Source organism: Euprymna scolopes, chromosome 13, assembly GCF_053919585.1.
Source record: "Euprymna scolopes isolate OS-2025 chromosome 13, ASM5391958v1, whole genome shotgun sequence".
Lineage (NCBI taxonomy): Eukaryota > Metazoa > Mollusca > Cephalopoda > Sepiida > Sepiolidae > Euprymna > Euprymna scolopes.
Window position 1 is genome coordinate 67663251 of NC_136494.1, and position 70026 is coordinate 67733276.

Here is a 70026-nt window from a genome sequence, read left to right on the forward strand (position 1 = left end):
GAATATTCATACTATTGGTTGCTCGTTAGAATATTACTAATTATTGGTAAGTCGTTAGATTATTCCTAATATTCGGTGATCGATATAATATTACTTATTATTGCTTGATCGTAAGAATATTCCTATTATTGCTTGATCATTAGAATATTACTTATTATTGGTTGATCGTTAGAATATTACTTATTATTGGTTGATCGTTAGAATATTACTTATAATTTGTTTATCGTTAGAATATTCCTATTATTGGTTGATCGTTAGAATATTACTTATTATTGGTTGATCGTAAGACTATTAATATTATTGGTTGATCGTTAGAATATTACTAATTATTGGATGATCGTTAGAATATTACTTATTATAGGTTGATCGTTAGAATATTAATTATTATTGGTTAATCGTTAAAATATTACTTATTATTGGTTGATCGTTAGAATATTACTAATTATTGGTTGATCGTAAGAATATTCCTATTATTGGTTTATCGTTAGAATATTCCTATTATTAGTTGATCGTTAGAATATTACTTATTATTGGTTGATCGTTAGAATATTCATATTATTGGTTTCTCGTTAAAATAATCCTATTATTTGTTGATCAGTAGAATATTACTTAGTATTGGTGATCGTTAGAATATTCCTATTATTGTTTGATCGTTAGAATATTCATATTATTGGTTGATCGTTAGACTATTATTTATTATTGCTTGATCGTTAAAATATTCCTCGTATTGGTTGATCGTTAGAATATTACTTATTATTGGTTGATCGTTAGAATATTCCTATTATTGGTTGCTCGTTAGAATATTATTAATTATTGGTTGATCGTAAGAATATTCCTATTATTGGGTGATCGTTATAATATTACTTATTATTGGTTGATCGTTAGAATATTACTTAGTATTGGTTGATCGTTAGAATATTACTTATTAATTCTTGATCGTTAGAATATTCCTATCATTGGTTGATCATTAGAATATTACTTATTATTGGTTGATCGTTATAATATTACTTGTTATTTGTTTATCGTTAGAATATTCCTGTTATTGGTTGATCATTAGAATATTACTTATTGTTGGTTGATCATTAGAATATTACTCATTATTGGTTGATCGTTATAATGTTACTTGTTATTTGTTTATCGTTAGAATATTCCTGTTATTGGTTGATCATTAGAATATTACTAATTATTGGTTGATCGTTAGAATATTTCTAGTATTGGTTAATCATTATAATATTACTTATTATTGCTTGATCGTTAGAATATTCCTGTTATTGTTTGCTCGTTAGAATATTACTTATTATTGGTTGATCGTTATAATATTACTAATTATTGGTTGATCGTTATAATATTACTAATTATTGGTTGATCGTTAGAATCTTCTTAGTATTGGTTGATCGTTAGAATATTACTTAGTATTGGTTGATCGTTAGAATATGACTTATTTTTTGTTTATCGTTAGAATATGCCTATTACTTGTTGATCGTTAGAATATTACTTATTATTGGTTGATCGTTAGAATATTACTTATTATTTGTTTATCATTAGAATATTCCTATTATTGTTTGATCATTAGAATATTACTTATTATTGGTTGATCGTAAGAATATTCCAAATATTGGTTGATCGTTAGAATATTACTTATTATCGGTTTATTGTTAGAATATTACTTATTATTGGTTTATCGATAGAATATTCCTAGTATTGATTGATCATTAGAATATTACTTATTATTGGTTGATCGTTAGAATATTACTTACTATTGGTGGCTCGTAAGAATATTCCTATTATTGGTTGATCGTTAGAATATTCCTAATATTGGTAGTCATTAGAATATTACTTATTATCGGTTGATTGATAGAATATTACTTATTATTGGTTGATCGTTAGAATATTCCTATTATTGGTTGATCGTTAGAATATTACTTATTTTTGGTTGATCGATAAAATATTACCTATAATTGGTTGATCATTAGAATATTACTTATTATTGGTTGATCGTTAGAATATTCCTATTATTGGTTTATCCTACAAATATTACTTATTATTGGTTGATCGTTAGAATATCCCTATTATTGGTTGATCGTTAGAATATTTCTATTATTGGTTGATCGTTCGAATATTTCTATTATGGGTTGATCATGAGATTACTTTTATTATTGGTTGATCATGAGAAACGGCGAGTATAAGTTCATTTCTATTATTTGTCTCCTTCGCCTGTGAGAATACAACATATTGATTCTCGAACAACGTGACATATTTACACATAGAAACGTCTTCCTGTTGTGAGAGTTGCTCGCATTGACAGTGTAGCCATCATTCTTACATTCACGTCTGTGAAACTTCAATGTTCACAGTGTGGAATGGTAAACCCATTCAAACAAGACAGGGGAATTTTGTCACAATTTCGTCATTACTTATGACCTAACTTAGATTGTTCACGAACCCACCCATGTGCCCGACACTGACGGTCAGTATGCTAGTCTCCCTAACCTTTTTCTCGCAACTTGCCCTGAGGTATGTTCATCTACATTTTCTCTGGACTAGGATCTTCCGACCACTTGGTCATATTAATTATGATAAAAACCTCTTTATCTTACAGTATATCGATACTTAATGGCTGACTGAGGTTCCATGTTTTAAAAGAATGTGTCTTCTATAGTATCAGACCTGACGGAATAGTTAATTGTAGGTATACACTGCTGCATACTGTTCAAAAATTTAATCAAAAACTTACAGACACACGTTGTTCTCTCCGCTGCTTTCAACGTAATAGATATACTGAGTCTGAAATCGCCTACAGGACTGCCAGCAACCACTGTAAAAGAGTAAAAAAGGACGCAAGAGAGTTGTACGCCCAGTCTGTCAAGTCTAAAGTGGCTGAGCAGCGGCTTGATTCTAACTAGTTTGGGCAAATAACAAACAGGGTCCTTAACAGAAGCGTGTTCTCTATTCAATGGTCCTGTAGTAATCTCGTCGGCATCGGACAAAGCCAAACTCTTTGCCAAGAACTTTGCAGTTAATTAAACCTTATGCGATCAAGGCCGCCAACCTCCGCATTTTCTCCTGTATCTGAAAACATGCTATGCGCCATAGAAATATTTGTGCGTAATGTTGCCAGGCTAATCAAAAACCTTAATTCCAGTAAAGAAAGTGGCCCTGATGGCATTCCAATTACCAATTATAGCGCTGAAAAGCTTCAACCAGAAATAACTCCCATACTTACCGAGATCTCCAGTTATGGTATATCAGAAAAAGTTTTTTCAGGTATTAAATCATTTCTCTCCGATAAGTTCATAAGAGTAGTCGTTGATGGGCTTAAATCAAAAGCTCTTAGTATTAATGCTGGAGTCCCTCAGGGGTCCATCCTGGGCCGAATTCTCGTCCTGATTTACATCAATGATCTTCCAAATAACATTCTTAGATGATTTGTAGATATTTATGCTGACGACACTACAATCTATGGCAACACTTCAAAGGCTGTAAATGACCAAGTTTTCTCTGATTCTCTCTTTTCTCATCTTAAGCACGTGTTACAATGGCGAAAGAGGCCGCTGGTTTATTTTAATGCATCTAAAACCAAGCTTTTCCCTTTATATTATCAACGCTCTGATTCCCATTTGGCATCAATTGAAATGAATAGCTCTCATCTTGGGAAGACTCCATGATTAAACAAGCTTCCAGATCTGACCTTTACTACTGATCTGAAATGGGACACTTATATAAAATCTGTGGCCAATGTTGTTTAAAAAATTGTGAAATCGTTCTACCGCCCGAGTAGATATCTCACTACCTGTATAAGAGCCAAGTACGTCCAAGGATGGAGTACTGTTGTCACATCTGGGCAACAGTTGCTAGAAAGTTCTTATCCAGCCTTGACAGAGTCCAAAATAGACTTCGTAACTTAGTGGAGGATGACATTTTCTCTTCCCTGCAACCTCTTTCCCACAGAAGAGACGTTGCCAGCCTATCTCTGCTCTATCATTATTTCCATGGCAAGTACTAATCTGAGCTCCAATCTATAGTTCCCTATAGTAAACTTTTACGAAAAACACTCATCTAACTAAAACCACTATCAATAATTTCCCCCACTCTTTATGTGTGTTGTAACCTAAACGTAGATTTCATGAACAAAGCGTCTTTCTCAGAAATGCACGTGTGTGAAACTTTCTTCCGTTTCCTTGCTTTCCAGCTGATTACAATATGGTCATCTTCAAGTCCATCGTAAACAAATTCTTGATGAGCCGTCCTCTTCAGTAATCCAATTTACCAAATTTCCACTACTAACTATTTCTACGATATTGTGTCATTGACTACTATACACTTGTTAACCCTTATCCTTGAGTGGCCTCCGGGTCTTGATAAGTAGTGACTCGTTTGTAAGAAAAAATGTACTTACGCTGTGTTCGCTATAAAGTTTAATTTATTACTTTTACTCAAATCCACATTTTCTTTTTCATTTATTTCATTTAATTTATTATATGGGTAACACTATATTTTTGAATAATGTTAATTAAACGTTGTTAGATTGTTCTTTTAATTTATTATATTCATATAAAACGTAAATTATGTTTCAATGAAAATAATCGTTTTTTATATATTCTTATATGATGACCTAAAGTTTCGTCCGGGTCTTTAATAAAGACTACATGATTTAATGCAGATTACTTTTAAAACAGGAACCGTTTGTTTGGGTAAATATGCGCTTATACGAACGTTCCCATGCAAAACGTGATAAATTTCATTCTAAGATCGTAAAATGACTACAATGAAAAGAGTTACATTTCTTATTTCACATCTTCACTCAAAATCATTTTGCTAAACTAATGTGATATTTGCCTTTTAGTTTCCTTTGAGTTAACATTAGAAAAACGTTCGGTTTAGTGAACTCTAGTTTCTTAATTGTATGAATTGAATTTATCACGTTTTGCATTAAAACTTTTCGCATGTTCTTTAAGTCTACATAATATTAATAAACATGAATTAATAACATTAAACTTTATGTTTATTCCTATTTACTTTGAATTTCTTTTAACTTGGTCGAATTGCTCGTCTTTTTGTAGTAGTAATTTACAGGAGGCACCTCGAGAATTTTGTATTTTGTTTATCATTTTTATATTTAACTAGCATTTCAGCCCGGCGTTGCCCGGATTTTTGGATGTGTATGTTGAGCACAAAAAAAAGTGGTAGTAGGAAGGCAGGCTCGAACCCGTACCGCAAAGGAGGAAAAGAACGGAATAAAACATAACGTGTATGCTGTTATGACCACCGCCAAACCGGAAGCGACATTTTTTTAAAAATTAAGGCTAAACAATCTAAAGGAGAGGATAACTTTAAAAAATATCGGCGAAAACAGTGACCCCCCTCTGTAGAAAAGTGCATAGTTGAAAGGGAAGATATTAATGCTTTTAGCCAATTTTTCGATATTTGTCGTATGAAAGATCGAACTTTAAAACGGTACTGATCTTGGTAAAATCCGTCGCCTCTATTGAAAGTTTAAGGCACACATGCAAGCAGACATACATACATACATTTATATATTGATAACTAAAAATTTTCGACCCAAACTGATGAAAAAGCTTGCCCTATCTTTGAATACCCTTTATGTAAAATTTCAAATATTTAGACCAGAAATTGTCTGAGTAATTTGAAAGAGACCGCAGGTAATTTTTTTAAAATTTGACCCCTATTATGACCTCTTAAAATTTATAGTTTTGGGCTCAAATCAAGTTATTAAGTTAGATCCATGTCCAATGGACCTATACCTAAAATTTCAAGTGCGTAGACCCAAAATTGTCAGAGGAGTTTGATAGAGTTCTCAAAGGTCAAATCGTTGAACTTTGACCCCTTAATTGCCAAATTTCTGGCCAAAAATCGATCACGACGATTTTCCCAAATCTCAGTACCCTGTATATCAAATTTCGAGTTTGTAGACTAAAAATTGACAGAGTTATTGCGTAGGGAAATATACACAGACACAAAGATACACAGATACACATACACACAGATACACAGATACGTTCACTTTTATAGATATATAGATTTACAAACGAAAAGTCTATGTAAAAAAGACATTTCACAGAAGCGCACAACACATTGAACTCATAATGATTCTTCAATTTCTTTGAATATTAAACTCGAACTCATTTTATAAATCTGTTGAATATTGAACTCGTACTTATTCTAAATTTTTTTAATATTGAACTCGTAATCATTTTACAAATTTGTTAATATTGAAGTCGTAATTAATCTACAATTTTTTGACTATTGAACTCGTAATCATTTTAAAAATCTGTTGAATATTAAACTTGTAATTATTCTACATTTTTTTTAATATTGAGCGCGTATTCATTTTACAAATCTGTTGAATATTGAGCTTGTAGTCATTTATCAAATCTGTTGAATATTGAACTAGTAATTATTTTACAGTTCTTAATCATTGAGACGAGGAATCATTGTCTGTATTATCTAAACATTTATACACTTGTGCGACGTCCGGTGTATAAAACACATTATCCTCGCAAACATTAATCAATGTGAAACGAACTACCTCCCTTTTTAGTCGTTTTGTTTCAATGAAAATTCATTAAACCATATCCTCCCCCAAAATTTTCTAAACAAAAAAAAAACATGGTTGTCTGTTTACGGTTTTAAATTGACATTTAGTTTTTATAATTTATAAAAGATAATGTTGAGAGGGCACTGTATTTTTTTTATTATAGATTGTTTTTAAAATAAAAAAATGGGCAAGTGAATTGCCATCGGTTTCTTTATAATTGATATTTTTTAAATGAATTCTTTTTAGCTTTTTATATGGTTAAAAGAGAATTCACTAAAAAGTGTTTAAAATTCGCCCTTATTTGTTTTATTTTATTTCTATTCATTTTATTTTAAATGTGTTTTAAAAATTTTATTACTATGAAATTTTCACAGGCTCTGCTCGTTTAGATTAATCGAACTATTGTTTTTATCTTTAGTGTTATTTGCACAATGTTTTGATTAACGTAATATTCGGCCTTATTCAGGCGTATAAATAACCATGTTTGCTTAATATACTACAAACATCTGCTTGAGTCTTGGTTGTTACTTTAGACTAGCTCAAGTCAGAGCTTAGGGACTTAATATACCGTATTGCCACCTGTACGATTAAAAACCGACTATCTAGAAAGAATGGGAAAATGTTCGATGGTAGTGTCTCTCGCATAAAATGACCTTTTAGTAGGTAACTTATCAATCACTTCGTAAATGAGAATTAGTTAGCACAAAAGTAGTAGACTGGAATAATGTGGCTTTTTTTATAAAGAAGTCACCACTTATATCAAAGCACGGAGGCCATTCGAGGATAAGAGTAACTGAGTGTACGGTAGTCTATGGGGATTATATCATCGGAATCGTTAGTAGTGGAAATTTGTTAAATTGGATTACTGAAGGGGACGGCTCATCAAGAACTTGTTCACGTTGGACTTGAAGACGATCATATTGTAGGTTTTAGGTAAAACGAAACCCTCTCTAACTTTTTCCAAACATGGCTACTCATACACTTGAAGAATATCCAGTGACCGACATGTTGTGCAAATAACGCTCAAGATGGGAAAATTAATGTAATTAAAATACAAACAATTATAATTATTTTAAAACATCCTTTCCGATAAGCTTATATGTACCTATCAATATATATATATATTATGCGCCTTAAAGCACGTGTCGACATCTACAGTATGCAGTTTGCCTCTCTCTAATGAATATCTGCCTGTGTGTGGCGAATACTCACAACATTCACGCTGTTTCTCTGTTGATATGTATGGGCATCGCCAGAACCGGGCTGATCTAGAGAAATCTAATATTGATATAAAAAAATACTTTTACAAGTAGTTGTAGTTCCTTTAGTAATCATCGATAAACGAATTTTCGATAAGGAGAGTAGAAATTAGATCTTGGGTTTAATTTCGACAGCCGCGTGATTCTCGCTTCCAATATTTGTTCTTTAGTCCTCACATCCCATGATCAAAAGCCGGCTGTCTAGATAGAATGGGAGTGTGTTCGGCGGTAGTGTCTCTCGCGTAAAATGATCTCTTAGTAGGTAACTTATCAATCACTTCGTAAATGAGAATCAGTCAGGGCAAAAGTAGTAGGTCTGAATCATGTGGCTTTTTTTTCCAAATGAGTCACCACTTATCAAGTCCGGAGATCACTCAAGGATAAGGGTAATGAGTGTACGGTAGTCAATGAGACAATATCGCAGCAATAAAGTTATCAGTGGAAATTTAGTAAATTGGATTACTTAAGAGGACAACTCATCAAGAACTTGTTCATGTTAGACTTGAAGACGATCATATTGTAGTTAGTTGGGAAGCAGTGAAACGGGACAGAGTTCAACTAAGCTAAGAAGTCTATTTTAGACACTTAGAGTAGTATCACACATAGCTGTCTGCTACCAGATTAGGTTTTTTGAGTTACTAGCTTCCTAATGAAAGATGCACTAAACATTGATATTATTATTTTTTCTTTTGCCCTTGCACAAACTAAATCATATTTTGCAAAGTCACAAACAAATACAAGAATGTTCCTCTACAAAACCACAAAACCAAACAAAATAAACATTTGAAAAATAAAAAAATTATATGAAGCATAAAACAATGTTTCTAAAATTACTGAATGTCACATTGAATAACTTAAAAGGGTTGATACGCCGTAAAACCAAACAACGAAAACACTAGACATCAAGATATTCAAATGACAGAACGAAAAAGATTCTCGACCTGAAATGCATAATAATCTAAAACAAATTAAGCTTTAATAAAGTGGGTTTCAAAGAACGCTTCATTAATATTTTCCTTGACATCCACATAGTCTATTGTTTAAATATCTTATTTAGTTATGTTTTATTTAATAAAACGTGAATCTATTTGTGTTTAACTTATTCATTTAATACGACATTTGAAATAAAAAATATATTTAACTCAAACGACTAATAGAATTAGCGAGTTTGCTTCGTTACTTGTAAATTAATTTCTCCGAATGAAAATAGACTGAAAATATCATTTGGTCGATATTTCATTACCAATCTGTAACACGAGCCCACCTGTCAACTTGCAGACTTCGATCAATAATAAATTGCAGCACCACCATATCTTTTCAAATACAAAGTGCCAACATACCTGGCATATCTTAAAATATCGCGGCAGTTCACATCCAATTAGAGAAACTTATCTCTATTATAAGTAAATTAAACGTAGATTTTTGCACAATCAAATATCTAAGATGAATTATAATACGTTGATGTCTCGTCATCGTAAAAAATGTGAGTTCGTTTTCATGCGTGATTGTCGCTCAAAGACACCACACAATCTCATTCAATAAATATGCCCCAATGAGTCTTCAGTGTAAGACACATATTTTCTAATTTGTCATTCGCCGTCTGCATTGCTATATACACATAAGCGTTAAGAATTACAGAATTTTACACACAGCGGACAATAATTTATTTCGCTTGGGACGTTTTTGAAAATAGTAGATTAGAGTTTTTTCATGTTTTTTTTTATTTTTTGAATATTTGCACTTTGCGTTAACGACTGTTATTATATGATGTTGATCTCCTACATCAAGTGTGTAGATGGGCTTATCGTCGAAATTATGAAGAGAGTTACCAGTGAGTGTCGTTGCAAAATTAGAGGCAGTTGTAGCTACAGAATTGGATGCAAGCCTTCTGTAAAATTCTTTGTAATACTCTTTTGTAAATATAGTAGCGCGCTATTTAGTGGTTATCAGGTTAACGATAGGGACACGATAAGAACATGCCCACCTATCAAAATCTATGTCGCGCAAATTTGGTGACAAAGAATTCGAATCATACGAAAATAACTCGGTCGTAAGCTGCAGTAAACACTGACAACATATATATATATATATATATATATATATATATATATATATAAAGCTGAATGTGTGTGTATGTGTCTGGTCACGAATAGTCTCCTATATGGTTGACTATTTTAAAAAGCTGATTACATATAATGATAGAAGATGTATCGAGAAACACGAATGGGTATGCTTGATCTGGCAGAACTGTGGTTCATTAAAATTGTGGGATCTGCGTTCGCGCCTGGTCCACAAAGTATGGAAATAAAAAAAATTAAAAATAAAAAAAAACGTTTACAAGTGTTTTTGATATAGATATACATAAATATACTTTGATAAGTATGTTTTAACTTAAATAGAGATGGTATAATAAAATTGTGAGGTCTGCGTTCGCGCCTGGCCTCTATAGAATGGAAATAGGCACAAACTTTAATAAAGATTTTTCATATCTATCTGCGTAAGTATACTTTGATAATTATGTTTCAGTTTGAAGAAATATGGTATAATAAAATTATGGGGTGTTCGTTCGCGCATGACCTCCATAGAATGGAAATATGTCACAAATTTTAACTAGTTTTTTTTTAATATAGATCCACAGAATATTGTGATAAGTGTTTCAGTGTGAACAGGTATGGTATAATAAATTATGGGGTTTATCTATTTTATTTTTGCTTTCATCATATTTTGCTTTGGTTTTGATACCCCCAAATTAAACTCAAATTTACAACCCTTCCTTTTCATAACCTATAATACTTTCATAAATCAGAGTCATTTTCTGTAGGTAGTTTTTGAACCAAGTAAACCGCCGGCACTTTTGCTAGTATATATATATATATATATATATATATATATATATATATATATATATATATATATATATATAATAGAAAGATATATGCGTGTATGTTAGCTTGTGTGCGTATATTTGGGTGTGTATGTGTGTGTTAAGTTAAAGATAACATTCGACAGAACGTTTAAGCAAAATGTAGTGGAAAACCACAACATATTTTCTTTAAAAATTATATAACCAGGTTTCGGTTTCGTTTCTAGCTGATGCCATCCAATTCATTTTTCAACTGTTGAAATCATTACTATCTATTGAGTACAATAAAATAATTAATAGATGACTGGCTCTATAAAAATACGATATGTGCATGAATTAAAATATTATATTAAAACTTGTTTTACTGTTGGGCTATATTGAGAGGTCATTACTATATATTACGTACATTATTGCAATCAATAGAATATTTGATCCATATCAATAAGTAATCTTCTATATATATATCTATATATATAAAAGCCAAACGTCTGTGTGTATGTATGTATGTTTGTTTGTAACGCTAAAACTTTTGAAAGACGGAACCAAACTTGACAAATTTGGTATCATATCGAAGCCCCATCACCTGGATGACAAATATCGAAATTTCACGTCAAACGGACCACTAGAAGTTGGTCAACTGATCAGTTATCTTCGAGGGGGGCCCCAAAAAAACCTGTCATTATCTATATATATAAAAGACAAATGTTTGTTTGTAACGCTAAAACTTGAGATAAAAGATTCCTCTCCCCTAAGAATAAAACATATGTTCAATATCTGATTTTGTTTTTTCATTGTTTATACGGTCCCGAGCAACGCCGGGTAGCCCTGCTAGTACTTTATATGAATAACCTGGGGCTTAAAAACTTTTTTCTAACAATACTGGAATCGGCATTAAATATCATAAAAAACTAGAACGTAAATGCAAAATCAAAATCTTTGAATAAAATATTTGAACATATAAAAAAATTAGACTACAATCCAAAATTAATGAAAGGGTTTATATGCCATAAAATAAAATAGCCAAACGATCCAATATCAAAATATTCAGATGACAAAACGAAAGGGTCGAGAATTTGAGAAAAATTCTCGACCTGAAATGCATAATAATCTAAACCAAATTAAGCTTAATAGAGTGTGTTTCAAAGAATGCTTCATTAATATTTTCCAGGATATTTACCAAGTAGTCTATCGTTTAAACGTCTTATGTAGTTAAATGTTTCATTTTATAAAATGTGATTCTATTTGTGTTCAATTTATCATCTATTAATAGATTTGAAGTAAAAATATATTTATCTAAAACGAATAATATAGTTCACCAGATTGCTTTGTTACTTGAAAATCCATTTATTCGAATGAAAATAGACTGAAAATACTGTTTGTTTAATATGTCATTACTAGGGCTATTACAAGAGGATGCTTTTCATTTTTTGTACTCTAGATTATATATCAGTTAATATCTTATATATTTTAGATAGAGGGATGTGATTCTCGATTGATTAACTGTGTCGGATATATAATCGAGAGTCAAAACAACGAAAAGAATATTTTCTTTACATAGCTCTAGTCATTACCACTCTGTACGCAAGCTCGTCTATGAACTTGCAGACGTCGATCAAATATACCAGTATTGCACACTAGAATTGTACCAACATCATAGTTTTCAAATTAAAAGTGCCAACATACTTGGCATATCTTAAAATAGCATGGCAGTTCACAGCTAATTAGAATAACTTATTTATAGTACAAAATAATTTAAACGTGGATTTTTGCACGACCAAATATTTAAGATGAACCCTAATGCTTTAGTTTCTCATTATCGTAATATACGTTATCTTGTTTTCGTGCGTGATTGTCGTTAAAAGACGCCACGCAACTCATCCATTCAATATCTTCTTGTTTACCTTCAGTCTACTTTGTTACTCGCGTTCTGCATTGCTATATACGTACAAGCGTCAAAAATTTCACACACCAGACAATAATTTATTTCGCCTATAACGTTTATGAGAATAGTGGACTGAAGTTTTTTCATCTGAGTGTTTTTATCCTAAATGCGACTCCGTTATGCAAAATATAGAGAGTATGCCTAAGTAGAATGCGCGTAATAATTAAAAGAAAAGCAATCAACTAATAAGAAACAATAAAACAATGTTAATTAATGAAAGTTCGCTTTGCAAAGGAAAATAAAAATTAGTTTACATCACTGTAGTCGCTTCCTTACCTATGACTGAGTATATTAAGAAGTTCGTTTTAATAATTTTTTAATAGTAAGAGAAAGCTTTATGCATCAATGTCAGTGTAATAAAACTCAATTTTATATATATGAGTGTGCGTGTGTGCCACAAATCTTTCCTTAAATGCTACAAACTTTTGAGGAATGTAGAAAATATGCATAAATAAAACTGACTCAATGAATGAATGAGTATATTAAGGTGTAAAATGACTGAATATATAAAGGTGTTCAATGATTGAGTATATTAAGGTTCAATGCCCACGTATATTAAGGTGTTCAATAACTGAGTATATTAAGGTGTTCAATAACTGAGTATATTAAGGTGTTCGATGATTGAGTATAATAAGGTGTTCAATGCCTACGTATATTAAGGTGTTCAATGACTGAGTATATAAAGGTGTTCAATGCCTGAGTATATAAAGGTGTTCAATGCCTGAGTATATAAAGATGTTCTATGCCTGAGTATATAAAGGTGTATAATGACTGCGTATATTAGGGTGTTCAATTACTGAGTATATTAAGGTGTTCAATAACTGATTATATTAATGTGTTCAATGCCTGAGCATATTAAGGTGTTCAATAACTGAGTATATTAAGGTGTTCGATGATTGAGTATAATACGGTGTTCGATGATTGAGTATAATAAGGTGTTCAATGCCTACGTATATTAAGGTGTTAAATGACTGAGTATATTAAGGTGGTCAACGCCTGAGTATATTAAGGTGTTCAATAACTGAGTATATTAAGGTGTTTAATGCCTGAGTATATAAAGGTGTTTAATGATTGCGTATATTAAGGTGTTCAATGACTGAGTATATAAAGGTGTTCAAAGATCGAGTATGTTAAGGTGTTCAATGCCTGGGTATATTAAGGTGTTCAATGCCTGAGTATATAAAGGTGTTTAATGACTACTTATATTAAGGTGTTCAATAACTGAACACATTAAGGTGTTCAATGCCTGAGTATATTAAGGTTTTCAATAACTGAGTATATTAATGTGTTCAATGCCTGAGCATATTAAGGTGTTCAATAACTGAGTATATTAATGTGTCCGATGGTTGAGTATAATAAGTGTTCAATGCCTACGTATATTAAGGTGTTCAATGCCTGAGTATATCAGGGTGTTCAATGCCTGAGTATATAAAGGTGTTCTATGCCTGAGTATATACAGGTGTATAATGACTGCGTATATTAAGGTGTTCAATTACTGAGTATATTAAGGTGTTCAATAACTGATTATATTAATGTGTTCAATGCCTGAGCATATTAAGGTGTTCAATAACTGAGTATATTAAGGTGTTCGATGATTGAGTATAATATGGTGTTCGATGATTGAGTATAATAAGGTGTTCAATGCCTACGTATATTAAGGTGTTAAATGAGTGAATATATTAAGGTGTTCAATGCCTGAGTATATAAAGGTGTTTAATAACTGAGTATATTAAGGTGTTCAATGCCTGAGTATATTAAGGTGTTCAAAGATCGAGTATATTAAGGTGTTCAATAACTGAGTATATTAAGGTGTTCAATGCCTGAGTATATAAAGGTGTTTAATGATTGCGTATATTAAGGTGTTCAATGACTGAGTATATTAAGGTGTTCAAAGATCGAGTATATTAAGGTGTTCAATGCCTGGGTATATTAAGGTGTTCAATGCCTGAGTATATAAAGGTGTTTAATGACTACTTATATTTAGGTGTTCAATAACTGAATATATTAAGGTGGTCAATGGCTGAGCATATTAAGGTGTTCAATAACTGATTATATTAAAGTGTTCGATGATTGAGTATAATAAGTGTTCAATGCCTACGTATATAAAGGTGTTCAATGACTGAGTATATTAAGTTGTTCAATGCCTGAGTATATTAAGGTGTTCAATGCCTGAGTATATAAAGGTGTTCAATGCCTGAGTATATAAAGGTGTTTAATGACTGCGTATATTAAGGTGTTCAATTACTGAGTATATTAAAGTGTTCAATAACTGAGTATATTAATGTGTTCAATGCCTGAGCATATTAAGGTGTTCAATAACTGAGTATATTAAGGTGTTCAATGACTGTGTATATTAAGGTGTTCAATGACTGAGTATATCAAGGTGTTCAATGCCTGAGTATATAAATGTGTTTAATGACTGCGTATATTAAGGTGTTCAATTACTGAGTATATTAAGGTGTTCAATAACTGATTATATTAATGTGTTCAATGCCTGAGAATATTAAGGTGTTCAATGACTGAGTATACTAAGGTGTTCGATGATTGAGTATAATAAGGTGTTCGATGATTGAGTATAATGTGTTCAATGCCTACGTATATTAAGGTGTTCAATGCCTGAGTATATAAAGGTGTTCAATGCCTGAGTATATTAAGGTGTTCAAAGATCGAGTATGTTAAGAAATTCAATGCCTGGGTATATTAAAGTGTTCAATGCCTGAGTATATAAAGGTGTTTAATGACTACATATATTAAGGTGTTCAATAACTGAATATATTAAGGTTTTCAATGCCTGAGTATATTAAGGTTTTCAATAACTGAGTATATTAATGTGTTCAATGCCTGAGCATATTAAGGTGTTCAATAACTGAGTATATTAAGGTGTTCGATGATTGAGTATAATAAGGTGTTCAATGCCTACGTATATTAAGGTGTTCAATGACTGAGTATATTAAGGTGTTCAATGCCTGAGTATATTAAGGTGTTCAATGCCTGAGTATATAAAGGTGTTCAATTACTGAGTATATTAAGGTGTTCAATAACTGATTATATTGATGTGTTCAATGCCTGGGCATATTAAGGTGTTCAATAACTGAGTATATTAAGGTGTTCGATGATTGAGTATAATATGGTGTTCGTTGATTGAGTATAATAAGGTGTTCAATGCCTACGTATATTAAGGTGTTCAATGACTGAGTATATTAAGGTTTTCAATGCCTGAGTATATTAAGGTGTTTAATGACTGAGTATATTAAGGTGTTCAATGCCTGAGTATATTAAGGTGTTCAAAGATCGAGTATATTAAGGTGTTCAATAACTGAGTATATTAAGGTGTTCAATGCCTGGGCATATTAAGGTGTTCAATAACTGAGTATATTAAGGTGTTCGATGATTGAGTATAATAAGGTGTTCGATGATTGAGTATAATGTGTTCAATGCCTACGTATATTAAGGTGTTCAATGCCTGAGTATATAAAGGTGTTCAATGCCTGAGTATATTAAGGTGTTCAAAGATCGAGTATGTTAAGGAATTCAATGCCTGGGTATATTAAAGTGTTCAATGCCTGAGTATATAAAGGTGTTTAATGACTACTTATATTAAGGTGTTCAATAACTGAATATATTAAGGTTTTCAATGCCTGAGTATATTAAGGTTTTCAATAACTGAGTATATTAATGTGTTCAATGCCTGAGCATATTAAGGTGTTAAATAACTGAGTATATTAAGGTGTTCGATGATTGAGTATAATAAGGTGTTCAATGCCTACGTATATTAAGGTGTTCAATGACTGAGTATATTAAGGTGTTCAATGCCTGAGTATATTAAGGTGTTCAATGCCTGAGTATATAAAGGTGTTCAATTACTGAGTATATTAAGGTGTTCAATAACTGATTATATTGATGTGTTCAATGCCTGGGCATATTAAGGTGTTCAATAACTGAGTATATTAAGGTATTCGATGATTGAGTATAATATGGTGTTCGTTGATTGAGTATAATAAGGTGTTCAATGCCTACGTAAATTAAGGTGTTCAATGACTGAGTATATTAAGGTGTTCAATTCCTGAGTATATTAAGGTGTTAAATAACTGAGTATATTAAGGTGTTCAATGCCTGAGTATATTAAGGTGTTCAAAGATCGAGTATATTAAGGTGTTCAATAACTGAGTATATTAAGGTGTTCAATGCCTGAGTATATAAAGGTGTTTAATGATTGCGTATATTAAGGTGTTCAATGACTGAGTATATTAAGGTGTTCAAAGATCGAGTATATTAAGGTGTTCAATGCCTGGGTATATTAAGGTGTTCAATGCCTGAGTATATAAAGGTGTTTAATGACTACTTATATTTAGGTGTTCAATAACTGAATATATTAAGGTGGTCAATGGCTGAGCATATTAAGGTGTTCAATAACTGATTATATTAAAGTGTTCGATGATTGAGTATAATAAGTGTTCAATGCCTACGTATATTAAGGTGTTCAATGACTGAGTATATTAAGGTGTTCAATGCCTGAGTATATAAAGGTGTTCAATGCCTGAGTATATAAAGGTGTTCAATGCCTGAGTATATAAAGGTGTTTAATGACTGCGTATATTAAGGTGTTCAATTACTGAGTATATTAAAGTGTTCAATAACTGAGTATATTAATGTGTTCAATGCCTGAGCATATTAAGGTGTTCAATAACTGAGTATATTAAGGTGTTCAATGACTGTGTATATTAAGGTGTTCAATGACTGAGTATATCAAGGTGTTCAATGCCTGAGTATATAAATGTGTTTAATGACTGCGTATATTAAGGTGTTCAATTACTGAGTATATTAAGGTGTTCAATAACTGATTATATTAATGTGTTCAATGCCTGAGCATATTAAGGTGTTCAATAACTGAGTATACTAAGGTGTTCGATGATTGAGTATAATAAGGTGTTCGATGATTGAGTATAATGTGTTCAATGCCTACGTATATTAAGGTGTTCAATGCCTGAGTATATAAAGGTGTTCAATGCCCGAGTATATTAAGGTGTTCAAAGATCGAGTATGTTAAGGAATTCAATGCCTGGGTATATTAAGGTGTTCAATGCCTGAGTATATAAAGGTGTTTAATGACTACTTATATTAAGGTGTTCAATAACTGAATATATTAAGGTTTTCAATGCCTGAGTATATTAAGGTTTTCAATAACTGAGTATATTAATGTGTTCAATGCCTGAGCATATTAAGGTGTTCAATAACTGAGTATATTAAGGTGTTCGATGATTGAGTATAATAAGGTGTTCAATGCCTACGTATATTAAGGTGTTCAATGACTGAGTATATTAAGGTGTTCAATGCCTGAGTATATTAAGGTGTTCAATGCCTGAGTATATAAAGGTGTTCAATTACTGAGTATATTAAGGTGTTCAATAACTGATTATATTGATGTGTTCAATGCCTGGGCATATTAAGGTGTTCAATAACTGAGTATATTAAGGTGTTCGATGATTGAGTATAATATGGTGTTCGTTGATTGAGTATAATAAGGTGTTCAATGCCTACGTATATTAAGGTGTTCAATGACTGAGTATATTAAGGTGTTCGATGCCTGAGTATATTAAGGTGTTCAATGCCTGAGTATATTAAGGTGTTCAAAGATCGAGTATATTAAGGTGTTCAATAACTGAGTATATTAAGGTGTTCAATGCCTGAGTATATAAAGGTGTTTAATGATTGCGTATATTAAGGTGTTCAATGACTGAGTATATTAAGGTGTTCAAAGATCGAGTATAATAAGGTGTTCAATGCCTGGGTATATTATGGTGTTCAATGCCTGAGTATATAAATGTGTTTAATGATTGCATATATTAAGGTGTTCAATGACTGAGTATATTAAGGTGTTCCTTTTAATAATTTGCGATAGAAGCATTGTCTTTTTATGTCAATGTCAGTGTAGAAAAGATATCAAGTTTATAAGTGTATATTAGTTTCCTTGCAATGCCACAGGAGAGACAGTCAAGCAAAACAACCCGAAGCAAACTTCATCCCAAAGCATCAAAACTAATTTCACAATGTTTTCGACTAGTCTATATGTACCTATCAATATATAATGCGCCTTAAAGCACGTTTCGAAATTAGAGTATGTTGTTTGCCTCTGCCTAATGACCATTTGCCCGTTCGTAGCGAATAGTCACAACATACACTCTGTATGCAAGAATATCGCCTGAACCGGGCTGATCTAGAGAAATCTAATATCTATTTAAAAAAAAAATACTTTTACAAGTAGTTGTAGTTCCTGTAGTAATCCTCGATAGACGAATGTTTCGATAAGAAGAGTAGAAATTAGATCTTGGGTTTAATTTCGACAGCCGCGTGATTCTCGCTTCCAGTATTTGTCCTTTAGTCCTCACATCCCATCGAATTGCACTTAAATTGTAACCATAAAATAGTAGCATACTCTACTAAAAGCCTTCAAATTTTCATGTAGTTTCAGCTCATAAGATCAAAGATATGCACATTTCAACATCCATTTGGCTACAAGTATAGATATATCCATATATAAATATACCAGTTTTGGGGGCAATTTTACGAGTTCGAAATTTTGGAAATTACTGATCTAAATTTAATAAATAAAGGCTCGTTGGGAAGCTAATGACCTGAATTGTATTAGGGATTATGTAACATTCACCCTTAATGTTGCAGATTACTGTTTTAAGATGTAGGGGATCACTTTTCTATATTAATTTAACGTAAGATGGGCACCCACTTTATGGCCACCTTGGCCATAAAGTGGATGTTCATTTTATATTAAATTAATATAGAAAAGTGATCCCCCACATTATAATTTCTTCATATCTAGGAAACTACTGGTTTCCTGGAGTTTTTGCTGTTATTTTCGTTTTCAGCACACTCGAAAACCTTTAATAGTGATAATTTTAATGACTTTTCGTGGGTGGAAAGATACTACACCTTTACCAATACTTTACAAAATATCCGATATTTCCCCCTTTATGGAGGGGAGATAAAAACTTGCTGCTATAGTTTCAATTGATCTGAAATAACAGCAAGGGGGAATTTGATTCCAAATATTTCTCATATGTTATATCTCCCCTCTTTGGTTTTCATACATTAAGTAAATTTCACAGTGAATAAAGATCATTTGATACTAGAGATATTCATAGAAATATAACATATTAGAAATATATGGAATCAATCCCGCTTTCGTTCTTAAACTACGCAATAATGTACAAAATAATAAAATATGCCTGAATAGAAGTGAACGTAGTATTTAAAAGAAACTAATAATCTAATAAGAAACAATCAAAATGAATAATTAATTAATGCTTGTTTTAAAAAAGAATATGCAAATTAATTCAGATTTATGAAGACGCTCTTATTTCTACAACGAATTTAAAATTTCGTATAAATAATTTTTAAATTGAAAGACTGTAATGTTGTTCAAATTAACTGCCCTAATGTTGCCCCAATCTAAATCAGTAATGCTGTCCTCTATTTCTCTAATTAAAGAATATGTAGTGTGTAGGCAAGGTCGCATAGAGAAATGATAACTTCGACACAAATTTTCCTTATGAAGGAAAAAGGTATTTATTTTTTCATTTCACGAAATCCAAACAGGTGCTCGCTTTCAGTACAGGGTATTAGAAAACACATCTCTTAATCCACATTCGCACGACTACCAGTTTTACAAAGTACGATTTTCGGAAGGGTGCTAAGAGAGAAAGGTAGTCCTCGCATTCACCGAACATAACGGACCAAGTGCTCTTTTTCTGCTCTTCCTTATAATCTTTGCTTTTTGTTCTTACCTCCACCTTTCTTTCTTTTCCAGTTTTAATCCACGTAAGCATTTGAATCAATGATGTAATGCTGACGCTAAACCTTCGAATACAAACGCAATCATGTACCAAAAAAGAAACGTTTTTATATCAATATATATATATATATATATATATATATATATATATATATGTGTGTGTGTGTGTGTGTGTGTGTGTGTGTGTGTGTGTGTGTTACAATATCTGTGGTATAATGGGGTAGATATTTATTTGCTGCCCAGCACAGCAAAATGTGGCACAAGGCCGGAATGTGGAGAACAGGCGAGCTCCCCTAAAGAAGGGGCACTCTCGCCTCAGAAGAATTTGCCTGGGCACCCCCGTCAGCATTCACCGGTAGGGACGCCTCAGGCGACAAGCAATTAAATTGCCCCACCGGAAAGCCCGGTGGCAAGGCCTAGGAGGGTGGACCTCCTAAGTAGTACCAAGAGGTGTACCTCAATCTGACAGGTGCTGAGCCGGTTTCCGACCCCTAAACTGTCGGGCTGAGTGTCAAGAACGGATCCTTGATGAGTACTTCTAACCTGTCTCCCTGCAGCCGAAGCCGCTAGGAGACACATCCCATCATACCAGAGTATAATGGGGTAGTTATTTAAATGCTGCCCACATCAGCATTATTTGGCACAGGCGGTGTACCTCAGTCCAACAAATTCTGGGCCGGTTCCCGGCCCCTCACCTGTTGGGCTGAGTGTCAAGTGACGAATCCTTGACATGTACTACCCTGTCTCCCTGCAGCCGAAGCAGCTAGGAGACACATCCCATCATACAGGAGTATAATTTGGTATATATTTAATTGCCGCCCACATCGGCAATATTTGGCACAAGGCCTGGAAAGTGGGATACCCGCAGGCTCCCCTAAAGGAGGGGCACTCCTGCAATTTTAAAAATTGCCTGAGTAACCCCGTCGGCATTCCCCGGTCGGGGCGCCTCAGGCAGCAAGCAATAAACTTACCCCACCGGAAAGCCCGGTGGCAAGGCCTGGGAGGGTGGACCTCCTAGGTATTACCCAGGCGGTGTACCTCAGTCCAACAGGTGCTGGGCCGGTTCCCGGCCCCTCACCTGTTGGGCCGAGTGTCAAGTGACGAATCCTTGACTTGTACTACCCTGTCTCCCTGCAGCCGAGGCCGCTAGGAGACACATCCCATCATACAGGAGTATAATTGGTTATGATTCCGCACAGTTGGGAGATTCTATTTATAAACGATGCTGCTAGGAACTGACGAATCGAATTAATTCGCGTTCTGCTACCAACCAATCAGAAACCAGAATTGCTCCATAAATATTAAACCTTTCTGTAGCAATTACGCATATGTTTTTTTTTTTTCGTCTCGACACGGAACAATCTTTTGCTCTGTGGATTTCAACTCGGGAACTGTCTACTGCAAACCAGTCAACTGTCGGGACTTGTGTAGAACAGCGAATCATCGGAAACTGTTCTGCGACTAAACATGGCTTACACTTCTAGAGTATATATATATATATATATATATATATATATATATATATAACTACTTAATTTACTCACATAAAATTAATATACGAAAGTATAGATCTGTGCGTAAACTTTAAGTATTTACTTCAAAAGTGCTCAATACGTAGGTAGAGCTAGTTAGTAAGTTATAAAATGTACATGGCGATTAAGCTACACTGATTATTCCACGTTTCATCCACTCTAGGATTCTTCAGGCTTAAGCCTGAAGAATCCTAGAGTTAAAATAATTTTATAAAATTCTTCCAGTTTGGGCTCACTCCTCCAAAGTCAACCAGTTCATTTATAAACATGCAAAAAATTAAAGAGTTGTCAATAGACATTCGTCAAAAAATCATTGATAAGCACAAAGAAGGAAAAGGGTATCGAATAATATGAAGGGAACTTAATCTACCACTTAGTATAGTTGGAAACATTATCAGAAAGTTTAAAAACCCTGATGAAGCTGTTGCAAATCTTCCAAGATGTGGTAGGCCAAGGAAATTAAACGAAAAAAAATTAAGGTGGGTAAGCAGAAAGGTGCAAAAAACCCTTTTCTTACTCGTGGTGAAATTCAAACCGACCTCAGAGAAGCTGTGGATAATGTGAGTAAGGATACAATCATTAGAGTTCTAAACCGCGCAGGTTTTGTATCAAGATCCCAAGAAAAGTTCCATTCTTGAAGTTTAAACATGTCAGATCACGTCTGAATTATATTAAAACATAAGAATTTTAGAACAAGTGTTAGAGAATGGATCAAGAGAGAGAGAGAGAGAGAGAGAGAGAGAGAGAGAGAGAGAGAGAGAAAGAGAGGCAGGTGTGTAAAGTATATTGAGGAGACACGTTGACCGGAAGTCAGGATCAGCTGATCGGATTGCGTGTGACTGACGTAATAAAATTAGCTGAATCGAAGAGATTTGGTTTAGACTTAGAAGAGGACGGACGGATTCACTGGTCTCCTCCCTTTTACTGGGGGAGGGGGACGCTGAAATGTGTAGAACAGAACCACACAGGCCAGAGTTTCACTTTCCATCATTCTGCGAGACATCTGGAAAGTGAAATAAAAACTATAAAGCCAATTTACCGTGTTGGAGTGAATGAATATTCGTCTAAAATAAGTACCAGTCTCCCTCCAAGACGAGATGTTTCCAGATGGACCAACACCAAGACGCAGAAGGTATGTTGAAAAATACATGTACCACACAAAAACACAACGGCATATGAACAAATAGAAAGAACAACTAGACGATCACACAATGTTAGCTCTGACTAGACGATAACACAGGATTCCCTTTATGATTCGTCTCCTTTATGATACAACAAATATATAATATATGTCATCTCCTCTAATCCCTTATTAGAGATAACAACGCAACACAAGGTAGTCTGGTCAGACAAAGCGAAAATCGAAATCTTTGGAAGAAACACAGCAACACATGTATGGCATGAAAATGGCACCGCCTATAACAAAAAGAATACCATTCCTACGGTAAAGTTTGGCGGTGGTTCGATTATAGTATGGGGGTGTTTTTATTGCAATAGACTAGTGAACTAGAAATCATCAATGGTAGAATGAATCGACGTATGTACAGGGAGATTTTGGAGAAAAAACTACAGAAATCTGCTGATTTGTTGGGACATAATAGCAATTTCGTGTTTCAGCAGGACGATGATCCGAAGCATACTGCCAAACTAACCAAAGAATGGCTTAGAAATAACGGAATTGACGTTCTTATTTGACCCAGACAGTTTCCAGACCTCAACCTAATTGAACATTTATGGAAAATATTGAAGATCAATGTTCACAACTATAGAAAGCGATTGGAAGCTGTTGAACGCAATAAAGGCTATGAAACCATACATGTATCCAATACTTTTGCGTTAGTTGATTTATATCTTTCCTTTGATATAAACTTTCTAAACTTTAATTTTTTAATTACTACCCCAAATATTAGTTAGAATAGTAATAGGAATATACTGACCAAATTTTAGGTAAATTCTTCAACATTAATTAAAGTTATGAAGAAAAATGTATCCAATACTTTACGTGGCACTGTATATATATATATATATATATATATATATATATATATATATATATATATGTATTTATTTATATATATATATATATATATATATATATATATATATATATATATATATATGCACAGTGTATCACAAAAGTGAGTACACCCCTCACATTGCTTATAATTTTTAAGTATAATCCTTCATGGGACAACACTGAAAAGTAATTTTTTGACACAATGAACAGTACTCTGTCAACAGCATATATAACAGAATTAATTTATTTTACCTTCAAAATAACTCAAAATATAGCCATTAACAGCTAAATCCCTGGCAACGAAAGTGAGTACACCCCTAAGAAACTACACCCCTAAAAGCGAGTACAATCCTTAAAAACTATACCCCTAAATGTTTAAATTGAGTACTGATTTTTTTCTCCTCCAAATTACGTATGTATTACGCCATGTATTCATAGAGAGTAGGTGTATTAAAATTTGTAGTGCAGCCCTCACACTATCTCTTTCCAGTCACTGAAAGTTCCAACATGGCACCAGATGGCAAATAACTCTCTGAGGATCTGAAAAAATGTATTCTTGCTCTACATAAACATGATCAAGGCTACAAGAAGATTGTTAACACCTTGAAACTGAGCTGCAGCAAGATTCACTCGGAACTGGCCTCGGGTAGGTCTTCTAAAGAAGCCGAGCACAGGTCCTGAGCGTCACATCCAAATGCTTTTTTTGAAAGATCGGCGTAGCAGAGATTAAAGAGGTTGGGGCTCAGCCTGTTTATGTTCAGACCATCTATCGCACACTATATCAAATTGGTGTGCATGGCTCTCACCCCACGAGGAAGCCTCTTCTGAAGGCAATGCACAAGAAAGCCCGCAAACAGTTTGCTGAAGACATGTCAACATAGCCCTATGGAACCATGACCTATGGTCTGATGAGGCGAATTTGATTTGTTTGATTCTGATGTGGCGGCGACCAGGTAGGGAGTACAAAGATAAGTGTGTCATACCTACAGTCAAGCATGGTGGTAGGAATGTCATGGTCTGGGGCTGTATAAGTGCTGAAGGTATTGGAGAGTTACATTTCATTAAGGGGAACATGAACTCCAACATGTACTGTCAAATAGTGTAGCAGAGCATGATCCCCTTCCTCCAGAAACTGGGTCGCAGAGCAGTGTTCCAGCATGACAATGACCCAAAACACGCATCCAAGACAACCACTGCTTTACTGAAGAGGCTGAGGGTAAAGGTGATGGACTGGTGAAGCATGTCTCCAAACTTGAACCAAACAGAACAACTTTGGTGCGTCCTAAAACAGAAAGTGGAGGTACGCAAATCTCAAATATCCGCCAGCTACGCGACATCGTAATTGAAGAGTGGAAGAGCATTCAGGTGGCTGCTGGTAAAGTCCATGCCCAGGAGAATAAAGGCAATTTTGGATAATGATGATGACCACACAAAATATTGAGAATTGACATGTATGTTAATATTGACAACTTTTCGTAAGGAGGGTACTCACTTTTGTTGCCAGGAATTTAGCTGTTAATAGCTATATTTTGAGTTATTTTGATGGGGGAAAATAAATTAACTGTTATATATGCTGCAGACAGACTACTTTTCGTTGCGTTAAAAGTCATTTTTTCAGTGTTGTCTCATGAAGAGATATGCTTAAATATTTTAAGAAATGTGAGGGATGTACTCACTTTTGTGACACACACATATATATAATTATTTACTATAATAATTATTAAATAACTACAGACACTAGTGTTTCATCCTTTAGGGAATCATCAGTGCAGAGTGTCACAATTAACACCAGTCAATAAATTCGAACCCGGCGGCAGAAACCATCCCTGGCTTCATTAGCAAGGACCTAATTCATTCGGCTACTGTTAACCGCGAGAAATTTTGTTGAATTTAAACATTTATTTTTACACACTTTTTACGTTAGTAAATTACGTAATTCGCTTTAAAGAATTATGTCTTCTTTTAAGAACGTTGAATACAAGATGGAAAAAAAAGCAAATTCGCAAAATTTTCTTTTTTCAATTCAAGCTAGGCCGAAAAGATTCTTAAACAGCTTGCAATATCAACGAAGCATTTGGCTAAGGAACTACTACTATATGCACAACACAATGGTGGTTTTAGAAATTTCGTGGCGCCGAAAGGAGGCTTAAAATCATGAGCATAGTGATCGGCCATCGGATGTTGACAACAATCAATTAAGAGCATTAGTCGAAATCAATAAACGCACAACTATTCGAGAACCTGCTTCCGAATTTGACGTAATGAATGTGAACGAACAAAAAACTTGATAAATTGGTGCCTCATGAACCAAAAGAAACGCCGTTATGAAGTGTCATCTTCCCCTTTTTTACGCAACAAGAACGACTCGATTCTCGATCGGATTGTGACTTGCTATGAAAATTGTTTTTTTTAATGACAGCTGGTACGCTCAGTTCAGTGATTAGACACCGACGAAACTCTACGATACTCCCCGAAGCCAGAATTGCACCAAAAGAAGGTCATGCTGACTGTTTTGTGGTCTGCGACTGGTCTTATCCATTACATTTTTTTTTAATTCAAGCGAAACAGTTATGATAGAAGTACTGCCGTCCGAAACTTTGACCACACCTTGCATTAGTCAACAGAAAAATTCTTAATGTTCCTCTACGACAATGACCGACCGCATCTTGCTAAACCGACCCTGCAGAAGTTGAATGGATTAGGCTACGAAACACTGCCTCATCCTCCATACTCTTCAGACCTCTCATCTACTGACTACTAATTTTTGAAGTATTTCGACAAATTTATAAGAGAGAAATGCTTAAAAGATCTAAGCGATATCAAAAACGCTTCGATCGTCAACTGAACGCAAGATTTTTTCTTTACTGATATAAGTACACTCGTTTTGCGCCAGCAAAATTGTTTTGATCCTTATGGAGCTTATTTCACAATAATATTTTTTAGCAGACATATCTTCATCTGCATTTAAAAGTAACCCCCCCCCCCCAAAAAAAAACTCAAGAACTTTCTTGTCAACCTGTTAGAACAAAGCGTAACAACTAAATAAAATCATCTGTACATTAAGAAACCATAAAAATGAATAAATAATTAAGGTTCGTTTTGCAAAGGAATATGCAAATTAGTAAGCCGTTTTGAAGTCGCTCGCATATCCACGACTGAGTATATTTAAAAGGACGGTTGAATAAATTTTATATAGAAAAAGTAGGCTTTTAATACTAATGTAAGTGCGACAAAAATCTCAACTTTGTATGTTTATAGATAGAAGATATATACACGTATATATGATGTTAAAAGGAAAAAGAGTACCGGAAGCTCGACGTTTCGCCCGAATTATGTGGTCTTTTTCAAGAGGTGTAGTCACCTCCGGTCTTCCGCTTCCTTTTCACATAATAACGTCGGATTGTATCCATTTTAATTTTTTAATTCACCCGTATATATATATATATATATATATATATATATATATATATATATATATATATATATATATATATATATACTTCATTTACTCACATAAAATTAATATACGAAAGTATAAATTCATGCGTAAACTTTAAGTATTAGTTTATAACAGTGCTCAATGCGTAGGTAGAGCTTAGGCGTAAGCCTAAGAATCCTAGAGTGAATGAAACGGAATATTCAGTGTAGCTTAATCGCCATATATATATAGGTATATAGAGATGTAGATATACGTATACGGAAACGTATTAAGCACCTAAAAATATTGTTTTATTTCAATATATTAGAACCTACTTAACACACACACACACACATATATATATATATATGCATTAGTAAATTACGTAATTCGCTTTAAACAATTATGTCTTCTTTTAAGAACGTTGAATACAAGATGGAAAAAAGCAAATTCGCAAAATTTTCTTTTTTTCAATTCAAGCTAGGCCGAAAAGATTTTTAAACAGCTCGCAATATCAACGAAGCATTTGGCATATGCATGATATTTTACCTGCCGTTTTCGCCCCTTTCCCGTTGCTACAGGACTTGGTAAAGTTGGTCGCAAGTGGACATGGACGAGTTCTTCCAGCCTGTGTGTGGAATTTTATAGCGAAGTACTGGTCCCACTCTTTACACCCGTGGCCTATTCGTCATGGCCCAGTGAGCTGGGACGGTGACAGCGAGGTCCTCACATTGTAGGTTTTATGTCAGACTGTCCTTGTCTTAGCCTCTGGTTCAAAAACCTTCCCCGGAGGCACGGGGAACATATTGGCCAATAAGCTCGTCATGGAGCCCATCCCCTTCAGCCGGTGACCTCAGATGATGTTCGTACGCCCAGTGGTGCAATGTTAGACACCACCTCCTCATATGGTTTAGCCCGCCAGCTGAAGCAGTTTACCGGGATATGACGCTTGGAGTCAACATGTGAGAGATTTAAGGATGAGTGGGGGCCAGTGAGGCTCGTCCACCCTACTAGGTGGGAAGCAGCATGTTGGACAACGAAGGTGCTACCCCTCCTCAGAGCCCCTATGCGAAACGGAAGGTGGAAGATGATCACTGAAAGCCGCACATATATCCTGCATGCAGTCGGTACAGGTTATTGGTTGCCTGATGACAATATCACTCGGCAGCACCCTGATTGATCAAGGAGCCTTATCTAAGGAAGCACTGCTTGCTCTACAAGGAGAGGGGTCTAGAAAATGTGGCCTAAAAGCTCGTTTCCGTCATCCCCAGTCGGCTTGCCGCGGTCAATGGGCATCTCCCAATGCGGTCGAAATACTACAAAGAAACCTATGCACCCACCTGTAAGAGTGCAAAAGTACTGAATCTGGCATCTTGGAACATCGGAACTATCTTAGACAAAGACGACAACAACAATCAAAGCGACAACTGCTTTGATTGCACTTGAGCTGTCCACTGGGGGTAGCAGCCTCTAGGAACACGGCGCCGGATACACCCTCTTTTGGTCCGGGGAAACCTGCAACGGAAAGGGTATTTCTCGAGCATTGGCTTCCTGGTCAGAACCTCCATCGCTTCCACACTGGAAAGCCTTTCTACTTGTCTGAGGAATAAAGAATTTGCTACGCTTCTCAGTGTGTACGCTCAACTCTTCAAGCTGAACCTGCAGAAAAAGACTGATTTTATTCAGAGCTCCGCTATGTACTGCGGCGCACCCCTTCAACTAATAAGGTGATAATCCTCGGCGACTTCAACGCCAGAGTGGACCGAGACGCAATTATCTGGAGAGGAGTGCTTGGCAGACATGGCATTGAAGCTTGCAATCAAAATAGGCGTTTTACATGGAGCTGCAGCTCGTCATCACAAACACCATCTTCCAGCAAAAAGACATGCTAAAGACAACCTGGAGGCATCCTCGGTCCAGACATTGGCGCCGCATAGATGACATTCTAGTATGCCAAAAAGACTGAAAAGATGTCTTACACACCCGAGTGCAGAATGTCATACTGACCACCGCCTAGTGCGTTGCAAAATCCGACTGCACTTAAAACCCAAACCAAGGAAGGGAGGGCCACCCTGGAAAACGTACAAGCTTAGCAAACTACAACCAGCTGTCTTTCAGGCAGGCTTGCAGTCCAAGCTTAAAAACGTCAGCGGCCCAGAAGAAGTTCCCTCACCTGAGCGCCTCTGGGATCAACTGGAAAATAACCATCCTGCGGACATCTGAGGAGGTCCTGTGGTTTTCCACTAAAAAGAACTGCGATTGGTTTGACGAAAACAATGAAGAAATACGAGAATTGTTGGAAAGGAAGAGATCAGCACCGGGCCTACTTGGCTCGCCCGTCCTGTCCGCTGAGGGGAGCAGCCTTTCGTCACATTCCGTCACATCTGCAGCAACCTCCAGCGCAAGCTTATAATCTTAAAGTTCGACTGGTGGTTCAACCTCGGAGTAAGAACGCAGCAGTACACAGACGCCGGTGACTACATCAGCTTTTATGAAGCTCTGAAGACAGTATATGGCTCCGCGTCCATGAATCCACTGCGTAGGGCGGACGGCCAGACGCTTCTAACGGATGGAATATACATCCTGAACCATTGGTCTGGGCATTTGCAAGCTCTCTTCAGAGTTGACCGGGTCATTCAGAGCTCAGCAATCCTTCACATCCCTCAACCGCCAGCCAAAGTGGAATTGGATGAACCTTCCTCCATGGAAGAACTCCATGTAGCCATAAAACAGTTGAAGAGTGGAAAGGCGGCAGGAATCGATGGGATCCCACCAGAGATCTGAAAAATGGAGGCCCAGCGTTGCACAGAAACTTCATAAGCTCCTTGTCTGTTGTTGAGAACAAGGAGAACTCCAACTGGACCTCCGTAATGCGGTCATTGTACAAAAACAAGGGCGAAATGTCAGTCTGCTCTAACTACCGGGGATCACCCTGCTCTCCATCGCAGGTAAAATCCTTGCCCGTTTGCTCCTAAACAGACTGATACCTTCCATCGCAGAAGACTATTTCCAAGAAACCTAGTGTGGTTCTAGAGCAAACAGAGATACCACGGGCATGGTCTTCGTCCTCAGACAACTGCGAGAGAAATGTCGTGAACAAAACAGGGGACTCTATGTAACGTTTGTGGACCTGACCAAGACATTTGACAGAGTAAGCAGGAAAAGGAATTGGCTGAATTTGGAGCGCCTCGGCTGCCTCCCAAAGCTCCTCAGCATGATAGTTCAGTTGCATGAGAATCAGAACGGTCAGGTTAGAGTAAATAACAACCTCTCAGAACCCTTCTTTATCGTCAATGGCGTAAAACAGGGATGCGTTCTGGCACCGACTTTGTTCAGCATCTTCTTTAGCATGATGCTAAAGCAGGCAACCGAAGATCTTTACGATGATGATACTTTCTACATTCGATATCGCCTCAATGACAGTCTGTTCAACCTCAAAAGGCTTCAAGCCCACACAAAGACATTCGAGCAACTGAACGAAGACGCTGCCCTTGTTGCCCACACCGAAAGAGCCTTGCAGTTTTCCACATCCTTCTTCGCAGAGATCTTCGGACTCGAGAACAGCTTGAAAAAGACGGAAGTCATCCACCAGCCAGCTCCCCAGGTAGAGTACCGCCCTCCCTACATCACCATTGGCGAAACTAAGCTGAAGACCGTTTACCAATTTACCTACCTGGGGTGTACCGTCACATCAGATGCCAAACTCGACAGGGAAATAGACATCAGACAGGCCAAGGCAAACAGCGCTTTTGGCAGATTGTACAACAGAGCCTGGAAAAACAGACACTTAAAAAGTTGCACAAAAATCAGTGTGTACAGAGCCGTAGTACTCTCCACCCTGCTGTACGACTCTGAGTCCTGGACTATTTACCGCCACCAATTACGACTCCTCGAGTGTTTTGATCAGCGCTATCTCCACACCATTCTCAACATCCACTGGAGTGATTATGTTACCAATGTTTAGGTCATCGAGCGGGCGGAAATCACCAGCATCGAGGCCATGCTGCTGAACTCCCAGCTACGGGGGGTCGGGTACGTCTCCAGAATATAGAATCATCGCCTGCCCTAGATAGTCCTATATGACGAACTCTCTACTGACCGTCGTGACAGAGGGGCACCGAAGAAAAGATATAAAGACTCTCTGAAGAAGTTCCTAGGTGACTGCCACATGTACCACCTCCAGTGATCTGTTCTCGCTGCTGGCCGTGCTACCTGGCGACGTATTGTACAACAGACTGCCGACTTTTTTGAGATCTCCGCACAGAGAATCTGCGGGAGAAGCTCTGAAGGAGGAAGATTTGGGAAGCCTCAGCAGCCACACCTGACGCGACTTTTGACTGCAGCTGCTGGGGCTAAACTTGCTTGTCCCGCATCGGGCTCATCAGCCACAAGCGTGCCTACAGTCGATGTAGACAACCCCCTTCATAGAATGTTCGTTTGCGAAGTACAGCAAAGAAGATGATATTTTAATTTATATAGAGTTTGTTATTATTATAGAATAAATTTTCTATTCCTTATATTACAATACTTAATATATAGTAGCAATGTAAAAAAATTACTTGGATGCCATGCCCAATTCCTTAGCATCTCTGCCACACCCATATGCATATAATAACTTATAAATGTAGATGTGTACATGAAAACAGCTTTATTTAACTACTCCTACGAAAGTTAACATTTTAATTTTCAATTTTGACACATAGCAACATTTTTATATACTTATAAAGTTAAGTTATTTTCTCACTCTAGCATTGATATTAGTATGTGATCTATCCCGGATTACGCCGGCATGTTACACCCTGTGAGGGTGTGTTAGTGCAGGTAAAGTTCAAGGGTTAAGTTGAGTGCATATGTCAAACTCTGTAGCTGGGGTCGATAATAGCACCCTGAAATAGGTCATTCGGGTACATGTGAAAGGGAACGGGAAAAGAAAGAAAGAAATTGATTGTTTTTTGTTTTGTTTTGAAGAGAGATTGTTGTTCACATTACCTTTAAGAGTATTTCCTGTTATTTTATTTTCGGCGTTTTCTTTTTTGGAGAAGAAGAAAAATGTTAGTGAAATTGTACGCTGTCAATCCAGCCCATGAAAGTGGATGTGTTTCTCAATTATTGGTAGGATTGGCCGGTGATGCCTGGATTAGAGAAGTTTAATCCTTTTGGACTTTTTTCGTCAGTATAATTTTATTGCTTGTTGCGATGTTTGCAGTTTAATTAGACGTATATTAATGTCGACGTTAAATGTAAAATATGCATGTAAGAGCGTTCCTAATTTTTTGTTGGCTTGCTCGCTTAATTAGATGACATTTTCTCAATTATAACTATTAAAAAGATGTCACAAAAACAGAGCGTAGTTGCGATATGTGAACGAGAGATACGGAAAATGCAAAGGTCAGCGACTAGGATAGATTTAAATCAAAAGGTCGTATTACGGTCGGTAAATTATTTTATATTTTCCGGAGTGATTAACATTTACAAGCCAAAATATTTAGCTGCAGTTAAGATGTGGTTTAAGCTCAAGCTACAAAGTTTGAGAACGGGGATTTTCAGTTCGTTTTGTCCGTAAACCTATGGGCTTAAATACTGGTAGTAACTGCAACTAGAGTCAGTAAACAATACGACCTATATACGTAAAGTTTCGGATGGATCCGCTCTATGGGCCTTAACAGGTTACAAATGCCTAACCTTGGAAAATAAAGATTATTCCTCTGACATGGACCGGACGGTTAAAAGGGCAAAAGAATTGCTATTAGGTTGAGAATCACTCGAGTGACGAGAGGTGAAGTATATAAAATAAGAGAAAAAAGGGTCGGCATAATAACACGTTAATCAGTAGATTGCTTCCTAAACGGGAGTGATAATATAACAAGATACCTTATAAGTGAATAGGTTGAGCCTAATTTTGTGCGCTACACTTTGGCTGAGATATAGGAAAAATCACACATCGTCCTTCGAAACGATAGTTAGTAAATATGTAAGTGCATTCCACTGGCGCAAGGAGGGTAAGTTTAGTTATGGGTGTAACATTTTTCCGGATTTATCCCAGGGGCGGTGGTTTTCTAAGCTTTGGAAATCCGAGTGATTTGGTACGTAGAAGATATTTTGAAAACTGACCATCGTAGATATGTAAGTAGGGGTTTCAGTTTTGTTGCCCAGAAGTATGGTATGATTGAGATGACGGAGCGTATAAGTCGATGACAGAAATACGAGGATGGTTTAGTAAAACCAGGGTCAGAAGGGAGAGTCAGAAAAAATCCGGCGGACGAGTGAATCTATACCGGGTTACGCCGTCATGTTTAAAACTATGTAGGAGTTGGCTAGTGGAAGAAGAGTTCAAAGATTAAGTTACTGACGTATGTCAAACTCTGTAGTTGGGTTCGACGATAGCAGCTTGAAATAAGTCATTTGAATACTGGCGAAAGAAAATGTGAAGAGAAAAAGGAAAGTGAAAGCGAGAGAGCATAAAAGAAAGAAGGGAGCATATCTATTCTCTCATATGCAAGTCAGTCTGGGTTCCGATTTTGGATGAAACAGACCTGTGGAGATTGTCGCAAAGATGCAAAAAAGAGTTAAGGACGGTCTATAGGAAAATGTTAAAGTGCCAAGATTGAGAAAGCAATACACCAAGCATTAATTAAAAGAAGCCTCCGACTTGTTATTTGTGCATGCCTTGCAGCTACGAGCGACGAAGCTAAGAGGTAGAAAAAAAGGCATGTCAACGTTTGGTTACACACATATTTAGACATATATCTTTGAACAACGAACTTTCATTAATTACTTTTAATTTTTTATTGGCCCTTATAATGATTGGTTTCATTTCACTTTAATGCTGGATTCTATTCATGCATAGTTTCTACATTCTGCATAATTGCGTAGAATTTAAGATGAATATATTCTAGCACGCAGAAATATTTTTATATATTTTTATCTTTATATGAAAGTGACCTTGGCAATATGCGTTAGAAAAGTTTCTAATGGACTCCCCTCTGAATATTTGGTATACAGATTGATTTATAGGGTATTTGGACCCGTAACACACTTTCATTTTGTTTTTAGGGGTGTTATAGTGATAAAATGGACGGGGTTACTCTAAATAAAGAAAGTAAAAGTTATCGTCTCTTATAGATCTTTTAAAAGACTAAAGAGTTCTACAGGGAATCGAGGATAAGATGGCAGCTTTGCTTGACATTGAATATCGTTCTGTAAATAATTAAAATTTTCTGCCGTGTATAAATTGTATTTAAAAATACAATCAACTAGTTTACTTGTTATTTGAATATTTAATGATCCTGACATTCCATTTTCCGATCACAGCTAAATTTAGTGACGAGATGAAATGACATTAAATACCAAAAACATAAAAAATATCAAAAACAAAAACGCACACATGGTCTAAAAAAAAGAAGAAAACTTCGGAAAAATCTTTTCTGTGCAAACGAAAAAAAGTCTTTTGCAAAATAATTTTTTGCTTTAACACATGAAAAAGATACTTTTTCCAAACCATTTTTTGTGAAAACACTAAAAAAATAAAATTTTCCACAATTAATTTTTTGTGAACACACGAAAAAACAAATAAAGTAACATTTTTTTGCGAACAAACGAAAAAAAAGGAAATGTGCATAAACAAAAGAAAACAATCGGAATTATTTAGGTCCGAATTATCGAGAAAATTATTGTGAAAAACTAAGAAGAGTAAGAAGAATCTTTAAAGGCTGAAAATAGTTTAATTGGAACTTTAACGGCACAATTATGCAAACAAGTAATGAAAACACCAAACTCAATTGCTCTGGACACGATGACTGATTTTCATTCAATCCGCATTTAAAACAAATTTTTACTGCTTGGTGTGGCCGATAGAATGATCCGTTTCAGCCTTCAGTCCAAAGCGTCGGGTAATATATGCAGCTTTAGCCAAAGTAGAAAAAGAATCAGATCGTCTACAAAAAAAAAAAAAAAATGAGTAATCCAACCTACAAATTACTCGTCCTGGGCAGCATCTATTGTCATTGTAACGAAGCCTAATGTGCGCACTTCAGCAGAGGATTAAATGATAGACTGGAGGCGCATCGATATCCACTGTACTGTAAAACTCAACAGTGGAACTTGTTTTGCAAAACCGGACGCTGCAAATGCATATCTTTCAATGAAAGTTGATGAAAATCTGCACCCCCTTTTCATTTTATTTTTTACTTTGAAGGCTACTATTTATCAAGGCTCTATGGCAACTCTAGGATATGGGTTAAGTATTAAGTAGATATTCTGCACTTAGTCAAGAGAGGTAAGGGTATTTTTTTAGCTCCACCCCAGATGTCGTAGGAGTACTCCCTCTTAGAATGAAATTGGTCTTGTACAGGAAGAGGATCGCGGCGGTAGTGAGATACCTCGGGAGTGGTTAGGGATCTGATGTAGGTATTTTATTTCAGATTTAGGGTAAGAATGAGTCTCAAAAACTTATGTCTGCATAGATGTTGACAAATGATCGAAGAAAATGGTTTGTGAGACCCTTGGTAAAGGTAAGAAAGAGAGTTGGGCCCAATGTGGATCCTTTGGGCATGCCATCATTACTACTGTGACCTACGTATTTCTGCCTATTAACGACCACTTTAATAGACCTATCAGAGCGAAAGGATTTTATGCTTGAGAGGACATTTCCAGCCATTCCGTAGCTGGAGATTTTATGAAGTAAACCAGTGTGTCAGACCCTATCAAATGCTTTAGATATGCTAAGAGCTACCACTCAAGAAATGAAACCTTCGTCATTAAATTCACTGATTCTGTGTGATATCACAATTAGCAAATCAGCTGTTGATCTCTCAAACCCATATTGCATGCCACTGAAAAGGTTATTTTTGTTGAGATGATTGACAATTTCTCTATCTATCATTTTTTTTTTTTACACAGTGATCACCACTTATCAAGGCCCGGAAGCCACTCAGGGATAAGTGTTATTGCAAGTACATTAAGTTAGTGAGGAGATTTGCTGAAGTGTTTACTTAAGGGGGCGGTTCATTAGGAATTTGTTAACATTGGACTTGAAGACATCCAAATTGTAGTCCGGAGGGAAGCAGGCAAACGGAACAGAGTTCCACAGGCGTGCAGTTCTAAGAAAGAAGCTTTGTTCATGGAATCCGCGTTTTGATTTAGGCACAGATATAGAGTGGGGGGAATTTTTCACAGTGGATTCAGCTAGACGGGTGTTTTTCGTGAAAGATTGGCGAGGGGGGACCAGAAATTGGAGTTCAGACGAGCATCTGCCATGGAAATAACGATAAAACAAGGACAGGCTCGCAACGTCTCTTCTGTGGGAGAGAGGTTGCAGGGTAGAGAAAAGGGCATCCCCCACTAAGCCACGAAGTCTATTTTGTACTCTGTCAAGGCAGGATAGGCTGTTTTTAGCAGCTCCTGCCCAGATATGGCAACAGTATTCCATCCTTGGACGTACTTGGCTTTTATATAGATAGAGAATTGCATCAGTAGTGAGATATATTCTGGAGTGGTAGAAGGATCCCACCATCTTTCCAGCGACCTTGACAACAGACTTGATGTACGTGTTCCATTTCAGATCAGGAGTAAAGGTCAAACCCAGAAGCTTGTCAAAACACGGAGCCTCACCCAGACGAGAGCCATCCATCACAATTGATGCCAGATGGGGATCAGAGCGTTGATGATGTAAGGATAGGAGTTTGGTTTTGGATGCATTAAAGGTAACCAGCCACATCTTCCCCCACTGAACCACGCGCTCGAGATCAGAGGAGAGAGAATCAGAGAGAATTTTGTCATTTACAGCTTTTGATGTGTTGTATTAGCAAACTGTCTTTTCATGTTAGAAATTAAGCAGTAATATTTCAATATTTTAAAACTGATTTTTTGTTATAAGTTTTTAACAGGGGGTGGAGGTTCAAATTGATATTTTCATCAATTTTTTATGCATGTATACATATTTAAAATGTACACCCTTAAGCATGTTAAAATAATTCGACTACATTCGTAATTTAGATCATTTATCTGAGGCTTCTTTTTCTTTATATATAATGCTTAAAGTATTTTCAATCTTTTTATATTATTTTCGCTTTGTTAGACTTTAGTATTTTCACCCATGATTCTTCAGAATTCAGAATGATGGCAGCCATTCTTTTTTTTAAATTTGCGATATTGGACTAGAATCGGAGAGGTGGAGAGTTAGTCTTCGCGACAACGTGCTTGCAGTTTATCCCTGTAGTTAGCAGTATTAGAAACACAATCTACAAATGGGCAGTTAAATTGATAAACTACATTGATATTTGTCTGCGAAATGTCGTTTTTGATAACGTGGTAAGTCGTCTGTAGTTTTTTTTTATAATAGATATTTTATTGTTATCGTTGGAAACTACATATCGACAGATTATATTTGTTAGAATACTTTCATTAGTTTTGGAGTTCTTGTTTAGCTGGTTATGGTAATATATATAAATAGGTTGAGGATTTTCTTGTTGGATATTAGTAGATGGGTGTAAGTTGTTGATAGTTTTATTTTTGTTATCTACAAGAGAGTTTGGTTATTAACTAAAACCTGTTTTATATTTTTTTAATTCGCTAAAGAATATTTTTTGTTTGAGGAAATCACCTTCGCGCGATCCATAAGACGTCAATTCCTGCATTTAAAATGTCAAAAGTGAATGTCCGTTCCGTTATAAAACCACTATAATAAAACATCTTATAGATCGCGCAAAGGTGATTTCCTCAAACAAAAAATATTCTTTAGCGAATTCTACCCCTAAAGGATCTCAAATCCTTATTATCCAGATTTCCTGGAAACAAAATAATGTTATTATAAATACTTGTAATGGTTAAAATAAGTTTATTTGCATATGTTATTTTCTAACGTAATCGAAAAGGTCAAACCATCTAACAACTTAAACTGAGGTTTTTACTTTGGTTAATCAAGACTTTCATAGCAAGGGAAATAATTAAGTCTTTCATAACTGCCAGCATGTTGAATTGTTGACTACAAGATGATCGTGTCCAGTTGACTACAAGATTATTGTTTACAAGTAAACAAGGCCAATTTATACCCAAATTTCACCACTAACCATCATCACGCTGTTTTCTCAGTGACCACAGTACACTTACGAATCCTGATTCTCGAGCGACCTTCGGGCCTTGATAAGCAGTGACTCTCCTGTGGAAAAGATATAATTTTTGGAATCTTATTTGATAATTTAATTTGGTATTTTGAAGTATGTTTACTGATGTTATTATTTGGTATTTTTACAAATTTTCACTAAATAAATTGATACTTTACATCTGACGTTTTTATCGGCTTTTCTCTTTTACGCAACGTTCACGTTGCAATCATCCAATCTTTTTCTACTTTATATTTTAATCGTCAATGACAGGTTTAATATTCGTTAGAGATATAATGTGTGAAGTGCCTTTTTTGTTGCTGTTCCACTTCTTTCCCCACCAACTCCCGCCGCTTTAATGTAGTAGTGTTTTTTTTTCTCTGGTCATGATCTACCATCAGTAAATAAAACATTTTGCAAACAGAAAGAAACAAACGACATTCTCTGAGAGTCTTTAAGGATTTGATTTTCGGACGGATTGATTGACACAAGAGAAATACTAAAGTTTCTTAATTAGTTAACTTATCTTCTTAACACTAATGGCTGTACCATGGAGAGAGGTCTTAGGGGAGCATTTCTTTCTTGGCAATTTCAAAGTTTCATTACAGCATTCGGGGAGATTTATCTCCTGCGGCTTTCCTAGACATGCTAGCATTTTTGCTCGCACGGCCCGCGGAGAAAAACTGATTTGAAAATTTCTTTTTTTTTTTCTCAGCTCGACAAAAAGTTGCGTCAATCGTATTCTCAACTCATCCCTATTTTGCCTACCTCATCTGACCTTATACTTTGTGTTCTAAATTGTTTTAATCTATATATGCTTTACCCTGAGAATAATCTGTTTTGAAGATTTAGCGTCATCATAGGTTACACTGCTCGCTCGGTGGTAAAAATTAATAGTTTATATCACGAGAACCTTCCAGTTTGCTTTAATCTAATAAATTAGGATATATTTATTACCTGTCTAAAATATAATCTCACCCGTTTTATTAATATTATTCTTGATTGATTCGTTAAATAATATATAAAACTATCCAAGTCGCGACTTAACTCATAAGGCCGTCTCAGCGGTCGCACCCCGATAGATATAAACTTATTTGCAACCTCACGGATCGCTGAGCCGAATAAAAATCTCCTCCTCCGCAAACCGAGAAGAGAAAAGGTATAGTTTTTAGTATCTAAACAGATACTACACTTTTTTTATCATCCAAAAGTTCACAAACCGGGCAATTTTGTGCGATGCACTTTCCATTGTCTAATGCCCCCAGCATGTGTCTCTGTTGTACAGAAAAGTTGATTAAACACACGCTACGAATCTTTTGTTGTTTAATCAATTCTCTTCTAGATTGGTCTGTTTCCGATGCTGTCGCGACGGAGTGAAATTTGTATCAAACATTCCAGAAGAAATAATAATAATAATAATAATAATAATAATAATAATAATAATAATAATAATAAAAATTAACGATCGAATAGTCTATACTAATAAGCGTATTGTCTGCGAAGTATTAACACAATTATGCAAAGACATTTAAAACATGAAATAGTAAAAAAAAAAAAATGTTTAAGCGTATCTTTTTTTCCTTTTTCTTTCTTTTTCTGAGCGTGATGACTAAACACTCATTGTAGTGATAATTTTCTGTCTCTGTTAGAGAGGTATGGGAGGTAGTCAGCGTTTTCCCTCATTTAGACAGTCAAACGAGCTTCTTGATATTGTAGACCACGATTTTTGGGCTACTGGTTTCACTTGGCTTTCGGGCCAAGAACAAAGTGATTCAACCATTATTATCTTTTTTTTTGTTTTTACACGCAAATAAAAATGTTTTAAGCAATTGGGTTCTAAGGAGGACGTCACCCAATACAAAAGGATGAATGCGGTATTATGGTGGAAGAATATAACTAGCTAAGAGAAATTTTGTTTAGTTCTGAAGTGGCAGGGATGACCAACGACCTCCATGTTCCCCCTTTTTGTGTTGGGCTTGTGCCTAAGTTTTTGTTCGTGTTATTTTTTTTAGCCTGAATAAAGGATTTAATATGTCAAAGTGTAGTCCTTCAGTTGATACACTTTAATTTCTTGTTCACTGTTAGTGGAGGAGAAATCCTTAACGACTGAGACAATTTTTATTTTTGTCCCTTTCTCCATATTAAAAAACGACAAAAAAAGGGCAAAATAAATAGGTACTCGAGGAATTCTCACTTAGATCTCTTTCTCACCAATTCCTGTTATGGTTGGATTTCGATAATAACTAAGTAGCCGTCCACTTCACTTACCTTTTCGAGCCTGTTTCGCTTGGCTTTCCCTTGTGTTGTGAGGGAGGGATCCCACGTTGGATTGGGCTTTTTGCTAACTGGAACTCTTCTGTCTCTTTTTCCCCATTGTTTTTCTTTTCTCTGTGTAACTCTTTCTATATGTAGGTAAATGTGTGGAGACAGGCGATCGTACCCATCCTCAATAACCAACCAGAGGCGAAATACTTTACACCCCGGCGAGTAATCATTGGTTAACCCTAATTTATCGGTATTTACCTTCACTATAAAATTCTTCGATTCTCACGGTAAGAACGACATCCACACAGGTTATCCGATGAGATTAGTCCGGATATCAAAGTGTACACACTATAATCTTTTATGATAAGAACTCCTTGCATCTGGTCCGGTGTTCAAGCGAAGCCAAACAATTACCCTATATCAGCGTCTGTCTATGAGAACTTTAGCTGACCAGTATGTAGAGGACTAGGACATATAAATCCTAATCCCGTTACAAAAGAAAATAATGAAACGAATGGAATTGAAGGAAACAAACACTCAATTGATGGATAAGATAAACGTCGTTTATTTACTGTTGAAAGAATGAATGTTTTAGATATAACATGTGTTCATGTCCGCGCGGGTGTAACCATCGTTTGTAGAGGACTGGTATTGTAGAAGGAAAAAGGAAATGTGTTTTCATCTCACGATCGTTTGTTCGCGCGTGGGAAAAGAAGTGAGTAATATAGTAGAAATGAGAATGATAGTCCAGCGTGTAGACAAAGACAAAGGATAGAGGGTTTACATCAGTTAAACTGTGCGCCATGTTAGCCGTCAGATACGCGGTGGTGTTCTCTGGCACAATAGTAGATAGAGAGGAAGAGTGTACGTACTGTCTGTTGGTCTTTTGTCCCACATTGTAGTAAATGATGTGAGGTACGCGCGTGCGCGCATGCCAAAAAGGCACGCTGTCGGTCCGTAGACCAACCAGCTCGAAAGCTGGGCCGAAAAGAAAAGGTTGGAAACAGCTTTTCTTTTCCTTTTATAGGTGTTTCCGGTGTGTCTTTTGCGCATGTGTGGATTTCTTTTGTCCATGCGTGCGTGTATGTGAGTACATGTGCGTACGTAAGCGTGTGTGTCTATACACGTGAATTTGAGTGTATGTACGCGAACGTGAATATATGTACGTGTGTGGACGTGGGCGCGTATGTTTGTGTGCGCGTATGTATATGACAAGTAATATAGCTTGAAATGTGAACGCGTGTTTTTGTGTGAGACTAGAAAAGGCTCGCGCAATACTCCCCTTCCTAGGAAAAAATATATGCAGTATATATATATATATATATATATATATATATATATATATATATATATATATATATATATATATATATATATATATTAAGTAATGTTTTCGGCAATTGACCTTTCGTCCTGTTTTTTTGCCGTTGGTCTGGTTGTTTAAATAAATGTCAAAAACGGAATGTCAAAAACGGAGTGTGTTCGGAAAAAAAAAGTATTTACTTACACGTGGAAAAGCGTTTACTTTTTTTTTAGGCTGACATTTGTTTGCTTGGTTTTTGTTGTGTGCTGACATGTGGAACGAGTTGCTTGGACAGAGAAGTGAATTGTTCGTTTGGAAGGGAATTTTTTTTTTGTTTCGTGGTGACGTCGTGTGTCCAATTGCCATTGTCTTCGCATGTGAGTCTGCGGTAGTATGTGCATTGTTTGGACGGGCGCTAGTTGCACCGTTCTTGTTGAACGATGAGTTTGGTTGCCGGCTGTCGACGAAACTTCCAAGTTGTGAGTTTATCAGCGTGCGTCGTGCATCTCAACTCGTATTGTTGATTCAACTTCTTCCTATGTGTTGATAGCGATGTCCTGTAATTCTTTCTTTGTTGTTGCGTCTGCTGTGCGAGAGAGAATGTGTATAGGCCTATGTGATTTTGGTCCTCGCGTTTGTTGCAGGGTAATGTCAGGAAACCGTGAAAAATGTTTGTCGAGCTCGAATTTTTTTTTAATTCGGTATGAAGTCGAGAGCTCTGTGTTTGTTTTCTGACGAGTCTGACGAGGGGTTTCGTCATTGTTATTTCTAGTAGTTATTCCTGTCGGTAGTGGTTCACTTGTTTTTCTTTGTTGAAATATTCGTTTTTTTCCTTATCAAATAAAACGCGCGTCTCGCTTAAAACAATTAATTTCAAAAAGGTAGGGTCGCCATGCTTGTTCGTTTCGCGTCAGTAAGGCGCCAGTTTGTTGTGGTGGTGAAAATTAGGACTAATGAATTGAATTGAGAAAGAAACGAACTACGTGTTAAATAGAATTAAACGAACAGGAATTTGTTTCGTGAAGAAACAAATGAATGAAAAGCGTACCGCACGTGTTTAATTTGGCGTGCGTCTCTCGCTGTTAACTGGTGGGAAAGAGTCTATAGTTTGTCGTGCATCTCTCGTTGTTAGCTGGTGAGAGGGAAAGTTTATTGTTGTAGAGAGAGAGTGAGTGTGTGTATGAGTGTTTCGTTCAACCTCATCCATTTCATTTTAAAATAAAGGGGTCACCATTCTTTGTATAGAGAGAATGGAACGTTTTAAGTATAACGTGTTCATGTTCGCGCGGGTGTAACCATGGTTTGTTGCGAGACTGGTGATGTAGAAAGAAAAAGGAAATGTGTTTTCATCTCACGTTCGGGTCACTATCGTTTGTTCGCGCGTGGGAAAAAAGTGAGTAATATAGTAGAAATGAGAATGATAGTCCAGCGTGTAGACAAAGACAAATTATAGAGGGTTGACATCAGTTAAACTGTGCGCCATGTTAGCCGTCAGCTACGCGGTCGTGTTCTCTGGCACAAGTAGTAGATAGAGAGAGAAAGAGTGTACGTACTGTCTGTTGGCCTTTTGTTCCACATTGTAGTAAATAGCGTGAGGTACGCTCGTGCGCGCGCATTCCGAACAGGCACGTTGTCGGTCCGTAGACCGACCAGTTCGAAAGCTGGGCCGAAAAGAAAAGGTTGGAAACAGCTTGTCTTTTCCTTTTATAGGTGTTTCCGGTGTGTCTTTTGCGCATGTGTGAATTTTCTTTTGAAAGGGGAAGTGAGGTTGTCCATGCGTTTGTGTATGTGAGTACATGTGTGTACGTTAGCGTGTGTGTCTATACACGTGAATTTGAGTGTATGTACGCGAACGTGAATATATGTACGTGTGTGGACGTGTGCGCGTATGTTTGTGTGCGCGTATGTATATGACAAGTAATATAGCTTGAAATGTGATCGCGTGTTTTTGTGTTTTTTTTCATGCGCAAGTATTATATACCAGAAATAAAGAGAAACAGGAAATAAACGTTGATTTAGAAACACGCCCTATGCCTAATTCCTGACGGAATAGGGTTGATTCGGCGTTAATTTTCGCTTTATCCGTAACTAACTATGTCACAGATGAAACCTATTTGTGGATACCTCAGAAATCAAAATATTTTCGTCCAGGTAAAATACAGAGCAAAGCAGCAAAATAAAAATTAAAAAAAACACACAAAAAAAAAAAATAAAAATAAACAGCTCACACCGATGACATATTCTCTCGAGGAAAGAAATCACCATCTAGAAATGTCATCCATCTTATTTCATGAAACAAAGCAATCGAAAAGTATGAAAAATACTTCCTAGGAGAAACTATATGAAATGTATATATTTAATTAAGTGAAAGGTTAATATTTTTATTTAAAAATTCTTCAACCATATACAAACAATAATTATTATATGAAACATCTAATATATAAAGTAACATAAAAAAGAAAATCATTCAGAGTTTAGAGAAATGAAAACACATGCTACTAACGAAAGTAGAGCACGAAAATGCATATATATATATATATATATAGTATATTAAAATAATGTATTTTTCCAATTCTCTTTTTATCTGTCGCTCTCTCTCTCTCTCTCTCTCTCTCTCTATATATATATATATATATATATATATATATATATATATATATATATATATATATATATATATGTATATATATACCAGCATTTCATCCCGACGTTGTCCGGGTGTTTGGGGGTGTATGTTGAGAAAAAAAAACGGTCAATTTTTTTCAAATTTGATCCCTATTATGACCACTTAACATTTATTTTTTGGGGCTCAAATCAATTTAATAAGTTAGATCCATGTCCACGGAACCTATATATAAAATTTCAAGTGTTTAGGCCCAAAATTGGCAGAGGAGTTTGGTAGAGTTCTTAAAGGTCAAATCGTTGAACTTTAACCCCTTAACAGCCAAATTTGTGGCCGAAAACGGATCACAAAGATTTTCCCAAATCTCAATATCCTGTATATCAAATTTCGAGTCTGTTTTCATCAGAAAAAGATCATTACAATGGAAAGATTTTTCTTTCGCCATGTAATAATTTTCTTACACCTTACAAGTCTTTTTTAGAGCATTTATCAAGAATTGTTTCGGCATTCTTGTATAGGATCTTAAGTTCAAATCATATTTTACTGCATTTCTAAGTCTTGCTGTCTACCTTAAGTTCACTTGCTATTTTTCGCATAGATTTTGATGGATTTTTTTTAAATCTTAAGTTCAAGAGTTCTAATAAATATTTTGATACATTTTTTGTTGCTTACACCACTTCCTGTCCTTCTACTACTAATGGCTCATAGTCATTTTCTTCTTTACATTATGAACCCTTTTTTCGGACACTCCCACTATTCCTGATATCTCCGTCGGTGAGACGTGTGCATTCAGCAAATCACACATATTTGACGTTTGGCCACCTGATTGCTCACATGGGTAAACGTTTCTGAAATGATATTGATAATAAAAGTAAATATAATATGGTGACATCAACATATGTAAGCTTTTAAAACAAGTGGGGCAATTCTTTCTTACTTAGAAAATATAGCTTAAAGTTCACTGTACATTTTACTTCATCACCCTTTCTCTCTCTCTCTCTCTCTCTCTCTATATATATATATATATATATATATATATTCTATTAAATTGTACTAAAAGTGTATGAAAAGTGTATGAAAACATTCAACAATAAAACTTAATAATGAGTCCTACCTCCACTGCTTTTGATGACTTCAAAACTTCTTTGGGGTATGCTAGAAATAAGGGTTTCCATTAACGTGCGGGGGATTCTGCTCAAGTTTCTGAAGATGGCTTTATGAAGTTCATTTTTTGTTGAATATTGTTTGCGATTTCGATAAACATCTCTCGTTATCCATCCCCAAACATTTTCAATTGGGTTCAAGTCCGGTGAGCATGTAGGATGTTCCAAAAGATGGACTCTATTTTCTTATAGAAAGCTCAAGGCCCGTCTTGCAGTGTGAATCCCCACACAAACGAGGATCCTCCATCATCAAAGCTAAAATAACCAGCTGCTGTCTGACGACCCTGCACCACCTAGAGCTCCATTGTCCCTCTGTAAGAAAAGACACCCAATACCATTACGGACCGTCCACCACTATGACGTGTGGAAAAATTTCAAGAGGCATGTTTTTGTCATGCCAATATAGCTGGAAGCCATCAGGACCATCTAAATTGATTTTTTTTTTCTCATCAGAAAATTTTTTCTCATCAGAAAATTCACGACCAAATCTTAAGTGGTCCACATTGTGACGTGGAAGCAATCGAGGAATTTTTTTACGCTTTTTATTTACCATGCCTTTTGTTGTAAGTGTAGTCTCATGATTATTGGACTGCAATCAGCATCTGTAACCGCCTTAATTTAACCAGAAGAAAGTCATTCATAACAACCCGTCTGATTCTCCTATTTAGTATAATTTGTATCATTTGTATAATTTGTATGATTTGTATGATTTGTATTATTACTATAATTTGCATAACATTTTTGCGAGGATCATCTAATCGAGCATATAACCATTCCGCCCTACCACCCAAGAAGTAATGGATAAACAGAGAAATTCGTTGACACATTCAAGAGAGCTCTGAAAAAGGGCTAGCGGGTCACCGACGGATAAGTCAATCCAACAGCTTTTACAAATCTGCAGAGTCACTTCGAATGCAAACATCGAAATATCGGAGACACCTGCTGAGTTTATGTTCGGACACAAGGTTAGACCAATTTTTCAGAAGTTGTTACTAAACCAGGATAGGCCATACCTAAAAAAAAACGATAACAAAATAACGGTATAAAGTTGGCGAAAGAGACTTCTACAAGATTCACAAAAATAATAAGACTTTCTGGGAGTCCGGCATTGTTGAGAATCAAATAGGCAACATTGTCTACATGATTAAGGGGTCAGACTTCGTGCACAAACGTCACATTAACCAAATTAACATATGTGTTTTATTTTTGTTGGAAAATGCAAATAAAATTCGTAAAATGGGGGTCTAACAACACATTACCTGAAAGTACTTCTTTTAAACTCCTCGGCCTAACGTTTACAGGGAATATGAACTGGAATAGATACATTGAGAGCATTGTCAAGGCTGCTGCAAGGAAGGTTGGCTCCCTCTACCGTGCTAGAAAACTACTTACGCCTGACAGTATCCTATACCTCTATAAGGCAACCATTCGCCCATGTATGGAGTACTGTTGTCACATCTGGGCTGGTGCATCTGCTTCTTGTCTCTCGCTCCTGGACAGGGTTTAAAAGAGAGTCGCCAACCTGATAGGTCCTGAACTGTCATCTAGGCTTCAGCCTCTGTCCCATCGACGAGATGTTGCATCCCTCTGTCTGTTCTACAAATACTTCAATGGTGAATGCTCTGACGAACTGCAAACACTTGTACCTCCCCGACGTAACTACCCCCGACAAACCCGACAAGCTACTAAGTCTCATCCCTTTACAGTAGAGATCCCTAGGTGCAAGAAAGCCTTTTACTCCAATAGTTTCTTCCCCAGAACTGCGGGTCTTTGGAACTCCCTTCCGGGATTCTGCTTTCCCAACTGCAATGATATGCAGAAGTTCAAGTGTAATGTAAACAAACATCTTTCTACTCATTTCCCTTCATAATGACCCCGCAAATTAAGTCCCTGATAGTAGCCCCCTGCTTCAAAGTGGCACTGTGCCTTGTTTGGGGTGAAAATTGAATTAAGAATTAAGAAAATGAAGACATGGTGGTTTAATCCTCTATTTAGCGACCGCTTTAAAACTGATACAAAGGGATTTTGTAAAATAACTAGAAGATATACCCGGCGTTGCCCGGTATTAAATGTAACGTAAAATTCCTTAAAAAAAAAGTGAAGTAAAAAATGAAGACGTAAAAGTAACTGAGTCATGTGCGTGTGAGTATTATATTTTTTCTAAACTGTTAACTTTTTGAAAGTAAAAAAAATACTCGAGCTAAGATCGAAACCAAAACCTAAAGACAGTCACTCACGCACGATAACCATTTGGCCAGCTTGACACGATCTTTAAAACCGTGTTTTCAAACCTACTTATTCTTAACATAATGTGAACGATTGGCGCATATGCAGTCGTGAAACAGTTGAAAGACATAATAATCCGAGAAGCCCTCCCAAGCACCAAATTTTTTAATTTTGACACATTAGCAGCCTTTTCTCCGGCTACAAACCGATTAAAAAGTTTTCCACACGTGTGAATACCCTATATACAAAATTTTAAGTCTGTAGATCAAAACTTCATTAAGTATATACGTAGAAAAATGTTCTCAACACACTGCCCCTTTTATAGATATATAGATTGATAATAATTTCAAATAAAATGCGATGCTTTTAAACTACTTAATAAAACTTCAATAAAAGTCCTTTAATTACACTATGATAAACATTTGAAATACAATAATATCAGCGAATAAATCCAAAGTTAGAAAACTAAAACTGAACATTACGAACCTAGAGAGTTTAAGACTGAAAATAAAGTATAATTGTAGACGAAAAGAAGAAACTCTACAAAAAGTGAATGTGTAACAAAAAGTATTGTATATAGATGCAAGAATCATCAGCGTATATTGGTTCTAGATGATAGCCATATATCAGAAATAAAGAAAGGTTAGGTACACATAAAACTACTATATCACTAGCATCCTATATGAAGAAAATGAAGGAAAAATACATTTTTTCAGGAAGTGGACCATCTTAGTCAAGGCTAATGAATATATCTATAAATATAAAAGCGAAAATGTATGTGTGTATGTGTGTTCACTTTTTTCTGTATGTCTACAAAAGGCTTTTTTTCAGAGAAGCGGTCGGTCGTCTAACAACTTTTAAAAACTTTTCATATCGCATGTAAATCGTAATATCTCAGAGTTAACAACGGAGTTCGCCTGTCTATTTAATTTACTTGACTTCGGGAAGATAAATATTCAACAGTTTTCGCTCGCCGCATGTGGGTTAGGCCTTTTCCTATAATAAAAGCGACACTAATTGTCTAGGTATTTTTCCGGTCTCGATCGCCGGAAACGTCTGAAAGCACAATGTGGAAAAAAAAAGCGTTCCCGCGCTAAATGAAATGCTACCCCGCAGTCAAAAGTTGACCTCATTAAGTCATTAAAACGTGCACCTGCTAATTTAAGTAATTAAATAAATTCAAACGCATTTCCGTTAGCATTTCGCGGTGGCTCTATGGTTAGCATTGCACTCTTTTTTTTTCACACTTTAATGCCCAACTTTGTCTGAAGGATTCGGGTTCGGTCCTCATACATACCTACCAAAACATTTTGTTTATTTTACCCCCCCCCCCGGAGTTTTGATTTACCCAAAACCACACACACCTCCAAATACTCGGGCAACGCCGGGTACCCCTCGCTAGTCAAATATATAAAAGGCAAAATGAGCGCGCGCGTTTGTGTATGTCCACGAAAGGCTTTTTGCGTCGGAGTTCTCACATCGGTTAGATTCCGGGAGAAGTTTTCTTATACTTCCCGATCGTAATATCTCAGATTTGCAAAGGAACGTCGTCTCTATCTTTTTTTTTTTTGTGATCAAGTTTTAAAAAATTCCCACCGCCCCGTCATGTCGGCTGTTTGTTTTTCTTTTTCGTATAAATAAAGCGAAACTATTTGAACGCAACCACGTGGCCCTCGGACTGGGAAGTATCTATTCTGTGATTGATCCTTGGTCAATGTAAGGGAAACCCTGAGTGCCCCCTTTTTGGGTGAGCTAGTCCCCCCCCACATTAAAAACAACATTCGCGGGAGGTTTAAAAGCAACGCTATTTCTGCGAGTCAACTTTTTGATTGACTACGTTTAATTTGAACACTTAACACTTCCGACCGCGCCATTAAGTTGGGGTAAGACGTCAGATTTTCTTTCATTTTCTTTTCCGCCATCGCGTAACGGGTTCGAGCATGCCTGCCTACTACAACTTTTTTGATACCTCCAAACACTCGGGCAACGCCAGGCACCCAGGCAAGTTCTTAATAAAAGTGGATGATGTAACGTATGTATCACATAGCCGGTATTAATATTAACACATGAAGGTAATATTATAATTAATACATGAGATATTAGGTGGGGGCTTGCGTAAGAGAAAAAAATAAGCCTACTAGGTATAAAAGTGAAAACGTGAATAAATTAAACAATTATATCACTTTGACAAGAAAGTTCTTACGGTTTTTAACTTTTAAACTTAGATGAACATATCTTGGCTCAAAAAAAAGAAGAAATATTGATCAAAATAAGCACCATCAGGATCAACACACATTTGCCAACGCAAAACAAGTGTATGTATGTCAGTAACATAAAAATCTTGTGTTCTGGTGGCGAAGAAGTCGCTGAGGGCGTTTTGGTAGCGCTTATGTTTTTAAATCAATTCTCAAGCAGAAAGTTGTCGAGATGCTTGGAAAAAGGGTAGTTGGTAGGTAAGAGGTCTGGAGAGTATGGAGGATTAGGCAGAGTTTCGTAGGCCAATTCGTTCAACTTCTGCAGGGTTAGGGTTATTGTAATGGGGAGAATTGGGCCTTTTTTGTTGATTAATACTGGGTGTTGTTGTCGAAGTTTCTGTGCATTTCAGTTGTTTGATGACAGTACTTTTACGCCCTAATGGATTTCGCGCCCATTAAAAAAACAAACAAACAATATAGTCATTATTGCCTTATTTTGGTTACCTTCTGGTTTCGATAAGTGTCGTGAAGCTTCTAATCAATTAGCTGAGCGTCGCCAGTTGTTGTAAAGAACCCACTTTTCATAATCCAGTCGAAAAAACTAGTTGTTATTGTTGCGAATAAAGAAGAGAAGATGACATTTCATAACGGTTTCTTTTGGTTGTCTTTCAATTTGTGAGGCACCAATTTATCAAGTCTTTTTGTCTTTCCAATCTCTCTCAAGTGGTTGGAAATCGTTGTATACGTTACGTCTAATTCAGCAGCAAGTTCTTGATCAGTTGTCCGTGGATTGGCTACAACTAAGGAGACCACGACGTTCATCATCTTCAAACTTGAATTGAAAAAAGAAAATTTGCGCTAATTTTTTTTTTTTCATTTTGTATTCAACGTTTTTTAAAGAAGACATATTTGTTTTAAAGCGATTTTAATTTAAACGATTATATAGAGCGATTTACGCTCTTTAAAATGATATATAAAGTATAGGCATTATAACGAAAACTTATTTGAAAATACATAATTTGAAATCAAAATTAAGAATTCCGCAAGAACTTTCTCGTCAACCTAATAGAATTAACATAATAAATACAAGAATGAGAGCATATACTGATCTTATATATTTTGTGTTACAAAAATACATGCGTACAAAGTACCATAAAGTTGACCAGTATTTTATAGGAAAACTGACAAGATTAGTTTCTAATATATATGTTTCATTACTTTTAAAGGTAAATCATAAATAAACGTAATGAAATAATAGGTGGTCGCTTGCATAAGGGAAAATATAAGCATAATAAGTATTATAGCGAAAATAAAAATAAATTAAAGGATTATATATAGGAAAACGTGAATAACTTAAATGATTATATATATAGGATAAACTAATAGATACCAGAAGGAGAGTATATATATATATATATATATATATTTATCTCATATATTACTTGTTAGAAAATAATAGAGTACATGGGCATATGAAACATTCATAGTAATTATGAATTATGATAACATTATTAGCTTTACTTTTATTCTCACTTTAAAGAAAATAAAGAGTTGGGGAATAATACTGGCGCTAATTGACGCACTTAAGTTATACACTGAACTCAGGTGAACTTGCTTGAATCAAGATTAAGTGAGTTTGTAATTAGCGTTTCTACTACATACAAACGTCAGTAACCAGTTATCATAATATATTTTTTTACAAGGTAATTACCACTTATCAAGGCCCGGAAGCCACTCGAGGATAAGGGTTATTGCGTGTACAGTACGTTAGTATTGGAGATTTGATAAAGTGTCTTACTTAAGGGGGCGTTTTATCAGGAATTTGACAGGTTGTAGTCAGGTGGGAAATAGGCAAACGGAACAGAGTTTTACAGGCGTGAACTTCTAAGAAAGAAGATTTGTTCATGGAATCTACGTTTTAGTTTTGGCACAGATAAAGAGTGGGGAGAATTTTTAACAGCGGTTTCAGCTAGACGGATGTTTATCGTGAAATATTGGCGAGTGGGGACCAGAGATTGGAGCTCAGAGGAGCACTTGCCATGGAAGTAACGATAAAACTAAGACAGGCTCGCAAAGTCTCTTCTGTGGGAGAGAGGTTACAGGGAAGAGAAAAAGGCATTCCCCGCTAGGCTACGAAGCCTATTTTGTTCTCTGTCAAGGCAGGATAGGCTGTTTTTAGAAGCTCCTGTCCAGATGTGACAGCAGTACTCCATCCTTGGACGTACTAGGCTTTTATATAGATACAGAATTGCATCAGCAGTAAGATATTTTCTGGAGCGGTAGAAGGATCCCACCATTTTTCCAGCGACCTTGGCAACTGACTTGATGTACGTGTTCCATTTCAGCTCAGGAGTAAAGGTCAATCACAGAAGCTTATCAAAACATAGAGCTTCCCCTAGAGGAGAGCCATCCATTTCAATTGATGTCATATGGGGATCAGAGAGTTGATGATGTAAAGAAGGGAGCTTGATTTTAGATGCATTAAAAGTAACCATTAAAAGGTATTTTTAATTCCTCATCATGTTGTGGTAAAGCTGACAATCTTTGTTAGGCAATGCATTTGATCTGTAGCGTATATAGATTTTCATTAAGAAAATGGCAGCCGTTATGGTCATAACATTAAAGTATTTATTCGAACGGCATGCGTTCATAATTGATAGGATGAAAGCTTGTCAGAGTTAATGCTGATTAGCTGACTAATTTTACAAATACTTCCAAATACTTGTGCAGTTATCTTGTGAGAAAATTAGCAAAACTTCTTTGGAACTCGGAGATTTCATATTGCAAACACACACACACACACACACACGCACACACACACACACACACACACACACACACACGCACACACGCATGCACGCGCACACACACACACACACACACACACACACATATATATATATATATATATATATATGTATATGTGTGTGTGTGTTATATTGTACCAGTACATATGCACCAGAATAACTATATTATATAGCGATCCAAAATGAATATGTTACGTTGTGGATTTAATATGTAAGGCGTAGGTTTTGGTTGACGAAGCGGCCAAAGCTGAATGAATGTGTAATGACATATAAATGCTTATGTAATACAAATAAAAGTTTATATATCAGCACTCTATAAATTTATCTTTAGTTAACCTTTAACAACTAAATATTTTCATTTACTAGCCAAACCCATATGATTTTTGGAATATGATATCTTTGACGTCTCCAGTTATATTTTCGAACAGCTTTTATTCCAAATGTTTTCTCACGGGAATATTGCACACGTGTTAGATTCTGCTTTTCCCCTGCGTACAGGATCATTCAAGTCCTGTTTGCAACGCTCCAACTCTCCCAACTCTCTCCGTCCGGCTCCCGTCTCTCTTTGGCTGTCTCTCCTGGATACTGACTAACTCTGTATATATGTAACTATTCGCTTGCTATTACGTAATTCCGCTCACAACTTTTAACATATGATTTTTTAATCACGTTTTTGATCTGTTATTTTTAAACGTCTTTGTTCGAGTGTTTTTATACTAAATAAATAATAACATATTAACCTATAACATATTTGTCTTTATTCATACTAACAAATAATAATATTCATTTATATAACATTTTTAATATTTTATACGAATAGTCGATTTTCTCAATCAACTATCACCAAGGCAATCCGATGTCGCTACATGAGATGTGCGAGGACACATTCTAAACGAATTTTTTATCTACAGACTTGAAATTTGGTATATAGATTATTCAAACATGTGGAAAACCTTTTACTTGGTTCTCATTACGAAAAGTGTTGCTAAGAGGTGAAAATTGAAACAAATAATACGCGGGAGTTGGGGTTAGGGTTAGGGTTTATTATGTTTTTGACTGTTTCACGACTGATCATGCGCAGCCGTGAAAAATGACAGCTTCCTTATGCTAAGTTATGTTGAAAACGCTTTTAAAGATCATATAAAACTTGTCTAATGGTTATCGTGTTTGACTCACCGTCTTTATGTTTCGGTTTCGATCTCAGCTCGAGTACTTTTTTACTTACAAGAAACATAATACTCGTATGACCATGTTTCATTTTCTTTTTTATGAACAGGCTCATCACATCCAGACTCACCATTAGATTTGAATGAATGGGGGCATCCTTGATTATTTCAACAAAGTGAATTGAGTTTTGGATATATGATGGGATTTTGTCTACGATTGGGCTGATTACGTCAACTAGGAAAAATAACCTGTTCCTAGGAAATCTGTTTAGCAAGTACCCGCTGATAAAACACTAACAATGGTACGGAAGAAGCTGTCCTCTGATAAATATCTGAGAGAACGTACCAGCATCCCAATCGACAACATAATAGAGATGTTGTCCTGTGTAGAAACTACACATTTCACGTTAGGTCCCGATACATATCAACAAGAAGAATGTTACCCACATGGAACATTTTGAGAAGTTAGTAACAAACTTTACAGTACTGAAACCAACTATCTGACTACGACACGCTGATGATGCATTCATACTTTGGCCCACCAGGAGGACATCCAAAAATTACTATACCATGTGAACTTCATTCGTCCATCTATCCAGCTGACTATGGAAAAGGAACACAACAGCAAACTAGCATTCTTGGATGTATTAATAATCTGCACGGTTCAGAATTTTGTATCGTCCATATATCGAAAACCAACTTTCATGGTACAATAACTCCCACAATTCCTATAACGTAAGAAAATGGAAGCATCCCGTGCTTACAACAACATGTCAAAACAATGTGCAGCGATAACAACACATACCAGGCGGAGATGGACAACCTAAGAATAATCCTCCAACGAAATGACTACCCATAGAGCGTTACATCGGCCTGGAAAACCTAGAGCAATCACCAACGACATCCGAAAATTTGCTATAGTTTGCACAGCATACGTAAACGGCTTGTCTGAAACTGTTTTTAAAATATGCAGTCCATATAACATCAGAACAATATTCAAGAGTGATTCGACTCTTAAATATTTTGTACGAGTACAGCTCTGACCTAAAGTCTCATGACAGAAAAACTGCGTTTATGAGATTTCATGAAAATGCGGAAAACTAAAAAAGTGAGACCGGTTTCCCAATAAAGATAAAGATAGACGAACACCATAAAGCCGTGACACGTGGGGCAAGTCGAAAAATCAGGACTAGCTGATCACATATAGAAAGAAAAAGGAAGACACTTCTTTTTATGGAAGGAGGTCAAAATAATTGACAGGGATACAAGATGAAGAGCCAGGCGACCCAAAGAAGCAGGATATATGCTAAAACAGAAAATTACTAAACAGAAAAAACTTAGAAATTTATAGAATTTGGGAACCTCCAATTGTAGGAAAAACAAACATAATATGCCCTTAACATTTCGACAATGCAAGGGCGATAATTCCCTGCCGATCTTTATTGGAATGGGGCCCCTTTCACGCATACGAAACCACGACAACAAACAAAAATTAACTCCAAGAATACGAAAATATTTACGTAGAAGTAAATTTTCTCCTTTCTTTTCAAAGACAATAATCAACATACTTGACAACAGTCGAAGATAACACCGAAGGAAACGTTGCACAAATAACACTTAAAATGAGAACAATATTCCGATCAAAAAAGTTATATAAACAAGCAGCCCTCATCTAAAAAACTAAGAACTGTAAAACCAAATAATGTTGTATCATTTTTATTAAATAAATAAAATCAATTTTTTTCTGAGACTACAAGTATTTAAAAAAGAGTTTTAGATGTGTGAAACATTCTTTAGTCTTCAGACTACAGGGGATGTATGTGCTGATACACACACACACACACACACACACACACACACACACATATATATATATATATATATATATATATATATATAGGACGAGGACGCTTACAGAACGTCTAAAAACGCATAAAAACGATTTCAATGATTTAAAAACATTATTACACTGATCCAAACATAATTCTCAATGAAAAACCAAGACACGGAATAAGAGAATAATGTTAAAAAATACATATTGTTGGTGACTACCCCCTTATTTAAATATACATCTTTCTTTCGGTGGAATTTCTTAACCCATTTTATATATATATATAGTTCAGAGTCCATCATTAGGCAGACTTTCTTCAACCAAGGTGTCCACTTTCTCTGACTTATTCCATATAACTATGTCAGGTTTCACCGCAGTATTTTCAAGGTGGGTGGCTGTAGGGATTACGTGGTCGTAATCGATAGTATATAAGTCATTTCCAACTTTTCTTTCAGGCTGATATTTCCAGGAGTTACTGTTACACTGGATGTTTAATTTTTTACAGATGGTCCAACGGAGGTACTTACATACACTGGGCCATCATATATATGTATGCATGCATATATGATGAGTGAGACATATTTTTCAGAGAGAACAAATGTTCTCTTTATTTTATTGGTGGTATTAATCTCAAGGGCCCAAGAGACAAAAATGTATACCGACGATGATATTGAAGCTTGTAAAATTTTAAATCCATGTTTTGCGTTGTTGGCACGAATTTGAAGTAGAAAGAGTTGGACACATCTTTGAAATTTTTGACACTTTACCTTCAAAATAAACAAAAGTAAGTTTATGCAATCTTTTAGCAAAGAAATAACACCTTTTCGTATATGTATGTATATGTATATATGAATTTTGGACCTCCATAACAAATAACAATAAACCCTTGTAAAATATTAATCCATTTTAATTTTTACAGCAATTTAAAGAAGAAAGATTCTAAAAATACTCATATTTGTTTTAATGTCCGTAAAACCGGTGATTTTTTTAAAAAATTGCCAAAACGCTACCCCCCCAAAAAAAAACCCCTAAAAAACAAACAAAAAAAAACACGGGAAAATTAGAACCACGTGTTACTTTTACATATTTTGGCTTAAACAATGCAATATTTAAAATGCTTTAGAATCAAATAAGTGATCAATTTCGTTTATTTTTACATATTTATTTAAAACGGCTGAACTATATATAAACTGAATTATTTGATGTAACAAAAATCCCATGGCGCGATCTTATTAGAATGTTTTTTTCATCTTAGCTACATACTAAAATATACCGAAATGAAGATATAAGTTATATTTAATTTGGGGTCATATAACCTGTTGCTTCATACGATTTTTGTCAATTTCTCGGTAAAAAATAAGTTTGCAAAATATATTAAAATTAATAAGAGTTTTAGAATTTGAAAAAATATTATTTATTATTTTCATTGACAGCTTTTACCTTTGTAACTTCAAAGGATTTTCGAAATTATTTCTTTTTTTAATGACTGGATTTTTGAAAGTGCGTGAAAAAACCCGTGGAAGATTGCCTCTTAAAACTTATGAATAAAAAGATAATCTTACTCTTAATAACCACAAAAAAATTAAATCACTGCCGTTTTTGAATAGTGAATAATATATATATATATATATATATATATATATATATTATATATAAAATAAAAAATACAATGAAATTTACCAAAATGATCGAAGATGGTAAAATTAAAGTATCATATAAATATTAAAGAATTAATATACATATTAAAGAATTAATATTTATAAAGTTATCTCAACCATTTATTTATGTCTCGGCAGTAGATTGAAAAGCATATCTTATTTTTCTTTTATTAATATTATTGGAATTTTTTCCCCTTTTTTCCTTGTACACATTTTTGTGAATTAATCCATGGATTTTTACCTTTGGATTATTTTGGACCATCTTCCAATTACGGGATTTCCTTGGATTTTACTTGTGCAAATGGAAATTCAATTAACTTTCTTGAAGTTATATATTTGGATTTTACCTACACTGGATTATTTATCTTCCACCAGACTATCCATTCATGTGTAATCACCTTTTTCCTCGCCATATTCCCTCTGCTTCACTTTTTTGTTATCAAGTAAGATCTTTGGCTTACTTGTTTCATCAAATACTTTTGCATGCAAAATCTGATCCTGCATTTTGCTAATTTCTACCCTCTGATGAGAAGGAAAGTATTTCTTCGAAACTCCGCGGATTAAGGACTATCCACTTATGTTTCCTTTTCAGATTAAATATGTTTTTAACTCTTTTTCAAAGTGTTTTTAACACGTTTTATTAACTGTTTGCTCGTATATATATATATATGAAATAAAATGGAGGTGGAAGGACCTGGATACTCAACGTTTCGCCCGATTTATGCGGGCTTCTTCAAGAGGGATGGTCATTGACTTCTTGAAGAAGCCCGCATAAATCGGGCGAAACGTTGAGTATCCAGGTCCTTCCACCTCCATTTTATTTCATATCGTCGGATTTAATCCAGCTCAACAATCATATATATATATATATATATATATATATATATATATATATATATATATGCAGTTTAAATTCTCGGAAAAACAACTAAATTCAACTTCTCGCACTTGCATACGGCGACATCTAGAAAGTCTACAATTACACAAGAGAATATTTATATATACATCGATAAGGAAAAGAAACCAAAAACCTTAACTTAAATTGTTAAAGAGAAAACGGGGATTTTCAGCTGCCTACCATGTAGCTGTTTCGAAGATTGAAAACCATGGTAGCTATTACAGCTGGTTCTCCAGTGAAAAATACAATTTCCCCATTAATACAATGTAGACACAATCCATTAAGATCTATTTGCGAAATAGTAATAAGCATATAATTTTTATAGAAATAAAAAATACATAAAAATCCTTTAATATAAAGCAAATATATATAAGGAAGAAAACCTAGCCATAAAAATCTAAAAAAAAACAATACATATATAAATATAAACACACACACACACACACACACACACACACACACACACACACACACACACACACATATATATATATATATATATATATATATGTATATATATATATATATATAAGTGTTGGGACGATTAATTAGAATCGGGAATCAGAAAAAACGGAACATTTGGGGGTATCAGAATCGGTATCAGAATCCGAAAAATTGATACTATTTTCCAATGCCGAAACCATTCTTTTGTCTTTTTTTATTTTATTTTGTTTGAAGTAAAATCTTCCATTGTTGCTAATAATGATTAAATAATAAACATTTATTGATTTTACAGTATAAATAAAGCTAAAATCGATACATCACTGTCCACAAGTTGACGTTTCGGAAAATATCTGCATATTTAAAATGTGATTTTTTTTACGAAAATCAAGGAAAATAACAACTTATAGTATAATAATTAGAGATTTATAAAGAATCGGAATCGGTAATTGTATCGGAATCGGGAATTTAGTACGGAATCGGTAATTGTATCGGAATCGGGAAAAATATTGGAATCGTCCAATCACTAACACACACACACACACACACACACACACACACACACACACACACACACACACACATATATATATATGTATATTAGTATTGGGGGTTTTATTAGGAGCTGGTCAAGCTGCACTGACGATATCTGAAACAGCGAAGCAGTACTGTATATGGATGACTACATATATATATATATATATATATATATATATATATATATATATACTAGCAAAAGTACCCGTTGTTGGCTGGGTTCAAAAACAGTCTACAGAAAATGGACTCTGATTTATTAAAGTGTGATAGGTTATGAAAAGGAAGGGTTGTAAAGAGATAGCTTCGAATTTGGGGGTATCAAAACCAAAGCAAAATATGATGAAAGTAAAAATAAAATAAATAAACCCCATAATTTATACCACACCTGTTCACACTGAAACACTTATCATAATATTCTGTGGATCTATATCAAAAACCTTGGTAAACTTTGTGACATATTTCCATTCTATGGAGGTCAGGCACGAACGAACACCCCATACTTTTATTGTACCATATTTCTTCAAACTGAAACATAATTATCAAAGTATACTTACGCAGATAGATATGAAAAGTCTTTATTAAAGTTTGTGCCTATTTTCATTCTATGGAGGCCAGACGCGAACACAGACCCCACAATTGTATTATACCATCCCTATTTAAGTTAAAATATATTTATCAAAGTATTATTATGTACATCTATATCCACTTATATACACTTGTTAACGTTTTTTTTTTATTTAATTTTTAATTTTTTTATTTCTATACTTTGTGGACCAGTCGCGTACGTAGACTCCACAAGTTTAATGAATCATCATTATGCCAGATCAAATATACCCATTCCTGTGTCTCGATACATCTATCATTATATGTGATCAGTTTTCTATAATAGTCAACCATATAGGAGCCTATTCGGGACCAAACACACACACAGACTTCAGCTTTATATATCTATAATATAAAGCTGAATGTGTGTGTGTGTATGTGTGTGGTGTGTGTGTGTGTGTGTGTGTGTGTGGAGGTGGTTTTTTAATTTTTTAATTGTTTTTAGTTAGGTCCTGCTTTAGACATAATTTTTGATTGAACTGCCATTTCATTTTATTTAGTTGGAAAGTTTTAGTAAGGGTGAGTGAGGGGTGCTGGATAAGAGGTTGTGCAGAATATCAGATATGCAATACAAGTTGAACATCAGTTGTGGTTACCTACAGGATTGAGGCCTCAGGAAAGCCCACCGGTGATGAGTGTGAGGTCCTTTTCCATGCGCGACATGGCACTACCAAAATCGCGACATTATATAACTGTTGATGGAGCAGCCGCTCTAAGTGCTAGCGAAGACTTAGGGCACCTGTACTATCAGTCGGAAGCAACAGTCAAGAACTCTCACTCTGGTACCCTACACCCATCAGACAAAAGTCAGCCCAGTCCAACTGTACCGGCATATATGGTACTTAACCATCCCCACAATATTCAGTTTAGGGGGATGGGATGCGGCGGAAGCGAGGAAGACGGCGTTCATTGCCCTAATCAGGAAAGAAGGTCGACCACTGATTCTGTCAAGTCCTTGTGATAGCGCCTCTACGCCTGGCTAATGGGCAAGGAACGAGTATGAAATCCGGGCGATAGACAAACCCTATCTCTTCCTTAAGCAGTTTAGGTTTGCCAACCGGTGTGTCTAAGTCACCAGCTCTAGGAAAGTTGTCCCTCCCCTTCATTTAGCTTCAGAATCTTACACCTATATTCTATTTTTATTGTGGCTAATTGAGAGCCATGACAATATATATATATATATATATATATATATATACGCACACACACACACACACATATATGTGTGTGTGTGTGTGTGCGTGTGTGTGTATAAGTCCCGAGTAATTTTCAATTCTAAAAACTGTCAATTACAGAATATTTAAAAGATTTAAAATGGTTTAAATCGTAAACATATTTATTTTGGTTTGTGTGACTGGCAGCTAAAATACAAATAAAATTCGTAAGCTGTAAACAAAACCTAAAAGAATTTACAGTTTTGTTTTTATTTGCATATTTTTCAAGTCAAATAATTGATTTAAAAGAAAAACTTTGCTTTGTGTTTATTTATTTAGCCATGCGCAGAATTTTTAAAACATGAAGTTGTAAACCGGATTGACGATTCCAACGCCCAAGCAAGACCATTTAAGTTTTATTTATCTATCTCTATTTTTTTTACAAGGTAGTCACAACTTATCAAGGCCGGAAGCTACTCGGGGATATCTATATCTATATATATATGTATATATCTATATATATGTATATATCTCTATATATGTATATGTCTATATGTATACAACTATATCTGTATATATATATATTAATATCTATCTATATATATCTATATTTCTATATATATCTATATATCTATATATATATATATATATATAACTATATCTCTCTCTATATATCTATATATATCTATATATGTATACTTATATATATCTATATATATACTTATATATAGCTATATATATTATATATATCTATATATATGCATACATACATATAGCTAGATATACTTATATATATCTATATATATACATACATACATATATGTGTGTGTGTGTTTTTTCAAACCAATTCATTCATCAATGAATTACGCATGATGACTTGTTTACTATATTTCCATTCATTACTACGGATTTCTTTTACGGCATATCGGCCTTTTCTTCTTTTTCTTTTTAATATTTCTTGTATCTTTTGTTCTCTTTGTGCGTGTGTGTTCAATTTTTTTGTTCCTTTTTTTCCGCATTTCTGTGATCGTGTAATTTTTTTCCGTGGTATTATTTATTTATTTATTTTTTAAATTATCTTGGACCCTTTTAAAACGTTGTGTTTTTAATTTTTTTCCGTGGTATTATTTATTTATTTTTTAAATTATGTTGGACCCTTTTAAAACGTTGTGTTTTTTTTCGTGGTATCGACCCCAGGTTCGGTTTCTGCATCGCTGATGTAAACTGGTTCACGGGCACCAAAATATGTATATGTTACATATAGGGGTTTCATTGAGAGAGAGTCTTAGAATCTTATTAGAGTGTTTGTCTTGAGAGAGAGATGCTTAGAAAGAGTCTTATTACAGAGATTCTGTATCTTAGAGAGAGTGTTTTATTATAAGGGATGTTGATGTACTCAGAGAGAGAGAGAGAGAGAGAGAGAGAGAGAATTTGTATGTTGTTGTAAGAGACTTAGATAGATATTGTTCGCTTATAACGATTCCTATATATCAAATGTTCATTCTTTAGATGTGTAGATTGGAAGAAGAAGCTCTTTGAGTAAAGGGGATAGTGTTTACTGTTCAGACATTGTGTAGAAATGATGATCTTGAGACGTGTATGTAAAGACATTTTATAACACAAATATATAATACAATTTCACTTTACCTTTTTGTAAGAATCATAAGACAAGACGAGCTTTACAAAACACATGATGATTTATTTCGTCACACGGTCGTGTTTCCATCACCAAGAATTCAAGGCTTCACATTTTTTTCTTGAAGTGACGTCTCGCTTCCTAGACGACTGACTCTCTCCGAGTTTCTTCACTGACTGACTTCTTCTAACTAAAGTTTTTCTCTATCCCTAGAACTTTCTATTTTCCGTGACGTCATGCACATGTTAAAACATGTGCCTTCTTTCACGTGTTCTGGACATACGTGTCCAAAACTTTTTCTTATACTCAGTAACCTATTTTTCCAATATGTTAAAAACATTATCTTATAAGCTGCATTCTTTCAATTTAAAATTTCATAACAAACTTGACAGCTCACAATCTTTCCTTCGAATATTTTATCTATATTCTAAACAAGTTTGTTTTACATTTTTAAATTCTCACACGTAATCTATTTCTAAAACTAAATTACGAGGTTCGAATTCCGTCTGTTGCTATTTCATTTTCATTTTAACTAAATTCTCTATTTTTATACTTACATGAAAAGGGGACATCCCTTATCATTTAAACATATATATATACAGTCCTGGTCAAAATTATAAGACCACTTAAGAAAGTAAGCGTTTACGCATAATATCAAATGTTTAATCAAACAAATGGTTGAAACCATTGCCACAAGGGAAAATATGATGGAAAAAATGAAATCTGCTTCATTCGAAACCTTAACCCAAATCTAATAATTATATTTTAAAAAACTGTGGTTAAATACAATGACTCCACAACTCAATTTTCACTCTTCAATCCTGCAGTTAAATGCACTTCTGACAGCAATTGCTTCTGCCCAACAAAAAAGACACCCTCTCTCCCAAATACAGGCTTTTTATAGGACAAAACCGTCCAAAGTTATTTGCATACTCTTCCCATGATCTCTAGTCTATAACTAGACGCAGTGGCCATTCTCTTCTTCTTCTTTCACTCTCTGAAGCGGGCGTTGCCAGTGGTAAAAGGTTTGCACGATTTTTTTTACTACACGCCCCCATGATCATTAAAGATCATTCACATCTCATAATCCCGTGTCCAGATCGGCGCATTGCGTTCTCTTTACGGTCTCTGCATCGGCACCGGTTCATCTTCATCACTCCCTGGCTCAGTACCACCATCCTCATCACCTAAATGGACCACACGCCTTAAATCTAAAACATGTCGTGGCATTCCATTGACACTTAAGTTGTTTGGAGATTGCACTCCTGTTATCACTCCTCTTCCCCACTGCGTTGTGCATCGGGCATTAGGCGGTTTCACCCAAACTTCTTCTCCTATTTGGATTCTGGCTGGTCCTTGATCATTAATTTCCGGTGACATGTCTCTAGGATGTCTCCATTCGTAATTAAAGATTGCTCTATGTGGCACTGTGTCATCTCTTTGCCCGACCTTAGGGGACATGTTGTACCAAAATGTGGCCTCTTCAGGCGATATTCTTCCTCTCTCAGCTATTGCTTTCACGGTCCGATGATGTCGCTCCACAATGCCATTTCCTCCAGGTCTGTAGGCTGCCCTGTAATAACTTTTAATCTTCCATATTTTAGCATCGTCTGAAAGATTTCTGAGCGAAAAACAGTGCCGTTGTCCATTATCACCTCCCTTACTAGACCTCGTTCAAGCATCACCTTTTCTAATTCAGTTGCAACTGCAGATGCGGCTTCCACTCGCAGTTCCTTCCATATCGCCAGTCTACTTGGCCCACAATCAATTATTGATAAGTACGCTCCCCCTCGGTAGTGTGCTATGTCAATAGCTAGTCTCGTCCAGTTCGTTAAAACTCCAATTTCCCCAGGATTATGTATATTTGGGGCAGGATCGATCGATTGACACCGAACACAGTTCTTTACTATCATCTGAATTTCTTCCCGTTTTACATTCGGATCCACTTGCCTCACCAAATATAATGTTCTCTCCACTCCCATGTGATGCATGTCATGCAACTCTTTAATTTCTCCAATTCCAAGACAGCATATCGGCGCCTCCTCTTTCTCAATTAACCACTGTTTTTTTTTATCCGTGTTAGCGCATCTGCCTTGTTTCTTTCAGAAGGCACAAACACTGCTTTTAACTGCAGTTTCAATTCAGACATCAACTCTCTAAGCATCCCTAATCTCCGCTTTATTATCACTTCTCCGGCACCCTTTGTTCGTATTCTGCCACTCTCCTCCACAGTAGAGTTCACCCAACTGAGTACAGTGGCTGAATCAGTTCTTATTTCAATATTTGTCAGTCTCCATTTGATAGCCAAATTGACACCCTTTAGAACAGCATCTAATTCAGCTATGTTAATGTGATTAAAGTCATCACTTTTCCTCAGCCAAGTTGCATCTTCCGCCACCACACCGCCAATCTCGACAACCACGCCAGTTGCAACATTGCTTGCATCACACCACACGACTCCTGTGCTCACTTCAGGTATGTGCCAAGTGCCATTAACAGGGTCTTCTTTTTTCACCTCAGCTAGAACCTCCTGCATCACTTTCATGCTTCTGCAATCAACTTTTTCTTCCCAATCCACTCCATTTGCTCTTCTTTTCACATATCTGCATGCTAATCGCAGCCATCCAGCAATTGGATAGTGCCCCAATAATTTACTACAGATCGAAAATAGCTCCCGCCTACTAATTTCTCCTCCCATCTCTGGGACCTCGTTGCCTCTCCTGAACATTAGTGCACCCATCTTATTTTTCATAAGCTTAAGGCTCAGTGCCGCTCCTCCGTCCAGGGATTCCGGAGATTTTGCTGCTAACCCAAACCCCTTCAAATGTTCCACAACTTCCTGTGTCGATATTTTCGTTACGTCTACCATTATATCATCAATGTATGAATCAGTGGCCTCTTTCGTCCTACTTCCTTTCTTTAATATTGTTTTTAAAATGGCTGCCATAATCTTTGGTGCGACATTAAGTCCGAATCCTAATCGTGTTAGGCAATAGGTTTTTCCTTTATAACAGACCAGCTGGTACTGCCATAGTTCCTTTGCCACATGTAGTTGCAGGTAGGCAGACTTAAGGTCCACTATTGCGGTCCCTCCTACCAACTGTCTCCACTTTCTTATCTTTTCATCACATACATCTATTATGTCGCTCCCTGTATGACACGCCACAAAACGGTTCAACTCACGAAAGTCGAACACTGGCCTAACTTTCCCTTTTGTGGCCTGAAATACTGCCATCAATGGCAACACGCCTTTTTTCTCCTTTCCATGGTAACAGAATACCATCCGATATCCATCTTTCCACCTCTTTCTCGAATTCTAATTTCTTATCGCCTTCCAGAGAGTTTTTATAATATTGGACTTTGTTCTGCAACACTGGAGGCTCTCTCTTCCATGTCCATCTTACTGTCCATTTATCTCCATCGAAGTTTGCTTCAAAGTCTTTATCCTCGATTTTGCAAACATTCAGCTGATGGGCAGCCACGGCACATTGTATATCTCCAAACTTCACTTTGGCTTTCTTTATAGTTACACCTCCCAGCTCATTAATCACGTCCATTCCAATTATGACGTCGATCCCATCAACGATGTGATTCATCAAGATTGCCCTCACCTTTACGTGCATTCCACAGACTTTTATCTCCACTTGTCTGGCTCCTTTACATTCTATACTCCTCCCATCAACTGCTTTCACTGTACCGCTCCTTCCATATCCCTTCAAAAGTTTGGAATTGATTAAAGTAGTGGTGCACCCAGTATCGACAAGTGCAGTCATTACAGAATCATTCACCTCTACTTCTATTATAGGAAGAGGCCAGTATCGCGCCTTCATTTCATTGCTAGGGTAGCTTGCGGCGCAGAAGCTCCCCCTTGCCCGTTCCCCTGAATCTGAGGACAATATCTCGCAATGTGGCCAAATTTTCCACAATTGTAGCATGTTGCCCTGGCCCTAGGGATCTCTGTGCAATCTTTTTTTAGGTGCGGTCCTTGACATCTAAAGCACTGAAGGCTTGATTCTTTCTTTCCCTTATTAGTCTCATTAGTTTGCGCACTTGCGGCCAACGTCCGAGTTTTTACGACCCTTTTGCTGACTAAAAGCCGTGCAGTCGGTATCAGTTTGCTGACATCCATTCTCTCTATGTTCGGTAGCTGCTGTAATGCCACAGATACATCGTCTGGGAATCCAGTTATGAATGCCAGTTTGGCTGTATGTTCCAGCCCTCTTCCCAGATATCCCGCCACTCCAGCCAATCTTTTGATTTTATTAGCATAAACATCCACCGATTCTCCTGTCCACTTGAATCGTTGCAGTTTTTCGTATGCCTCAAAAGGCCCCTCAGTGAAGGCGGTCACGAGTCTCATCTCTATCAGTTCTGCATCTTCTTGTTCTGCATTATTCATCTCAAGATAGAGAGCGAGTGCATCTCCCTGCAAAAAAAGTGGAATAAAACTGGCAAGGTCTGAACATGTTGAAGCTTAGCCACCAGTTTTACTTTCTTTATCCATCCGACTACATCGCCTTCTCCACTAAAAGGTGGTATCACATCTTTTCCCAATCTCAACATCCCAGATTCCATGATCTGTTCTTGGCCGGAATAGCTTGTGGTTAAATACAATGACTCCACAACTCAATCTTCACTCTTCAATCCTGCAGTCCAATGCACTTCTGACAGCAATTGCTTCTGCTAAACAAAAAAGACACCCTCTCTCCCAAATACAGGCTTTTTATAGGACAAAACCGTCCAAAGTTATTTGCATACTCTTCCCATGATCTCTAGTCTATAAATAGACGCAGTGGCCATTCTCTTCTTCTTTCACTCTCTGAAGCGGGCGTTGACAGTGGTAAAAGGTTTGCACGATTTTTTTTTTTTTTTTTACTACAAAAACAAACATTTTTACCTGGTCAAAATGATAAGACCACTTTAATAAACTCTGCCTGTTTTGAAAAAAAATGAATACGAAAAGCTTTCTATGTTACTAAAAGCAACTTGTTAGTGGATAAAAACATCTTACTAAATTATAAATAGCAAAAGGGAAACCATTATCAGAGTTTGAGAGAGGAAGGATCTTTGAGATTAATAGGGGTGGACTCTCCCATAGATCCATTGAAAACGAAGTGAATTGCAGCAAAACGGTCATCACAAATTTTTTAAGAAATGCAAATCAATATGGGCACAAAAAGAGTCCTGGTCGACCAAAAAAATTAACTCCATCACTGGATCGCCGTATTAGAAGAAGTTTTAAAAAACTCCAGTATGAGCTTAAGTCGATTGAAAAGCCAAACAGCAGCAGAATGGAGTCCTAAAAACATCAGAAGGCATCTAAAAATGAAGGATTTCAATCATTTAAAGCGACTGCAAAAACACAACACAAAACTAACCGACTTAAATATGCCGCCAAATACCAGACTTGGGATGAGGAGAAGTGGGAAAATGTAATTTTCTCCGATGAGAAAAGGTTTAATCTAGATGGTCCAGATGGATTTCAACACTATTGGCATGATAAAAATTTGCCCAAAGAGACTTTTTCAAATCGGCATAGTGGAGGACGGTCTAATGATCTGGGGTGCTTTCTCCTCAGCTGGGACCCTAAAGTTGCACGTAGTGAAAGGCCGGCAAAGATCATTGAAGTACATTTCAGTGCTTGAAAATGCTTCTATCAGGACTGAAGGTCCAACTGTGTGGAAGAAATTGGATTTTCCAGCAAGACAACGCTGCGATACACACTTCTCGGCAAGCACGAGAATAATTTTCTTCAAATAATATAGAATTGTTAGATCATCCAGCATGTTCTCCGGACCTCAATCCCATTGAAAATATTTGGGGATGGATAGCAAAAGAAGTATTCAAGGATGGAACCCAGTATGATTCGATAAAGGGACTTTCTGATTCAGTTTTCAGTACATGGGATAAAATTCCTTCGCAGCTGATAAAAAATCTTAGTCGCAAGCATGCCGAAGAGATTTTTTGAAGTAATTCGTAATAATAGAGGCTATACTAAATACTGAGACCCTTTTTAGTAATTTCTAATCGCCTTTTGTTAGGTAAATTATCAGGTGAAAATGTTTGTTTTATAAAAAAAAACTTATTAGATCAGGGTTAAGATTTCGAATGAAGTAGATTTCATTTTTTTTTCATCATATTTTCCCTTTTGGCAATGGTTTCAACCATTTGTTTGATTAAAAATTCGATAATATGCGTAAACGCTTACTTTCTTAAGTGGTTTTATGATTTTCACCAGAACTGTATATATATATATTATATCTATATATCTATATCTATATATCTATATCTATATATATCTATATCTATATAAATATCTTAGTAAGTTATGAAATATATATGGCGATTAAGCTACTACTTCAGGCTTATGCACATAAGCCTGAAGAGTCCTAGAGTGGATGACACGCGGAATATTGTGTGTAGCTTAACCGCCATATATATTTCATAACTAAATAACTAGCTCTACCTACGTATCGAGCACTTTCGAAGTAAATACTTAAAGTTTAAGCATAATTTTATACTTTCGTATATTAATTTTATGTGAGTAAAATAAGTAGTTATATCTATATAAATATATATATATATATATATATATATATATATATATAAATATATAAATATCTATATCTACATATAAATTTATATCTATATATATATCTTTTTACATAGGCACCATCCCTTATTAAAGCCAAAAGACCATTCGAGGATAAGAATTAAAGAGTGTACAGTAGAAATTGAACAATATATTAATCGTTAGTAATGGAAATTCGGTAAATTTGTTAACTTATATGGAAAAGTTCATTAAAAACTTGTTTACGTTAGACTTGAAGACAACCATATTGTAGTCAGCTGGAAAGCAGGAAAATGGTAGACAATTCCATAGGGTTGCAGTTCTAAGAAAGAAGCTTCGCTCATGGAATCTACGTTTAGGTTTAGGCACAGATAAAGAGTGGGGGGAATTAGTGATAGTGTTTTCTGCTAGACAGGTGTTTCTTGTGAAAATTTGGCGAGGGGGACCATAGACTGG

The 70026-nt window shown here is 35.7% G+C and overlaps 1 protein-coding gene across 1 annotated transcript; it reads left to right on the plus strand.

The window, feature by feature from the left end:
* The first annotated feature begins 30449 nt into the window (after positions 1 to 30449).
* LOC145292275 (uncharacterized) lies at positions 30450 to 37511 on the plus strand. Its single transcript, XM_080138600.1, has 2 exons — positions 30450 to 31130; positions 37470 to 37511. The coding sequence occupies exons 1-2, from the start codon at positions 30450 to 30452 to the stop codon at positions 37509 to 37511; spliced, it is 723 nt and encodes a 240-aa protein (XP_079994726.1).
* The last annotated feature ends 32515 nt before the right edge of the window (positions 37512 to 70026 follow it).

Coding starts and splice junctions, on each gene's coding strand:
- LOC145292275 (XM_080138600.1), top strand. CDS start 30,450: ATGGTCTTCGTCCTCAGACAACTGCGAGAGAAATGTCGTGAACAAAAC. Junction 31,131..37,469: donor TAGACATCAGACAGGCCAAG/GCAAACAGCGCT, acceptor TCGCTTTGTTAG/ACTTTAGTATTTTCACCCAT.